This window comes from Rutilus rutilus (assembly GCF_951802725.1).
Source record: "Rutilus rutilus genome assembly, chromosome: 1".
Classification (NCBI taxonomy): domain Eukaryota; kingdom Metazoa; phylum Chordata; class Actinopteri; order Cypriniformes; family Leuciscidae; genus Rutilus; species Rutilus rutilus.
Genome location: NC_140209.1, coordinates 66,000,773 through 66,072,861, shown reverse-complemented (window position 1 = coordinate 66,072,861; position 72,089 = coordinate 66,000,773). Strand labels below are relative to the sequence as shown.

At 37.8% G+C, this 72,089-nt stretch overlaps 1 protein-coding gene across 1 annotated transcript; it reads right to left on the bottom strand.

Annotated features, from left to right (window-relative positions):
• Window positions 1-14,768: 14,768 nt before the first annotated feature.
• LOC311296466 (protein NLRC3-like) lies at window positions 14,769-62,377 on the bottom strand. Its single transcript, XM_084418275.1, has 5 exons — window positions 62,287-62,377; window positions 50,192-52,141; window positions 36,636-36,806; window positions 18,860-19,033; window positions 14,769-15,197 (listed from the first exon to the last, which is right to left on the bottom strand). Exons 1-5 carry the CDS (start codon window positions 62,355-62,357, stop codon window positions 15,023-15,025), a joined length of 2,541 nt encoding a protein of 846 aa, XP_084274401.1. The 5' UTR covers window positions 62,358-62,377; the 3' UTR covers window positions 14,769-15,022.
• Between the last annotated feature and the right edge of the window lie 9,712 nt (window positions 62,378-72,089).

The window sequence follows — 72,089 nt, the reverse complement described above, 5'->3', positions numbered from 1 at the left end:
CGGATGGTCACAGCTTCCTCTCCTCTTTCACGTGGGGAACAGTTCACAGCAATCAATAATGTGCAGGTAGGTATCTTACGGTAAGTAGGTCGACCAGGCTCCTTCTACACCAAGGGCAATTACAACGGTAAGAAGTGGACAGGTAGACTGCAGCAGGTCCTCCGTAAACACCATACGAGACTTCCCCTAGGGCAGGAGGGGGCAAGCTCAGGAGCGGTGCACAACTCTCACGGGTGTCTTGGACGGGTGAGTACTTCGCACCCTACAGATGAACTTCAGGGCTATAGCGGACTCACGGTCACAGAACAAGCTGGGCTTTAGTCACAGATTGAACTGGGCTTTCTCTAGGACGGACAGAATCATAACTTCACACAGCAATATAATGTTCTCACAGGTGTCGTGGGGAAGACAGGAACTTCACACCGTACAGGTGGGCTTCAAAGCTGTAGTGAACACAGTCACAGACTGAACTGGGCTTTCTCTGGAACAGACAGAATCATAACTTCACACAGCAATATAATGTTCTCACAGGTGTCGTGGGGAAGACAGGAACTTCACACCGTACAGGTGGGCTTCAAAGCTGTAGTGAACTCACAGTCACAGACTGGACTGGGCTTTCTCTAGGACGGACAGAGTCATAACTTCACGCAGCAGTATAGTGTTCTCACGGGTGTCGTGGGGAAGACAGGAACTTCACACCGTACAGGTGGGCTTCAAAGCTGTAGTGAACTCACAGTCACAGACTGAACTGGGCTTTCTCTGGAACAGACAGAATCATAACTTCACACAGCAATATAATGTTCTCACAGGTGTCGTGGGGAAGACAGGAACTTCACACCGTACAGGTGGGCTTCAAAGCTGTAGTGAACTCACAGTCACAGACTGAACTGGGCTTTCTCTGGAACAGACAGAATCATAACTTCACACAGCAATATAATGTTCTCACAGGTGTCGTGGGGAAGACAGGAACTTCACACCGTACAGGTGGGCTTCAAAGCTGTAGTGAACTCACAGTCACAGACTGAACTGGGCTTTCTCTGGAACAGACAGAATCATAACTTCACACAGCAATATAATGTTCTCACAGGTGTCGTGGGAAAGACAGGAACTTCACACCGTACAGGTGGGCTTCAAGCTGTAGTGAACTCACAGTCACAGACTGAACTGGGCTTTCTCTGGAACAGACAGAATCATAACTTCACACAGCAATATAATGTTCCCACAGGTGTCGTGGGGAAGACAGGAACTTCACACCGTACAGGTGGGCTTCAAGCTGTAGTGAACTCAGTCACAGACTGAACTGGGCTTTCTCTGGAACAGACAGAATCATAACTTCACACAGCAATATAATGTTCCCACAGGTGTCGTGGGGAAGACAGGAACTTCACACCGTACAGGTGGGCTTCAAGCTGTAGTGAACTCACAGTCACAGACTGAACTGGGCTTTTTCTGGAACAGACAGAATCATAACTTCACACAGCAATATAATGTTCCCACAGGTGTCGTGGGGAAGACAGGAACTTCACACCGTACAGGTGGGCTTCAAGCTGTAGTGAACTCAGTCACAGACTGAACTGGGCTTTCTCTAGGACGGACAGAGTCATAACTTCACGCAGCAGTATAGTGTTCTCACGGGTGTCGTGGGGAAGACAGGAACTTCACACCGTACAGGTGGGCTTCAAAGCTGTAGTGAACTCACAGTCACAGACTGAACTGGGCTTTCTCTGGAACAGACAGAATCATAACTTCACACAGCAATATAATGTTCCCACAGGTGTCGTGGGGAAGACAGGAACTTCACACCGTACAGGTGGGCTTCAAGCTGTAGTGAACTCAGTCACAGACTGAACTGGGCTTTCTCTGGAACAGACAGAATCATAACTTCACACAGCAATATAATGTTCTCACAGGTGTCGTGGGAAAGACAGGAACTTCACACCGTACAGGTGGGCTTCAAAGCTGTAGTGAACTCACAGGTGTCGCGGAGAAACCAGAAACGTCACTCCAGCTGTCCTTCCCAAGCCTTTCCGCAATTGGACGTACTCGATCTCTCCAAGCTCTGAAGATGTACAATATACCAGCCTGCCTCTTGGGCGAGCACACGGCAGTTAAAAACAGACCTTCACACACTCACAGGAATTTCCACTCCAATATACCACACGGGGGAAGAGACGGAACGTCAATTCAAACACTGCAAATCCACTCATCAAGTATACTTAAGGCCAGCACTCACCCTGGGTCTCGGTTCAAAACGCAAAGGATCGGCAGTGAGAGGAAGGAGAATTTAAACACTTCATAGGCATAAACTGGATTCGTTTCACCATCCGAACGGGAAGAGGAGATAAGAATGGCAGAGAATCAGTTTAATTCACTCAGTGATATCCATACAGTACACTCCAAGCACTTCAACCCACATCTATCTCAGTATCAAACGTGTGGTAGGAGATTCCATAATCAGTTACTTATCTTCACTCTTTCATCCCGACGATGCACTTCCCTCTTTAAATCCTCTCTCCCTCCGTCTTCAATTCCTCATACACACGACGTTCCTTTTTCCTCACAACGAGCCCTCAACGACACACTTCAGAGAACACTTCCCAACAGGAGCCAGCCACATCCAAACGAGAACAAAAGCACCACAAGCAGGAGAGGAACAACAACATGCTTTCTCTTCTTCTGACTTTTTATACTCTCATGAGCTAGCGTGGCCCCATTCAAACGCTCAGCGCAAATTACCCACACCTGCTATCAATCCGCCACTCGGTTACCATAGCGACAGGCACTCACCCTGGCTTTGGGATGGTGTTTCACTTCCCGGATCTCAACAAGGGCATTTCTCTGGCGGGGATAGTCCCGGGCTTATTTGTCACCCCGTGACAATTGCAAAGTTAAACCATCACAGTAGAAACAGTTTTACTGCTGCTGTTAAATAACGTTAACTTTACATCGCGATGCTGAGCTACAGTGAAATGATAGAAAAGACAGATGCATTATCTGTGTTAATTCGCCTCATTCGCGCGAACTGGACGCGCCCGCGCCGCGCTAAACGCCTCATTCGCGCCACAGGACCTCTAGACGCGCGTAAACGCGTCTTTACATTGACTTAACATTGAAATCACTCGCGCCAGACGCTCAAGAGTGTGTGAGTAATCAAAAAAACTTTGCTTTACCTTTATTTATTTTTTATTTCGCTTTAGCCTCAATTGAGTAAAACACCGTATGTGTAACTTCGGCCATTCTCAGTGGTGTGACTAGGACACTAACTCTGCGTGTCATCATAGAAACAGATAATCAGGTTGTGATGTTTATTCCCGCTTCAGTAATATGCTCAATACCATTCAGCATATTACTGAGAATATGCCTTCCTTTTGGAGACTTGTCCTAATGACACACAGCTCCACTGCCCAGCGAACCTGCAACCGTCTCGCAAGTGTTGATAGGCTATTACTCGTGAGGTGTAACCAATCAGATAGCGCCGTGGGCGGGACATAGAGCAACAGAGAGGTTGCGGCAGCTATCAGAGACAGCCAAAGTAGCGCATTTTAAAATAAAATTGACTTTAATCAAACCACGGATCCGTGATAAGTTTTGTGATCCGTTTTGCCACTAGTGCAGTAGCACTGATCACTTTGGGGGGGGGTAAATTTATCCCCACAGCCACCGTTCATTGATGTTGATATGAGGGAGGGAGAGAGATACAGCGCTCGTGTCTGAAGACGGTGAGAGTGCGCGCGGCCGGGTCTCTCTCTCTCTCTCTACCAAAATAATTCGTTGTTACGGCGACTTATTTGTTCCCTCGTTTTAATAAATCGTGGATTTGTTAAACTAACAATTCCCTCCCTCAATTTGATTTAACGAATTACAACGTGGCCACAATATAGTAAAACGAGGGAACAAATTAGTATAACGTGCTGATGTATTATTACTTCGTGGCCACGAAACAATATTCACCTGAACATTCACCAATTCACAAAAATATAGGTCTTTAGCATTTACTACTTAAAGTCCAACTGAAATCAAAATGGACCCTATTTACTTTGTTAGCGCATATTACTAGTCTTGTGGTGAACAATTAATCCGTGCAAGTTAAAACACGGAAAAAAATGTTTTGGCTTCGTAATCTTTAATCAAAATCTGAAAATGCCCCTCCCCTCTGCATTGGAGGACCTTCCCTGATGACGTATGCTTGACGGCTTGGGTTGAGAAACGCTTAACCACTCCCCTCAAACCGTTAGTCTGTAATGAGCGAGAGATGGAGAGGAGGAGCACTAGAGTAAAACCCTGCCCTCTGTTCAATATTCCTTTTCACTGGGAAATACGTCACAGCACTGGAGAAAAGTCGTTTGCAACTTCCGGTTCACGGGGACTTTAATAGTATCAAACTGTTTTTCTTACCTGTGAAGACAGCTCTTCAGTGAAGGCCAGCTAGTGTTCTCGTACATTTTTTTATTCCTTTTGCAAAGAAATTGCCGTTTTTTAATAAGCAGGAAAAATTTCCGACTTTAAACAAATACCCATTTAAATGCTTAGGATGTTTGAGTTGTAAAAATGTACAGGGAGACTTTAGATTTAAAGACGGTGTCTCGTTAGGCAATGTTTTCTCAGTCAAATCATAAAATGTCCTATTGATTCAGCAGAACGCGTGACCTCACTAGGGAATACCAATATGGCGGCGCGGTGGCTTCACTGTTTATGACGTCATGAGCTATCCAGAGTCACTCTATATAGATCAGTGGTTTAGAGCAGCGTTTCTCAAACTTTTTCTGCCATTCTCCAACTTTGGAGGTAAGAAAGGGTTAATACAATGTATTTTATTAACATCACATTTTAAAAACATAACATCAAATAACAGCATTACAAACTTTCAAATAGAGAAAATAAAAGTGCAATTATATTATCACTTTGCATGAAATAAGACTTTGTTCAAAAGTAAATAATAATAATAAAGCAATTGTGCTTTGCCTATGATAACATCGAATTAAATTAAAATAAGTGTGGACTAGTTGTGCTTTGCTTCATTTTGTCACTTTGCAAACTGCATGCATGCATGCATGCATGCAAAAAAATTTACGTATTTATAGTTTGAGCTATAGCGTTATATGCGCGATGCCGCCATGTTAGTTTGAGCCAGTTCAGAGAATGAGTGTGTGGTTTACATGAAGCCTCTAGTAAGGGTTTCACTGAGGAGGAAAAGTCCCTGAGGAAAGGGATTTCTTTAAGAGCAACAAACGTCTCAACCGTCACTCTCACCTATAAACTTCTTTTATTTATTTTAGTTGTTATAATTGCTGAGGAAAACAAACTTTTCATACTATGTCATAGTAATATAATTTATTATTTACACTGGTCATATTTTTAAATGTCATATTTATAGTTTTAAATGTAAATAAAATAAACTGATAAGTGAGTAGACTAGGTAGGCTACTGTAGCTTTACTGTGGCGATCCAGGAGACGTCCGCTATGCGCTCTGGCTCTGACCACAGCTCACACACACTCTGCCTCCTCTTTCAGTGACAATTTAAAAACTATATAACTTTATACAGTTCATATATTTTCTTATTTTTTGAAAAATGTAATGTATACATTTAATATCCCTTGCGTTATTCAGCCCTGACATAAAATGACTAAATAAATAAAGTAACAGTAACAGGTGTTTCTAATAGCGCTGCCGAGGGAGTGACAGTAAATGTGACGTTTCTCTATTCTGGCTGCCTTAATCCATTTCTCTATTTTTATTTTATATTGAAAAAATCGTGGGAATTCAATAGTGGATTTGTTCTTTCACTATTAGATAAAATGGTAAATTAATTTGCTCTGGCCTCTCATGCCACTAAGTTTACCCTGCTATTATTCCAATCAAGGAAATGTAAAAAGGCTTGTCACAGTTATGTGCTATTGGACAGCCCCAAACAAGGTTTGAATAAATAAATAAATAAATAAATAAATAAATACAATATCTGGCTGTATGTTGTTAAAGTCACACTCCGGATGTTCGGGGTCTTTTTTGACCCCATACAGGATCCATAATGCCCCACTAGACCATAAAACCAATAACTTGTCATGAAAATCACAGAAATGATGAAGCAACACTATACTACAAGCACAATGTTAAATGTGCTGCACACGCACACACACACACACACACACACACACACACACACACACACACACACACACACACACACACACACACACACCACCATCCCCCAACATCTGCAATATGGAGCATCTGCTGGACATTGTACACAAGGAAAGCTTCTCCACAGTTCTCTGCACTGTAGCACAAAGAATCTCAAGAGATCTCTTGCATATTGCCAGTGTTTCCTTGTTAGACTTGGTTGGACCAGAATGCCCATTGCTGTGGAGAAACAGTTGTCGTACTGCTCTTGTTTAAGAAAAAAAAAAAAAAACATTTTTAATAATACAAATATATAATTGTTTTGTTTACTTCTCATCTATACATTAATGCTGTGTTTTGTAGCCTACCTATTTACTGCAAAACTCCTCAGCTACACCATTAGCATGCATATGAAATATTACATTTTTAGAAAAAGAAAAAGAAAAAAAAACATTCATTAATAATGATTAAAATTAAATATGTTTTGTTTCTGGATATTGATCTATTTGTTAGATGCATAATTCTGCCATCTGGTCAGAATTTGTTTTGCAGATAATATAGTTTTAGCCAGAAAGTGTAATTGCCCCATAGAGATCCATTCATTTTTCTGGATGTGACTTACTGCTCTTCTAACAGCTTTTGTTATGAATATATATTTAATCATTTTAAATACATTAAATCAGTATTTTTGTCAAAGTTTAGATTTTTTTGTTTTTGTTTGAGGTCTTTTGAAGTGTCTTCTTATTGCAATAATGCCACATAAGTTGCCACTAAAAGAAAATACTTGATTGCAATTACATATTATTTATTTCAATAATCCAAATGTATAAAATGATTAAATTTTACATTTTTGATTAACATAATAAAGTCAGTTGGTATTTGGCCTGGTCGTATTTTTAAAACGTATTATTCCAAAACGTGCAGGTTACGTTTTTCTAACACCTAAATAAAACATCCCAAAAAGTGGAGGTTTGATCCGTTTCATGTTCGCGTTAAAACACATTGGTTTTGTGGCTACTTAAACATACGAGAGTAGTTTTTTCCCCCACGTTTCAAAAAAAAAAAAAAATCCCAAATCTGTGACCCTGGTCTTTATTCGGAATATGTTCTATAAAAATAAAAAAGCATTTGATTTATCATTTGCGATGTTGGTTTGAGCATTTGATTTATAATTTGAGCATTTGATTATTTAATTAATTAATAAATAATTGACAGGTTTATAGACTACTAGGTTGATAATGAAAATTAAAAATCGAATACAAGTGCATTTTAATTAGTTTTTTGGTACAGTTCATGCTTTCCCGAATGAGAAAATAAAATTGCATTTGAGCATTTGATTCATCATTTGAGCAGGCCACATCCACACATTTCCCTCGTTCTAAAAATAAATTCTGTAAACATGGCGTCGTCTCAAGAAATATCTGCGTACACACGAAACCACTGAAAACGATGTAGTCTGCATGCCAGACCAGTATGTGGCGCTGTAATTCTGCCACAGAGATAGGCCTACACTAAAAATGGAGAAGAAGACCTTGCACGCTGTATACAATAATATTAGGCTCAGTAGCTTCTTCTTTTCTTTTTTCTTTTCACCAAGAACTTTCGCTGTAATTAATTAAACCAACAAGCTTTATTACCCACCTTGATATCAATTTGACGTCAAAAGTTAGTCAAGACTTGATCAAGTTACTGCATCTAATTTTAAGGTCAGTTTGAAAGGCAATGTCTTCCAGTGGTAATTAGGTGAAAAGAGAAAGTTAATACCCACACTGGAATTGGTTTATGTATATGCAGCAGCAGGTCGATATGTTTGACATTCAGTTTACATCAAATCAATGTCATGGATTGGTTTTGACATCAATTTGATGTCTTTTCAACATCAATTGCCCACTGTAGGTTACTCAATCAGGCCCTGTCCACACGGAGACTCGTTTAGCTGTATTAAAAATGTTGTATCGTATCGGCGTTTCGTCCAGACGGATCCGGGAGACTGAAACGGCTATTCTTTTAAACCAGGTCCCAGAGTGGAGAAATCTGAAAACGACCCCCTTGCGTTTTCGTGTGCATAGCCAATCCGTTTATGTTGTGAAACGATGATGTCCTCACCCCACGTGTCGACCCTAGTCAGACACCGCTAAGTCACGTAACAGCAACAACTGCGGACTACATACTTGTGTTCGTGCTGCAGAACCTACTGAGCCTCTTTTATCTCTTTTGTTATTATTTACTTGAATGGATTTTTATTTTTATTTCTTTATTTTACTTCTTTGTTTCTTTATATTTTCTTTCTTATGCTATGATGCTTGTCTGTTGTCTGATTAAGACATTTATTTGATTATTATTGGAAAAACGCAGCCCTGCCCCTCATGCTCACTGGTAAAACGTGTTCGCTCAAATTCCACTCCGACATTAAGTTTCTCTGTACTGTAGGCCTACGTGTTGTAGCCATTAAAGAAAACGTATTTAGTTTCATATTTATGTTTAAATAATGTTATTTTTTAATTTAATCTACACTACCGGTCAAAAGCCGGTAAGATTTTTAATGTTTTTAAAAGAAGTCTCTTCTGCTCACCAAGGCTGCATTGATTTGATTGAAAATAACAACAAAATAATAACAATACAGTCATATTGTGAAATGTTATTACAATTTAAAACAGCTGTTTTTAATGTGAATATATAGTAAAGTGTAATTTATTCCTGTGATCAAAGCTGAATTTTTGGCATCATTACTCCAGTCTTCAGTGTCACATGATCCTTCAGAAATCATTCTAATATGATGATTTGATGCTCAAGAAACATTTATGAGTAAATCAAAATCATTTATCAAGTAAATAATAACATCAATGTTGAAAACAGTTTTTTACATTTTTATTTCATGATGCAATGATGAATAGAAAGTTCAAAAGAACAGCATTTATCTGAAATGGAAAGCTTTTGTAACATTAAACACGAACGTTCAAAAGTTTGGGGTCAGTAATAATTTATTTTATTTTTGGGGGAAAGAAATAAAATAAATCAATACTTTTATTCATCAAGGATGAGTTAAACTGATCAAAAGTTACAGTAAAGACATTTAGAACGTTAGAAAATATTCTATTTCAGATAAATGCTGTTTTGAACTTTCTATTCATCAAAGAATAAAAAAAAAAAAATTGTACACTGTTTTCAACATTTTCACGTGACACTGAAGACTGGAGTAATGATGTTGAAAATTCAGCTTTCATCTGAGGAATAAATTACATTTTAAAATATATTAAAATAGAAAACAGTCATTTTAAATTGTCATAATATTTCACAATATTACTGTTTTTTTTTTTTTTTTTTTTATCAAATAAATGCAGCCTTGGTGAGCAGAAGAGACTTCTTTTAAAAACATTAAAAATCTTACCGTTCTAAAACTTTTGACCAGAAGTGTATGTTGATTACGTTGAACGTATGTTGAACAGTATGAGATGCGCAATATATCGGGATACATCATTTTCACTTCATTTTGTTTTGTATAAAACCTTTCTTTAAAGTGAATTTAGTTTTTCTTAATAAACAATTAAAATGTATTTATTCCTCAGATGAAAGCTGAATTTTCAACATCATTACTCCAGTCTTCAGTGTCACGTGAAAATGTTGAAAACAGTGTACAATTTTTTTTTTTTTTATTCTTTGATGAATAGAAAGTTCAAAACAGCATTTATCTGAAATAGAATATTTTCTAACGTTCTAAATGTCTTTACTGTAACTTTTGATCAGTTTAACTCATCCTTGATGAATAAAAGTATTGATTTATTTTATTTCTTTCCCCCAAAAAATAAAATAAATTATTACTGACCCCAAACTTTTGAACGTTAGTGTTTAATGTTACAAAAGCTTTCCATTTCAGATAAATGCTGTTCTTTTGAACTTTCTATTCATCATAGCATCATGAAATAAAAATGTAAAAAACTGTTTTCAACATTGATGTTATTATTTACTTGATAAATGATTTTGATTTACTCATAAATGTTTCTTGAGCATCAAATCATCATATTAGAATGATTTCTGAAGGATCATGTGACACTGAAGACTGGAGTAATGATGCCAAAAATTCAGCTTTGATCACAGGAATAAATTACACTTTACTATATATTCACATTGAAAACAGCTGTTTTAAATTGTAATAACATTTCACAATATGACTGTATTGTTATTATTTTGTTGTTATTTTCAATCAAATCAATGCAGCCTTGGTGAGCAGAAGAGACTTCTTTTAAAAACATTAAAAATCTTACCGACTTTTGACCGGTAGTGTAGATTAAATTAAAAAATAACATTATTTAAACATAAATATGAAACTAAATACGTTTTCTTTAATGGCTACAACACGTAGGCCTACAGTACAGAGAAACTTAATGTCGGAGTGGAATTTGAGCAAACACGTTTTACCAGTGAGCATGAGGGGCAGGGCTGCGTTTTTCCAATAATAAATAAATGTCTTAATCAGACAACAGACAATCATCATAGCATAAGAAAGAAAATATAAAGAAACAAAGAAGTAAAATAAAGAAATAAAAATAAAAATCCATTCAAGTAAATAATAACAAAAGAGATAAAAGAGGCTCAGTAGGTTCTGCAGCACGAACACAAGTATGTAGTCCGCAGTTGTTGCTGTTACGTGACTTAGCGGTGTCTGACTAGGGTCGACACGTGGGGTGAGGACATCATCGTTTCACAACATAAACGGATTGGCTATGCACACGAAAACGCAAGGGGGTCGTTTTCAGATTTCTCCACTCTGGGACCTGGTTTAAAAGAATAGCAGTTTCAGTCTCCCGGATCCGTCTGGACGAAACGCCGATACGATACAACATTTTTAATACAGCTAAACGAGTCTCCGTGTGGACAGGGCCTGATTGAGTAACCTACAGTGGGCAATTGATGTTGAAAAGACATCAAATTGATGTCAAAACCAATCCATGACATTGATTTGATGTAAACTGAATGTCAAACATATCGACCTGCTGCTGCATATACATAAACCAATTCCAGTGTGGGTATTAACTTTCTCTTTTCACCTAATTACCACTGGAAGACATTGCCTTTCAAACTGACCTTAAAATTATATGCAGTAACTTGATCAAGTCTTGACTAACTTTTGACGTCAAATTGATATCAAGGTGCCCGCTGGGTAATAAAGCTTGTTGGTTTAATTAATTACAGCGAAGTTAAGTTAAGATATTCGTGTTTAGACGGAGCTCGGATGTACTATATATCGGATTTGTATTTATTTATTTATTTATGCAGCAGTGCATGCTGGGAGTTTTATACTATCCTGGAACCCAGCATGCATTGCAACATGAATGTTGATGTCTGTGTGTGTCTGAGTCATGCAGTAGTTCAAAATGTTTTAATGCAGTATATGATTTCAATATTCTTCAGAATAACTGCTTACAGAAACATTGCTGGATTTCATGAGGTAGATTAACCCTCTGAGGTCGGCAAACGCGCCCCCGCGTTTTGTTGGATTTTCTTAACATTGTAGCACTTTAAACTTAAATTACTCCGTCATTTATGGTCATACAGAAAAAAAGAAATATAAAAAAAGAATCTGTGATATTTCTACTTTTGTATGTGTCCACTTACAATCAAATCAAAACATTGTGCTTTTGAAAAATAAACAGGGTGTGCGTTCTGCCTCTCTGTCGCGGTGAACTTTTTTTTCTTGAGCACGTCTATAAACTGAAACAAAACTCAGCGAATACTTGTCACACATTTATGAGCCATATATCTTTATAATCATTTAAGTGTGTACTTTTAAATGATCGGATTCAAACTGAAAACAAATATTCTCTGTTTAAGTAATTTGTATAAAACCAACAAGATGTCCAGCTACTCAAACGCTTCCTAATTATTTTTAATTTGACCACGCCTACTCGCGCAAAATATATTCACATGCAAATCTCCACATGGAGCGCGAACGCGCTCATTACCTCAAAAACAAAACACCAAAACACTTCATCAGTCTCTGCTTTTCGTCGAGATTGAAAGACGCGTCGTGAGCTTACATTGGCTTTACCCCAGAAGATGAACGCGATTTGAAGACAAGAAAGATAAGGTAAGAAATTCTTACATATTAGTTTGTTATTGTTGCATAAATTTCACATTGCAGTTGAACTGTTGCTAGATATATGGTGACTATTATCATATTTAGATCCGTGTTTACTGTTACTGTGTTTGTGGATATCTGGTCAAACGTAGATATGTATGGTAACCATAATGTTTTATATTTGAGCACGATCGCGTTTGAATGTATCACATTTTGGATCGCGATCGCGTTTGAATGTATCATATTTTGGAAAAGCAAAACGCTCCAAACGGCTTCATGTTTTTACTATTATCTCATTTCATATCATCATAACGAATGGAAACATTTTAAGTAACATGATAATCAATATATTTTTCTCTAGCTTAGTTACTGAAATCTTTTGGAAGATTTATATAGGCTGCTATATTGTTATTATTTTATGCAGCACTGCGCATAGCCTATGCCTACAAGGCACAACAAACGTGGTGTTCATTATATAATATATTGTTGGAAACATTTGTGTGTGTGTGTGTGTGTGTGTGTGTGTGTGTGTGTGTGTGTGTGTGTGTGTGTATTCTGTGAATTTTAAAAAGCAATTTTAACCAGAAAAATCTAAAATGTATTCCCAAAATCGTGCAGGCCTTTCTCTTGATATCAGTGTGTTCACTTTTTTTTTTTCAGGACCCAGATGCCACTGAGTCCTGCTGACTTCAACATTCACAGTACATGTCTCTGTACATGAACATGGTAAAGTGAAAATCAAACACCTTGGAAATGAAAGGTATGTACAATGTTTTTAGGAATGGCACAAAGGTCTCTTTCTTTGGATCATGTTGTGTTGTAAATAAATCCAAACAATCTAAAAGCCATTCTTTTTTAAATCTCCTCATTCTTTGTGGAAGGTTGGTCAGAATGATGGGCCCTGATAAGCTCCTAATAGGGCCATTAGGGTGTGTCTTTGTCTTTCTCAGGTGTAAAAAGCCTTACATATTAATGAGATGATCCGCCCCTTCGCATATTGCTTTTTCACACAAAACACGTCGTAAAAATTTTAAATCAATATATTGTCTTCTCTGAATGAGCAGTCAGGGTGATTTTCACATAGTTTTGGAGCAAATATTCTAGGCTACGCCATACAATTTTCAAAAGTCTTGTGAAGAAATAATCAGTATGGGTTTCATGACCTTATTTCAGTGAGAATTTTTTTTTGTATTTTCACAAACCACGCATAAATGTCATTATCTCAAAACTACAAACTTTTACACACATGCTGCTGATATATTATTGTAGCAGAGTTTGTGCTGAATACAGTGTAATCAGACTTTAGCCATGAAAATGTCACAAGTAACAGAAATAACCACAAATGTCAGAGCATGTCAGAACACCTCCAGGGCCCAGAAAACAGCTCAGACCTCAGAGGGTTAACAGATATATGACAAATAATAAATAGCCATTAATTCAAAGCTTATACACAGGACGAGATCAGAAAATCATATTCAAAATGTCCAAAATGATCATGGCATCATCACAACAGCCAAACACACCTGATCGACTTTGTCTTGCCATAACAAATGTGTTTTATAAGCTCACAGTTACAGCAGCCAGAGAGAAACTAATGTTATAAAGTCAAGGGCCAAGAGACCAACTAAAGCAAATACTGATCTCCATCATGGTGACTACAAACTTTATTATATTTAATAAAACATAAAAAACTAAATATCTGTTAATTCTCAACTAATTCTCAACTTTTGTACATGTATGAAATAAATAATGTTAAACTGGTTTGTAAACTGGTTTCATACTCAGTGTGGCTGGAAGTCAGTTGTAGTTCTTGTGTTTCTCTTTTTTCTGTTCTTGTCTCTCTGTCCTTCAGTGATTCTGCTTATCAGGTGTTCATCATGCAGGGAATAGTGAATGAGGGTATAGGGTGTGATTTTGAACACAGCCTCAGAGTGTCGACTTTGAGCACTGTTAATTCACAGTATATTCCTGTAAGCTATTTTCTCGAAAACGACAAATATATCAAAGAATGCATTGTTTTCTACGGTAGATTTCTGTTTTAATGGAAAATGGTATGGTTTTGACAGATATTATATGATATTTGTGGTTTTAAACCAATCTATTGTATAAAGTGCTGTATAAACAATCATGACATGACTAGACAGGAGTGCCGAATAGCAGAGCTGCTTTCTTTACTGCTGATTTCTCATCACTGTGTTTGTTATTAAGAGCAACTTAACGATTTTGAGCGCTGTTAATTCACATTATATTCCTGTAGGCTATTTTTGTTTTCTACGGTATATTACTGTTTTAATGGAAAATGGTATGAAATTGTCAGAATTTGGCCCTTTTTTTACAGCAAGGGTTAACAGTGTGCGTAACACGAGAATGAACCTCATTGGTTCTTGCAGAAGATCAAACGTGCTCCGTAACAAAAGAATAACTCACACATTCTCACACATCAAGCAAGCATGTCTAAGCTTCCGTTTAACACAACTGATGTGTGCGTTGATGAATTGTATATGTGAATAAAAGAGTTGATTAAATCTGTTAATCATATAAAGTGATGTCTCTTCAGAATATCTGAATTAAACTAAATTCAAATAGATCAGTTTCACAATCTCTTTATGAACTTTTTGAAGCATTGAAGTGGTAGCACTGTCAATGGAGGGACAGAAATATCTCAGATTTTATTAAAAATGTCTTCATTTCTGTTCTGAAAATGAATGAAAGTCTTACAGGTTTGGAACGATATGAGGGTGAGAAAATAATGAAAGAATTTTCATTTTTTGGTAACTAACCCTTTAAAAAAACAAAACCAATCACACCAGACAGGATTATTGTTATATTACTTAACATACTTGAGTTTGTCCAGATGGTTGAGAGTATCAGAGAGCAGCTTCAGTCCTGATTCTCCTGGGTGATTGTAGCTCAGATCCAGCTCTCTCAGGTGTGAAGGGTTTGAACTCAGAGCTGAAGACAGAGCAGCACAACCTTCTTCTGTCACCAAACACTGAGATAATCTACAACAACAGTAAGTGTCCATGTTAGTGTGCTTCATCTACTGGTGGCCTCTGATTGATTTTAATGAAATCACAGTGTTGTAAAATGTGCAAATTATCAGATACAAATTAGCTAAAGGATCTAATTGTAAGTTATAATTTCAAAATAAAAAAAACTCTATTTTTACCCATAAAATCTAAAAGAATTAACCCTCTGGGGTCGACAGACATACCGGCACCTTTTGATGGACTTTTTCACATAATACAATACTAATTTATGGTAATATGGTTATACAGCAATACATAATTCGAAACTGTAAAAAGTTTACTTTCAGTTGTGTCCACTTGCAATCAAAACAAAACAAACAGGATGTTTTCTGCCGTGTCTGTGAACTTTTTTTCTGCAGTGCATCAAAAAAGAAAAAACTAAACTCTGCAAATATTTGTCACACAGACAAGAGTAATATATCTGTAGATACATGTAAGTGTCTACTTTTAAATTATCCTATTCGAAATGAAAACAAATATTCTCTGTTTATATACTCTGTATAAGAGAGAGAGAGATGTAACTGTCTCTCGTGTCAGTTTCCAGCAAATGTGAACATGCCAACAGACAGCGCACACTATTCATATGGTAATGATCTGAGGCCATTCATGCAAACAGAGTCAACACCCACATCAACTCAAATGCATCACGTTTCATCAGAATGATCATATTCATTTACTTTAATTTTGGGATGCAGTGAGATAATTCTGGAATAAGAATAATTTCACAATAAATTTTCCAGGATATGTCCTTGTGTGGTTATTTTTCACAGACCCTCAAGTACCTCAGTATGTTGAGTTGACAGTTTAGACTCTTCAATCCAGCACAGAGCAGCTTCACTCCTGAATCCTGCAGATCATTGTTACTCAGGTCCAGTTCTCTCAGGGAAGAGTTTGATGACTGTAGAACTGAAGACACAATTTCACAGCACTGATCGGTGAGCTTACAGCGTGCCAACCTAAACAGGGGAGAAATAAGAAACAAATCATTACAAAAACAATATTATTAATACAGACTGGTGTTTTAGAGCACTATATGCATTGTCTGATGTTTTTGAGAAAGGTCTGCAAAGAACATGAATGTAAAGGCCCCGATATACTTCAATGGATTTATATATGTATGTATGTATGTATGTATTTGTGTATATATATATATATATATATATATATATACATACAGTACCAGTCAAAAGTTTGGAAACATTACTATTTTTAATGTTTTTGAAAGAAGTCTCTTATGCTCATCAAGCCTGCAGTTAAAAAACAAAACAAAAAGAAACCAGTAATATTATGAAATATTATTACAATTTAAAATAATGGTTCTCTTTTTTAATATACTTTAAAATGTAATTTATTTTTGTGATGCAAAGCTGAATTTTCATCAGCAAGTACTCCAGTCTTTGGTGTCTTATGATCCTTCAGAAATCATTCTAATATGATGATTTATGATCAATGTTGGAAACAGTTGTGCTGCTTAATATTTTTTTTTATAACCTGAGATACTTTTTTCAGGATTATTTGATGAATATAAAGTTAAAAAGAACTGTATTTATTTAGAATAGAAATCTTTTGTAACAATATACACTACCGTTCAAAAGTTTGGGAACAATAACTATTTTTTTTAAAGAAATTAGTACTTTAATTCAACAAGGATGCGTTAAATTGATAAAAGGTGATGATAACAATTTATATTGTTAGAAATGTTTTTATTTTGAATAAATGCTGTTTTTATGAATAAATGCTGTTAACGTTTTACTCAATGAATCCTGAAAAAAGTATTCCAAAAAAATATATTAAACAGCACAACTGTTTCCATCATTGATAATAACTGAGTATCAAATCATCATATTAGAATGATTTCTGAAGGATCATAAGACACCAAAGACTGGAGTACTTGCTGATGAAAATTCAGCTTTGCATCACAAAAATAAATTACATTTTAAAATATATTAAAAAAGAGAACCATTATTTTAAACTGTAATAATATTTCATAATATTACTGTTTTTTTTATTTTTTTTTATTTTTTAACTGCAGGCTTGATGAGCATAAGAGACTTCTTTCAAAAACATTAAAAATAGTAATGTTTCCAAACTTTTGACTGGTACTGTATATATATATATATATATATATATATATATATATATATATATATAAATCAATACCAATTTCAGTTACCACTACTTATTTTTTGTTCCTTTTTCACACATACATAGAAATACATAAACAGTGAACCCGTGCAAATACGTCAGTTGGTAGTAACAGGGTTTCAACAACAGTAGATTCACATGTCCACATTAACTCTAAAATTTGTAATGCGGTGAGAAATAATCCTGGAAGAATTTACCTCAGAAAAAGAGCAAAACTGTGGTTTCCGTTTCATTATGAGGGACTTGATACATTTGAGGATATCATTTATGATGAGCAAGTTATTTATTTTTACATTAGAAAATATGCTATTTTTTACATAAACATGCACTATAAAAAAGTGAAAGTGCACTTGGTGCTTTAAGGAGGTATTTCTAACCGATTCTAACAATACATTCTAATTTTGTTGTTGTAACCTAATTCAGTCAGGTTTATTTAACATAAAACAAGGGAATGCCGTTTTAACTTAACTGAGTTACATTGACCCAATATACAATTTCCAATAAAGTTCAGGATGGACACATTCGACACATGCACACTATGACTGCACCAGACCTATAGAGGGCAGTATAGTCATGACTCGTTTCTGCAACAGGAAATCTGCTCTGAATGACAAAGAAGGAAAAAAGGTTTTGTTTGCTTTTATTTGGAGTATTTGGCATGTGGATTATAGATTGATGTGAAAAAATTAAGCATTTCAGAACATTATACAACAAACATACACTCAAAAAATAGTTTTGCCTCTTGTTCAGTTTAATTAATTAAAATCAGCTAAAGTAAAACAATTTAACTTAAAGCATCGTAAGCCTAAATAGATCGTAGAGCCATTGCCGCCAACTTGAAAAAATATTTATTATTATTAATTATTATTATTATGATTAAAATACTTATTTATAAAAATGTTTGCAACCTTATGCTGCCTATAGTGTTTTATGTTATTTTTTTCGACATCAATCTACACTTTATAATGACCAAAAAATTAAAAAATTAAAAATAAACAGATTTGTGATACTGAAATATTTACTTTGCTTAAGTACACAGAGCCTTAACTCAGTACTTATTTAAAGCACCTAATCTGGTGCAGATTACAGTTTAAAGTCTTTTTGGGTATGATGTGGATTTTCTCCCATTCTTCTGTGCAGGTCCTCTCATGCTCTGTGAGGTTGGATGGGGACCGCCTAAGGCCACATACAAGGGACACCCTGGACAGATGGCCAGTCCACCACAGGGCTCACACAAAGACACATATATTCACAACTATGGGCAATTTACTGTGTCCAATTCACTTACTGTATTCTGGGGGAAAACCGGAGTGCAAGGAGGAAACCCACACCAACACAGAGAGAAAATGCAAACTCCAAACAGAAAGGCATTTAATTACATATGCATAATGGCATTTGGAGTATAGATTGATGTAAAAAAATAAAGTATTTCAGAATAAGTTTGCCATGATATGTCCTTGAGTGGTTATTTTTCACAGACCCTCAAATACCTCAGTATGTTGAGTTGACAGTTTAGACTATTCAGTCCAGCACAGAGCGGCTTCACTCCTGAATCCTGCAGGTCATTGTTACTCAGGTCCAGCTCTCTCAGGGAGGAGTTCGATGACTGTAGGACTGAAGACACAATTTCACAGCACTGATTGGTGAGCTTACAGCATGCCAACCTAAACGGGAGAAATGAGAAACAAATCATTAAAAACAGGTGTGTGACTGTTCAAGTCTCTCTTTTGAGATCAGTGTGCTCAATAATGTGCCTTTTTGTCCTTTGTTATGTATATTTGGATTGTGTTGTTCCAAAAAAAACTTTTTCTTTTCTTTTACTCTTTTAATCTTTTACTCTCCTCCCATTCAGCTGATAGGGCTATTAAGGCCTTATTTCAGGGTCTTAAATTTTTTGTTTTCACAAACCACGCACAAACGTCATTTTCTGAAAACTACACACTTTTACAAACATGCTGCTCACATTTTATGGTAGCAGAGTTTGTGCTGAATACAGTGTAATCAGACTTTAGCCATGAAAATGTTATAAGTAACAGAAATAAGCACAAATGTCAGGGCATGTCAAAACACATCCAGGGCCCAGAGGGTTAAAATTACTCATATCATAAAATAAGACTTTGATCATTTCACCCACCAATAATCATGTTAAATAATTGTGATTTCAATATTGACCAAAAAGATTCATGATTATGATTTTTGCCATAATCAAGCAGCCCTAATATATATGTACAGGTGCGTCTCAAAAAATTTGAATATCGTGAAAAAGTGCAATATTTTTCATCAGTTTTTTAATAAAGTGAAAATGTAATATATTCTAGACTAATAACATGTAAACCAAAATGTTTCAAACCTTATGTAAATGTCGATAACTACAGACTACAGCTCAAAAAATAAAATAAAAACCCTTTTATCTCAAAATATTAAAATATTTAATTTCAAATGTGATTAAATTACCATTCATACAGTATAAATACAGGGTATCTCTCTGTCTAGTTCAGTACTCTCAACCACAGTCATGGGGAAGTCTGCTGACTTGACAGCTGTCCAGAAGACGATCATTGACAAGGAGGGTGAATCACAAAAGGTCATCGCTGAAAGGGCTAGCTGTTCGCAGAGCACTGTATTGAAGCATATTCATGGGAAGTTGACTGAAAGGGAAAAGTGTGGCAGGAAAAGGTGCACAAGCAACAGGGATGACCGCAGCCTTAAGAAGATTGTCAAGCGAAGCTGATTCAAGACCTTGGGAGGGCTTCACAAGGAGTGGACTGAAGCTGGAGTCAGTGCATCAAGAGCCACCACTCACTCATGAGCTGAAAGCTGCTATCAAAACAACCTGGGCTTCAATAATGCCTCAGCAGTGCCACAGACTGATCGCATTTGTTTGTGGTAAAAATAAACGATGCGCAGCAGAAAACGTGGAAGGAAGTGCTTTTGAGTACCAACATTTTTGGCATGTTTGGGGACAGGGACACGTTTACTTACTGAAGTAGGATTTATTCCATCTCTGGAAAGATATTAATCATGATAATAAGTGTGTTCATTTATTATTAGTTGTTAAATGTCCTTCTAGTTGGATTTTTTCTAGGGCCCTATGATTTCTACAATAAAGAAAACGCGGACAGAATGGTGGAACTATTCATAAAAACGGAATTTACTGTATAATGCGAAATTTCACAGAATTTGTCAAATTTTTGATGAATAAATAAAAAGCAGGTCAGTACACTTAAATCAAATCATGATATAGACTAGTGTCTGTGAATATTAAAATGCAAAAAGACCTGCACAGAATCCTGCATGTTCTGCATGTCTCTGTGTGAATGAATGACAGAAGTTTTATTTACCACACACACACAGAAGCACACGTGGTGCTTGCAGTGTTTTCAGCTTTTGCCGTCTCTCTATATGAGGACATGAATGCATGAACTTCATCTCCAGAGCCGCTCAGAGTCACTTCATGAGCATTTTACCGTTTCATTTGAGAAAAACTATCGTCATATCATAAACACACAGAAACAACCAGTCAAAATAAAAGTTTGGTTTAACTTGACAGAAATATATTACATTCACTTGTCTAAGATGACAACAGAGACTTTTGACCCAAAGCAAGCTGTTTTTGGGTCACTTGTGGATGCAAACAGCAAATCGCAGGCTTAACCAGGGAGAAAGAAGCAGGCCGACATTATCATCTACCATGTTCGGGAGAAAAGACGACAGTGAGGAGAGCAGTCAGGAGGAAAGTGATGATGACAGCTTGTAGGATAAGTGTAGGATCTATCTATCTATCTATCTATCTATCTATATATAATATTATTGTGTTATTTTTCTTTATTTGTAATTCCTATGTATGTCTGCACCATGTATGTACTTCCCTTCTGCACTGGAAGCTCCAGTCACCAAGACAAATTCTTTGCGTGTGTAAACATACTTGGCAATAAAGCTCTGTGATTCTGATTCTAAAGAGATATACTGTAGATAAACGTGACGTGACATGACTTTACTGGAGTGCCGAATTGCAAAGCTTGTGCAAACATCCACATCACTGTGACCAGAAGCTTTCTTAACTACGGTTACAACGCTGTCATTTTTGTTGTGTGTTTATTTTGTTATTGAGAGGAAAGCAAGCAGCACATATTTACATATTCATCTAAACACCACTCTCAGCAGTGTGGGCAGCGCCAGGATGTTCGCTAACAGTAAATAGCTGGACATGTATTTTCAAACTTCTTTTTACTCCTAAATGAAGAACGGAAAATAACTTTGCTGTGACTCGTGAGTATTTTAGGGGCTTAAAGGATTGTCAAGTTTTGATGCTCACAGCTATCTTGAATGAAGCTAATGATTACAACTTGTGGATGAAATAATGATGGATCATCAATAATGGCCACATTATCACTCTGTTTTCATCTTATTCATTCATTTTCAGTAGATCATAAATCATTCATAAATCAGCATACTGTAACTAATTACAGGTGAAGGAAAATATCTATACACAGTACAAAACATACAATAATCTGCTTGTTATAATTATATCAGTAGAATATATACTGTATATAAATCACACATTATTAATAACATATTACAGTTTTTCCCAATTGTTTACACACATCTTTGGCCCATTGTCCAACAACTCTAAACACAAAACCACAAACACTGTATTCAAAACGGTTTTATCTTTTTCCACAATGTTAACCCTAGTGAAAAATAAATATACTGACATTTTTATATTTTATGCTACGTATACTACAAATACATCTACATATTTACGTACTTAATATAAATACCCTGCAACTGTATTGTTGGTATACTAAACTGTTATACTTAAAGTCTGCTTAATAGGAACAAGTAGTCTTGTAAGTTCCAACTAAATATATACTTAAGTATATTTGATTGTGCTAAAATGGAACTATTGCAAGTATACTTTAGGTACACATTAAAGGGATACTTCACCTCTGGGAAGATGAATGTGTATTTAAAATAGGTCATTTAAGTAGAAGAAATGTGAAGAATTTTTTTAATTTGGAGCTTTCTAGACTGAGAAAAGCCAGAAAATGTATTTTTGGCTTATGTGGATGAAAGACAACAACTCCCAGAATGCACTTGCTGTCTTAGGAGGCCACGCCTACCGGTAAGAGTGCGCAGTTTAAAACACCAAAGCTAGCCTATGTGATGAGTTTGCGAGGGATTTAGAGATAGCCCAAAATGTCCGGGATTCTGCTTTTGCGTTCTACAGTCGCCATTCATCATGTTTACTGTGGCGAGCAGGACGAGGCTGACGGCCGCGGGAGAACAGCGCGAGGCCGGTGGTGTGATTACTGAGACGCGCCGGGTCTCGCATCTCTCACGGAGGAGCGGGAATTTTTCTTAGCAATGGTAAAACGCACATCAACCGATCACTTGTTTAGCGTTCATGTAAACACTACATTCAAATTCACCAAACGGAATGAATTCAGTTAGATTGAAACAAAAGGTGTGCATGTAAACAAGGAATAGCGACCGCAGAAAGCAAAAGCTGAATCCCGTAAGTTACATTTTGAACGATCTCGCCCGCCGGACAAGTCCGGGAAAAGGAGGATGGTTACTTACTCAGCTTTCTCCTACTATTCAGCTTTCTCCACAGAACAAGAGCCTGCTAGCTTAGCTTCCAAAGAAAGACGGCTGACACTGTGTACATTCTGTGAGTGAGATCCCACCCTGTATGGGCGGGCTGAAAACATGCGGAACAACGCCATCTACTGGCTGTAGTCTTTAGCCTCTGGCCAGAAAATCCTCCGATGACGCAAAATGACGATTTTTGCGTCATCGGAGGATTTTTTCCAGACAAAAAATACATAAATCTCTTGTCTCAGGGGGATATGAGGGTGGAAAGCATGGTAATTCGAAAATACTACAGGTTTTCTACTAATACAAAGCTTAATGCTAAATCCTGAAGTAACCCTTTAAATATCTTGCATTTAAATTCTACAGTGATCATACTATACTTACAAATAGTGATATCAAACACATATGCTTAATATTTAGGGGTGTAACGATTCATCAACTACATCGATGTATCGATTTATATTCCTATGATCCAACTACATTGATCTGTGCTCTGCAAGTTGGCCTTCCGGACGACATATATCGATCTAACATCGATTTAAAAGGTAGTGAATTGATTGTGTCGATACTAGGAAATAACGCATTGGATTTAAGCACGTCAGACTTTATGTGGATGTTTTTTCTTAAAGGCGTTAAATGTTACTCGATTCAGTCTGCCTAACTGTGACTATCAGCAGCGCAAAGACAACAAGCAGCGCAAAGTCTCTCACCTCAGAAAAACGATCTTTCCTGTCCTCTCAGCCGCTTTACTGCAGTAGCGCGCACTCTTCAATTGCACGCACAAATGCGGCAGAGCGCGCTGTAGGCCTATATCGCTTCACTATAGAGAGCCTAAGTCCCGCCCCTCCGCTTCCGGCTCATGGGACCTTATTTCGGAAAAAATATGTATGGAAGTCAATGGCGAGAGACAACTTATCTTTTTATTCCGTCTGAACTGTGCCCTGAACTACACATATGATGTTTGTCAATTTAAAAGGTAATTATGAAAGTCAAGTTTTGGACAAAATACGACATAGCAGAACATTTCCCCTGCCTAAATCAAAATCAGATAGCCATGTTGTCCGCCTCGAGCCAGGGATCACAGTGGTGTAAGACACTTGAGTCTAGGTCAAGCGGTCTAAGAGTTATGAGCGATTTTGTACTTTTGGTTGCTGTAGCGCCACCTATGGGCCAATCTGGGTCATACTCTGATAGGTTGTCCCCAAATTGAGGCCTACCATCTGGCCAGGTTTCACGTCTCTGGGCCTTACGGTTTGGCCTGCACGAATCCTTACAATTACAATAGGGTTTCAGCATTTCATGCTTGAACCCCTAATAACAATAATAGTGTCAATAGTTAGAAATGGCCAAACTGGAAATTCAATATTGGAAATTAGGGATGCACCGAATATTCGGCCACCGAAAATTTTAGGCCGAAAATGGCCCAAAAGTGCATTTTCGGTTTTCGGCCGAAAGACTTTTATCACCGAAACAATACGGCCGAAATGTTGTGATGACGCAAACAGCAGACACCGCGACCTGCACGTGCTTGTCTGAAGCAACATTACATATCTGCGGTGTGGACGTATTTCAATATATCTAAGAGTGACCCACGGACAGCGATTTTCAAAACACAGACATCCCAAGTCTTCCGGAAGTTCCGGGAGTCTCCCGCGTATTGATACCGGCTCCCTAATGCCCGCAAATTAGTTTAAATCTCCCGGAATCGCGAGCGAGCATGAGCGCGCATACATAGCGCGCGCGGCAGAGAGAGGGAGCGAGAGACCTTTGCGTGTGTGTGCAGAGCAGCCGTCATTTCTCAGAGGTTTACCTGAGCTGTTTATGGTTTTTGCAACTCACGTCCATGAGCATATACTGTAACTGCAGATATTATTTTGGGCTATGGCAGTATTGACCTAAATGCACTTTGTTTTTATGAGAGAACATTTCATTTTTAAACCTTTCTCCAGGCCAGTAGGCTTTTACATTATTATTTAATGTACACATGAGTGGGGTCAAGTTAAACATTTAATTTTATACTTTGCAAATGCTAAATAAATATTTGCATAAAATTTTAATGGATTTATTCTTTGAAACTTTAATATTCATTTATGCAATTGCAATGCCTTGATTTTAGTAAACTTAGTACACAGTCATAGCCATAAATGCAATGGTACTAACAATAATTGGCATAATTTCTTTCGGTGTTTCGGTTTTCGGTTTTCGGCCTTGGTTTCCTCTTTTTCGGTTTTCGGTTTCGACCAAGAATTTTCATTTCGGTGCATCCCTATTGGAAATTCTTGCTCCGCTCTGTAGGATGACAAAAAGGTTTAAAAGTTACATTTTAGGCTGGTCTACCTTACAGCGACCATCCAAATAGATAGCAAATCAAATCATAGAAGGCAGGGTTAACTGTTCACAGAAGCACGTATTCCATCTGTTAACGTTTAAAGAGTGCGAGGTAAGATGGAAGTGTCAAACTACTTCTTGAATATGGCCATTAAGAGGGATGAAAGTTGCATGTGTTCAGTATCGAAGCTATTTTATCAATTTAAGTCTCGGGGCAATGTTGACTACAGTTTTTGTGTTGCTGAGTGAGTGTTGCAGCGCAATCTCCGCTCTGTGTGTGTGCACAGTGCTCGTGTTGTCTGAAGATGGTGAGAGTGCGCGTGCGGCCGGATCTCTCTCTCTCTCTCTCTCTAAATAATTAGTTGTTACGGCGACTTATTTGTTCCCTCGTTTTAATAAATCATGGACTCGTTGAACTAATTCCCTCCCTCACTTTGATTTAACGAATTACACCGTGGCCACAATATATTAAAACGAGGGAACAAATTAGTATAACGTGCTGAGGTATTATTAATTCGTGGCCACGAAACAATATTCACCTGAATATTCACCAATTCACAAATTCACAAAAATATAGGTCTTTAGAGTATCAAACTGTTTTTCTTACCTGTGAAGACAGCTCTTCAGTGAAGGCCAGCTAGTGTTCTCGTACAATTTTTTATTCCTTTTGCAAAGAAATTGCCATTTTTTAATAAGCAGGAAAAATTTCCGACTTTAAACAAATACCCATTTAAATGCTTAGGATGTTTGCGTTGTAAAAATGTACAGGGAGACTTTAGATTTAAAAACGGTGTCTCGTTAGGCAATGTTTTCTCAGTCAAATCATAACATTTCCTATTGATTCAACGCGTGACCTCACTAGAGAATACCAATATGGCGGCGCGGTGGCTTCACTGTTTATGACGTCATGAGCTATCAGTCACTCTATAGACCTTATGCACCAGAGAAACAAGGGCGCCGCCATCTTTGGAAAATTGTCTTTTAACTTCCGTTTTGCGGTCGCTCTGTATATTTATATGCCATTTCTGTCCAGGAGTAATTAGCTTTTTAAGTGGATTTACTTAATGTAAAGTTAACGAAAGTTATCATGAGGACTGTAATGTTTAAAGCAGATGACTTAACAAATGTAAATCGACCGGGAAGATTTTAAAACGAGCCGTTCATTAATAAACACGCGAAACGCTGTGAAAATACAGACCGGAAGTCAAAAGACAATGAGCGCAGCGCTGAAAAGGGGCGGAGCTACATAAGGTCTATAGACCTTATCAGAGACAATTTATATAAGAGACATGCCACTTCCTCAATCCTCAATAGAACTATATAAGGAAAACCCGTAACGGCAAAGATGGCGGTTGTATGCACATGTCCCGCCCCTCCCGCTGGAAAGCCAATCATCTGCTTTTAACAGTGAAGCCGGGAAACATTTAAACCTATCGTCTGGTTCCACTGACGCATGCGCACAGTTGAGGTTTTGCGACAGCGGAGACGATTTGGGGACAGCGAGTTGTTGTGTGTGCAAGATCAGTGACAGGGTGCATATTTAACTCAGAGCCATAGAGAGAGATTTAACTGAAAGAACGATATGGAAAGGACAAGCAGAGAGAGAGAGTCCCGGTCGCACGCGCGCACTCTCTCTCTCTCTCTCTCTCTCTCTCTCTTTCTTTCCGAAGCCAGGCGAAAGTGTAAACAAGACTTCACCATCTCCAAATTAAGCACTGTCTTGCTCTCTCTCCTGCACGCATATTAATCAAAATAAAACGACATGATGGTAAAAGGTCGAAGACCAAAGTTTCATGTTGGAGCATTCGGAGATTTTTTTTCCCCTGAATTACCGTTGGGTGTGAATTGTGCTAAGATACGTTGCCTTATCTTCTCTGAAAAGCGATCTGCACATTCAGCTGACATAAAATTACTCTCCAAATAAACGAAAAAACCTATCCAGTGATGTAATGTTTTCTGTGTTGACACTAACCTTGTGGGATGTCCATGTCCTAACTGCTGGGATAATCACACAACCGTATCCGTATGACACGTCCAATTCGCGAACTAATGACTCCTTTGAACCGATTCATTTTAATGAATAGTTAAAACAACTGATCTATACAATACATTGTTATTACTGATAAAGTGCAAACCTGCTTATATTTAAATAAAGGAGAACAATATTGACACTGAATATGCACAACACCGGCATTCTGGATAGAGACGTAAATGAAGTTGGTGTCGTGAACCCTTGCGCATGCGTAGTAAAAGTATAACCTGTGGGGGAAAAGGCATTTTAAACCTTATTTTGCGGCAAAGTCATCAAACTTTTTCAGCGATTTTTATCATATTTTACTGCTGTTTCTATACATGCAGTTTTTATGTCCCGGTGACCAGTGAAAGTGCAGTTCTGGATCTCTGCCCATTCATTTAGATAGGAGCCTGGTCTTGTTAGTCCGAAATAGCTGCCCGGAGGCGTTGCCAAGATGGCGGCCGAATGGCACGACTTGCCTAAAAGGACTTTGACCTTATGCACCAGAGAAACAAGGGCGCCGCCATCTTTAGAATATTGTCTTTGAACTTCCGTTTTTGCGGTCGCTCTGTATATTCCTATGGCATTGCTGTCCAGGAGTAATTAGCTTTTGAAGTGGATTTACTTAATATAAAGTTAGCAAAAGTTAACGAAAGTTATCATAAGGATTGTAATGTTTAAACCAGGTGTCTTAACAAATTTCAGTAGACCGGGAAGATTTTAAAACGAGCCGTTCATTCATAAATACGCAAGATCGCTGTGAAAATAAAACCGGAAGTCAAAAGACAACGAGCACAGCGCTGAAAAGGGGCGGGGCTACATAAGGTCTATATAGATCAGTGGTTTAGAGCAGTGGTTCTCAATCCTGGTCCTGGGGACCCACAGCTCTGCACATTTTATATGTCTCCTTTATCTGACACACCCAGTTCAGTTCATAGAGCTCTTTCCTAACGAGATGATGATCTGAATCAGGTGTGTTAAATGAGGGAGACATACAAACTGTGCAGAGCTGTGGGTCCCCAGGACCAGGATTGAGAACCACTGGTTTAGAGCAGTGTTTCTCAAACTTTTTCTGGCATTCTCCACTTTAAAGGTAAGAAAGGGTTAATACAATGTATTTTATTAACATCACATTTTAAAAAACATAAAATCAAATAACAGCATTACAAACTTTCAAATAGAGAAAATAAAAGTGCAACTATATTATCACTTTGCATGAAATAAGACTTTGTTCAAAAGTAAATAATAATAAAGCAATTGTGTTTTGCCTATGATAACATTGAAATAAAATAAGTAAGTGTGGACTAGTTGTGCTTTGCTTCATTTTGTCACTTTGCAAACTGCATGCAAAATAATATTAAATAATTTAGAGCGCATCACTTTATTGTTTCCATGGTGACGCGTCATTGCTAGTCACGTGACACACCGCAACCACAATAGCGCTGAATGACTGATGATCTGCTTTTGTTTTTCCTTTTCCCTTGTTTTTATTCAAAATATTCACAAATGTGTTAGCTATAGCATGACATATCTGCTATTCCGATTGTCAAATATGTGCAAGTGGCAAGGTTATAATCGTTAACGAAAACGAACAAAAAAACGAAAACTAGGTGGGAAAAAACATTGTTATCGTAAAATCGTTAACTGAAATAAAAATAAAAACGAGGCATTACAAAAAAACGATAACTAACTAAAACTGTAATGTGTGTTTGGCAAAACTAACTAAAATAAAATAAAATTATAGAGTAAATGTGTTTAGTTTTCGTCTTTGTCAAGGTCTATCATTTTTTAACGCTATTTAAAACACGCTGCATTTCCTTTCCCTGCTCTCCCTCCGTCTCTGTCACTCACATGCGCGCGCACGCGCGCGCACACACACACACACACACACACACACACACAGCCCCTCCCCTCCGTGCACACCGCGTCTCCATTACCCCTTTTCCACCAAGGCAGAGCTGGTGCTGGTTCGGAGCCAGAGCCTAGTTTCAAATCGGTTCTTTGTTTTTCCACCGCCAAAGCACCAGCTCCGAACCAGTAAAACTGGTTCTTAAGTAGCACCAAATCATTGCAGGGTCTAGAACGGCGCCAAGAAAGAACCGCTTGCGTCAGAGGCTGGGGGCGGGGTTACCGTGGCCAACAGAAGACTGAAGAGAAACTTGTGACCGCCATTTTTAAATAGCAGCTAGTCGAGCTAATAGCAGCTCGATTATAATATCCGTCTATGTAAGTTACGGCGAGCTGCACGAACGCGTTGGATTCGCCGTGTTTGGATGCCGATTTATTTTCGCAAACCCATGAGCATCCATAGTAACGCAACGTCTATTATTGTTGATGCCTTGTTCGAGATGCATCGGAGCAGCGTGGACCGATCAGAGATTCGGGAGTGTTTGGAGATCATACGACTCCTTGTGCTTTTTGATCGCTTTCGCAGTGCTTTGATTTCATGTGCTGATCGTTCTGCGAGAAGCCGATGCATCTCGAACAAGTCTGGTGTGTTTGTGTTTGGCGCTGCCGCACTAGCGTTGCTGGGCAACATGATACGTATGCAGTGACGTAAGATATAGCTCTGTTGTGGCTCTCTGGCCGGTGGAAACGCAAACGGGTTCTTAGTAAGCTCGTCAGTCGAACCAACTCCGAACTGGCAATAGCTCTAGCTCTGAACCAGCACCCGGTTCTTGTTGGTGGAAAAGGGGTACATGAGAACGAGTGTTCGTTCGACGTTGAAAGCAAGTTCGCGAAAGGTTGGTATCTCTATCTCGTGAACACCTTTACACAATCACACATTAAAAATTGGTATAAAAATATTTTAAATTCTGAATATAATTTTGTCAGTGTGTTGATGTCGACCCGAGAAGCGATTGCGCCTTCTTTAGGAAGTTAACTAGTCTTAAGTTTGAGGTAAAATGCACTTTTTGGTTGTGGTTGTCGATGTCAAAACACTATATAAGCTGCGATTCAAATATTAATGTTATGTAATTTTTTAAATAATTTGAATAGTTTAGTTTATTTCAGACAGAGAACTTAATTTCAACACAGTTGAGCTAACAAACAACAGCATATTTACAGCAGTCTGAAACAAGTGTAGGCCTACTTTTACTTTTTACTTTTACACTGAATGTCTGCTGCTTCAATCCAGATGAGTAGGCTATTGACTGTATAGGGTAAATTTAGTAGGCCATAGGGTGTGAAAATTGTACAGCTGTGGTATTAGTATAGGGTGTGAATTCTGTAAAGAAGATGTGTAGATTTTTGGTACGGCGTGTGGATTTTGTAAGAGGTAAAGGAATTTCAAAATGTTTTTGTTGAGTTATTATTACACAATACTTTTTCTGACCTTTTTTAATCTTGCCCCTGACAAATAACCCAAATTACAAAAAAAGACTAAAACTAACACTAAAACTAATAAAAACTAAACTAAAACTAAGCATTTTCAAAAAAAATTAACTAAACTAAACTAGCAAACCCACTTTAAAAACTAATTAAAACTAAACTGAATTTGAAAACAAAAAATAAAAACGAAATAAAAATAAAAACTAATGAAAAATGCAAAACTATAATAACCCTGGCAAGTGGATGTGTTTTGTTGTTTAAACACCTCTACAACAATCGTGTTAGTTTGAGCTATAGCGTTATATGCACGATGCCGCCATGTTAGTTTGAGCCAGTTCAGAGAATGAGTGTGTGTGGTTTACATGAAGCCTCTAGTAAGGGTTTCACTGAGGAGGAAAAGTCCCTGAGGAAAGGGATTTCTTTAAGAGCGTTGCAACAAACATCTCAACCGTCACTCTTACCTATAAACTTCTTTTATTTATTTTAGTTGTTATAATTGCTGAGGAAAACAAACTTTTCATACTATGTCATAGTAATATAATTTATTATTTACTCTGGTCATATTTTTAAATGTCATATTTATAGTTTTAAATGTAAATAAAATAAACTGATAAGTGAGTAGACTAGGTAGGCTACTGTAGCTTTACTGTGGCGATCCAGGAGACGTCCGCTATGCGCTCTGGCTCTGACCACAGCTTACACACACTCTGCCTCCTCTTTCAGTGACAATTTAAAAACTATATAACTTTATACAGTTCATATATTTTCTTATTTTTTGAAAAATGTAATGTATACATTTAATATCCCTTGCGTTATTCAGCCCTGACATAAAATGACTAAATAAATAAAGTAACAGTAACTGGTGTTTCTAATAGCGCTGCCGAGGGAGTGACAGTAAATGTGGCGTTTCTCTATTCTGGCTGATCCTTAATCCATTTCTCTATTTTTATTTTATATTGGAAAAATCTTGGAAATTCAATAATGGATTTGTTCTTTTACTATTAGATAAAATGGTAAATTAATTTGTTCTGGCCTCGCATGCCACTAAGTTTACCCTGCTATTATTCCAATCAAGGAAATGTAAAAAGGCTTGTCACAGTTATGTGCTATTGGACAGCCCTAAACAAGGTTTGAATAAATAAATAAATAAATAAATGCAATATCTGGCTGTAATGTTGTTAAATTCACACTCCAGATGTTTCGATCCATAATGCCCCACTAAACCATAAAACCGATAACTTGTCATGAAAATCACAGAAATGATGAAGCAACACTATACTACAAGCACAATGTTAAATGTGCGCACACACACACACACACACACACACACACACACACACACACACACACACACACACACACACACACACACACACACCATCTGCAATATGGAGCATCTGCTGGACATAGTACACAAGGAAAGCTTCTCCACAGTTCTCTGCACTGTAGCACAAAAAATCTCAAGAGATCTCTTGCATATTGCCAGTGTTTCCTTGTTAGACGTGGTTGGACCAGAATGCCCATTGCTGTGGAGAAACAGTTGTCGTACTGCTCTTGTTTAAAAAAAAAAAACATTTTTAATAATACAAATATATAATTGTTTTGTTTACTTCTCATCTATACATTAATGCTGTGTTTTGTAGCCTACCTATTTACTGCAAAACTCCTCAGCTACACCATTAGCATGCATATGAAATATTACATTTTTAAGAAAAAAAAACAAAAACACATTCATAAATAATGATCAAAATTCAGTATGAGTTGTTTCTGGATATTGATCTATTTGTTAGATGCATAATTCTGCCATCTGGTTAGAATTTGTTTTGCAGATAATATAGTTTTAGCCAGAAAGTGTAATTGCCCCATAGAGATCCATTCATTTTTCTGGATGTGACTTACTGCTCTTCTAACAGCTTTTGTTATGAATATATATTTAATCATTTTAAAATACATTAAATCAGTATTTTTGTCAGAGTTTAGATTTTTTTGTTTTTGTTTGAGGTCTTTTGAAGTGTCTTCTTATTGCAATAAGGCCACATAAATGGCCACTAAAAGAAAATACTTGATTGCAATTACATATTTATTTCAATAATCCAAAATGTATAAAATGATTAACTTTAGAATAAGAAACTAATTTTTAGTAAATAAAACCAACAACAACAAAAAAGACAGCAATATGCGGACAGGAACATGAGTGAAGAGTAAACACACCTGTGTGTGTGTGTGTGTGTGTGTGTGTGTGTGTGTGTGTGTGTGTGTGTGTGTGTGTGTGTGTGTGTGTTTGTGTTCATTCCACACTGCATTAGTGCTCTAGTACCAGGCCTTCATTCAAGTCTGAATCTCTGTGGATTTCAGCCCTGTTGCTCAGAGGTCTTTAAGAAGAGGAAGGTCTGTTTTAAGTCTCTGTTGTGTGATCAAACAACCTCTGGTGTTATCTTTGTGCTTTTCCTTGTGTGAATCACGTTATCTCATACTTTGTTTTTTTTTCCTCACTCTTCTGTGTATGAACCTGGAACTATTCATCTTCACACTCCGGCTCTAAAATGCTGATCTCCTCTCATCGCCTCTGCAGATTTCTCCCTCTTAATGGTCCTGCTTTAAAACTATAGCCTAGTTATTTCTTTTTTTTATGCTGTAACAAAACTATGTGTTGTTCCATTTGTTCCTTTCTAAATACAACTTTTAAAGCCTGTTTTGTAATTGTATTGTCAGTCATTGTATTTAGTCTTTCCCAAAAGATTACAACTCAAAAATGTGTAATGGTAAAAACTAGACAAATCTTTCATATTTGCACAGTGTCTTATCTGACTGCCATGTGGTGCAGTGGTTTGAACACTGGGAACGGTTTCATAATGTCTTGTCACCAGGGTTTGAAAATTAACTTTTTCTCTCATCAGATAATTTGGCTACAAAATGTTTAAGTTACCGGCCATTCAGAACTTCTACAGTGTTATCGCTAGTGTTGTCAAAGTACCGGTACTTCGGTACCAAGTCGGTGCTGAAAATGTGTCGATACCAGCATTTCTGTAGTAGCGGGAATATTCGGTACCCACTAATAGGAGCTGCTTTAAGTCGCTTCCATGTTTTTATCTAAGCGCGGCTTCAGACTAACTTTTTTACTTGGAGCACTGTCTGTAGCCGATATATATATAGTGTCTGTGTATATTAAACTGCAAAAAACTATTTAAATATTAACCCTGCATGTTCTGCTTGTCTCTGTGTGAATGAATGGCGCAGACGTGCGGTTTCATTTACCTCACACACACACACTGAAGCACGAGTGACGCTCGCGTTGTTTTAAGTCTCTGCTGCCTCACGATATGATGACATGATGAAATTCATCTCCAGAGCCACTCTGAGAGTCACTTCATCAGCATTTTACCATTTAATTTGACCACCATAAATTTAATTTAATCTCACCAATTATAATCCTCTCCTTTGTCAAATTTTCCATCGATAATTCCATGCTGTTTTGCTTGGGTTTAATGATAATACAAGAGTCCTAAACCACATACAGGGACAAAAGCATGACAGACTCGAGCAATGATGCCTTCGACGTGCGATTTCGAGAACACTATAGGGAACGAGCACGTTCTTTTCGCCTGTTTGGACACTTCACACATGTTTGCACTGCCTGTTTGGACACTTCACACACGTTTGCACTGCCTGTTTGGTTTACCTGTTTACACGTTCATAATGTGCGTTTTGTCCAAAACACACGTTTTCGACCCCCAATTTTTGTTACGATAAACGCGCGACAAAGCCGAGAGAACATCGAGAACATGCGTTTTAAATAGCAGATCACACATAGTTTATGTTTAGGATTGTTGTTGATCTTTAACATTATAATAATGAGCAATATGACATCGTTTGAAATACAGTGCTGTTATAATAACATGATCTCTGTACTTTTATGGGGGATTTAATTTTTGTATTTTATTTATTTGTAAATTGACTGTGAAATAAAGTTTTAAATATATATATAAAATAACCTCTCCCACACACGCACCGTGTCATAAATGGGTTCACAGACATGTTCGAGAAGGTTATCTGTTTGGGTGATCGGTGTAAGATGGAGGTCTCGTAAAGAGTATGTTGGGAAATGAAGGAGGGAGTTCCAGCACTATGTCTTTGTGAGGTTTCTACAGCTTCTATAGTATCAGAGTCTATACATTATTTTCTCAACACATTCTCACTAACAACTCTTCTGGATGCTTTGTCAGGACTGCTTGGTGTCACTTTTTAACACACTGGGACCCCTTCACTGCATCTCTACACCTGAACTGAGCATCTCTGCATCTGTGCATCTCTACACCTGAACTGATCATCTCTGTATCTGTGCATCTCTACACCTGAACTGAGCATCTCTGTATCTGTGCATCTCTGCACCTGAACTGATCATCTCTGTATCTGTGCATCTCTACACCTGACCTGAGCATCTCTGTATCTGTGCATCTCTACACCTGAACTGATCATCTCTGTATCTGTGCATCTCTACACCTGACCTGAGCATCTCTGTATCTGTGCATCTCTGCACCTGAACTGAGCATCTCTGTATCTGTGCATCTCTACACCTGAACTGAGCATCTCTGTATCTGTGCATCTCTGCACCTGAACTGAGCATCTCTGCATCTGTGCATCTCTACACCTGAACTGATCATCTCTGTATCTGTGCATCTCTACACCTGAACTGAGCATCTCTGTATCTGTGCATCTCTGCACCTGAACTGATCATCTCTGTATCTGTGCATCTCTACACCTGACCTGAGCATCTCTGTATCTGTGCATCTCTACACCTGACCTGAGCATCTCTGCATCTGTGCATCTCTGCACCTGAACTGATCATCTCTGTATCTGTGCATCTCTGCACCTGAACTGATCATCTCTGCATCTGTGCATCTCTGCACCTGAACTGATCATCTCTGCATCTGTGCATCTCTGCACCTGAACTGATCATCTCTGCATCTGAACGGATCATCTCTGCACCTGAACTGATCATCTCTGCACCTGAACTGATCATCTCTGCATCTGTGCATCTCTGCACCTGAACTGAGCATCTCTGTATCTGATCATCTCTGCACCTGAACTGATCATCTCTGCATCTGTGCATCTCTACACCTGAACTGATCATCTCTGCACCTGTGCATCTCTGCACCTGAACTGATCATCTCTGCATCTGTGCATCTCTGCACCTGAACTGATCATCTCTGCATCTGTGCATCTCTGCACCTGAACTGATCATCTCTGCACCTGTGCATCTCTGCACCTGAACTGATCATCTCTGCATCTGTGCATCTCTGCACCTGAACTGATCATCTCTGCACCTGTGCATCTCTGCACCTGAACTGATCATCTCTGCATCTGTGCATCTCTGCACCTGAACTGATCATCTCTGCATCTGTGCATCTCTACACCTGAACTGATCATCTCTGCACCGGTGCATCTCTGCACCTGAACTGATCATCTCTGTATCTGATCATCTCTGCACCTGAACTGATCATTTCTGCACCTGGGCTGAATTTGATTTGCATGTGAATGTAAATCCTGTTTGCAGTGTGGCCTTTCTGGAGTTATTTATGTCATTTCTTAGTTTTATTGATCCAAAATGTTTTTATACATTTTCTTCTATATCTTTGTGTGATTTTCTGTACGTCGCGGCTTTGAAATGTTAAAGCCCCACCCCCATACACATGATTCGACTATTAGTCGTCTATAGGCAAGACTTGACGATTCTGATTCGACTATGAAAATCCATAGTCGGGGACACCCCTAGTAAAGTTAATTACTTAAGGGTGCAATGTTGAAAACATGTAAAGTCTAATTGGTCAAAAAAAATGGTTGAGTTCAAAACTCTAGGATTGTGTTTTTTTTTTCAACCACCCCTATTCATCAACCAATCAGATTCATACATTCAACAGCCCCCCGTAGTATAAATGTATATAAAGCACACATTATTATTAACATTAATTAATGAATGAAAGTCAAACTCAAACCTCAGTATGTTGAGTTGACAGTTTGGACTCTTCAGTCCAGCACTGAGCAGATTCACTCCTGAATCCTGCAGATCATTGTTACTCAGGTCCAGCTCTCTCAGGGAGTTTGATGACTGTAGAACTGAAGCCACAACTTCACAGTGCTGATCAGTTAGATTACAGGCTCTTAATCTGAAAAAAGAGAGGACTCTTGTTAAAAGGTTATGATCAGTCAAGAGCTTGTTAATAATGGAGAAGCTTTTGCGTACTGGAGAGACGTTAGAGAGCGGGAAGGCCTGGGTTGCACTTTTATTTTACATGTTCTTACAGTGTACTTACTCTAGAAAGTACTGGGTAATATAAGGTAACTGTATGGGTTAAGGTTAGGTTTAGGTTCATGGTTAGTACCTAATTAGTACCCAGTTATTGTAATTACTATTATAACATATTAATTAGTGAATGTAATAAGTACATAGTATGTACTAGAGGAAAATGACTCTAAAATAAAGTGCTACCAAGGCCTGAAAACGGATGCCAAGGTTGCTTTGTTTCTGGTCGATATGCAAATAACATTGTTTTTTTGCTGTTTTAAAGAACCAAGGTATGATGTTGTTGTTGCTGAAGCACAGTCGTTTCATCCATTTTAACTCAAACTGTCTGATGCACCAGCTGTTAGATGTTGCGTGTGTACGGTAACCAGATTTCTTTTGGCGGCATACAAGATGGGATGGACAGGCAACACCCCAGGGGTGCCCAACCCTGCTCCTGCCGATCGACTGTCCTGCACAGTTCATTTCCAACCCTAATCAAACACACCTGCCTTTAATTTTCAAGTGATCCTGAAGACCTTAATTGGTTGCTTCAGGTGTGTTTGATTAAGGTTGGAGATGAACTGTGCAGGACAGTCGATCGGCAGGAGCAGGATTGGGCACCCCTGCTATAGTTATTTTATTTTTGTTACATAAAAAAAGAACAAAGCAAATGACAAACAATAGGACAAATAAGGTAGTGATGCAAATTTAATACACTACTGTAGGTTTATTTAACATGTACACATTTAACATCTTCTGTTGTTTGATTGATATTAATGACACAGGCTGCTGTATTCTAGGCTACTGTCACTTTAAGACCGAATGCTTCTAATATACTGACACATATCTGGTTTTAGCCCAGATGTTTATGTTCACTTGAGCCATAATTGACTGTATTTATGTGAGATATGTGGCTTATTAAGGCTAAATCTTACTAACCACTTTTGCTAAATGGGTTAACCCTCTGGGGTCTGAGGTGTTTTCTGGGCCCTGGAGGTGTTCTGACATGTTCTGACATTTGTGCTTATTTCTGTTACTTGTGACATTTTCATGGCTAAAGTCTGATTACACTGTATTCAGCACAAACTCTGCTACAATAATATGTCAGCAGCATATATGTAAAAGTATGTAGTTTTGAGATAATGACGTTTATGCGTGGTTTGTGAAAAAATGTGGTTTGTGCAGACAACGAGAGTTTTAGTGAGAGTGCAGAACAAGGTAGGTAAGTGATGGTTTAAAAGGGAGCCCTATTGACGATCTAAATAATAGTTTTGTTTTTCATGCTTCTAGAGGACCAGTGGTTACGTTCACACTGTAAGTGATAACTGCATTTAAATGTGGGAGTGAATCTGCAAAATTTTAGTCCCATGAGTCATGAAATTGCGATGATTGACATAGTAACCACTGTAGGGCTGCAACGATTCATCGAGTTACTCGATTTACTCGATTACAAAAATTCCTCGAGGCAAAAACTCTGCCTCGAAGCCTCGTTAAATTCCTATGACGCGCACTATACGCGCAGGGATCTGATTTCACACGGACCGTTGTTCAGTGTTCAGGAAGCACAATAGCGCGTGATACATTTTTGAATTTAGTTGGCGCGATGGCGGAGAGTAAAGATGTCCATAAAGTTTGGGATCGCTGCCTTCCAGCGTCGCTGAAACAAGGTAACGATTCTGTCCCCCGCATTTTTTTTAACCCAGCGCCAATATTTCCGCCCGTGCCGAAGCCTATACATTGATGTTCGCTGATTTTAATCCCATACTGTATTTGTAGTGATGTCGTGATGCGGTTTGACTAGATATGATGTTTAGCTTTGATGTTTTAAAGTAGTAAATGTATTCATGTTCAACTGCAAGAGAGTATAGCCTAAAAAAGAACCCCTTCACACACACACACACACGCACCCTCGTCTCTCTCACGCGCCAGTCAGACCAATTGCGGCAATGCATCACATATGCTTAAACTTTTACTTTTACTAAAAGTATTTAGACACGCAACAATAATTTCAGCATGCATTCACTGTATACACCGGGACGTGATGGAGGAACAAATATTGCATTGCAGTCTTTGCGAGACCTTGTTTGTCACGTCTGCCAAATAGTTACAGACAACAACAAAAAATGAAACTCCCCAGCCTGCTTCTCCAAATCCACTCATACTTTTGGGGAAGACATAAGTGGCTACCAAAGTAATTGAGCATAGAACATTTTCAATTAACAAAAAAATATAATGCTACAAAACGTGCTAATATACTTCAACTAGCCTAAGTGAGAAACAAAATGCTGTTCTTTTTAACATATTTGCAATAAAACATTCGCCTTTTTAAAGCTACACTTATTTTTTTTATAAATTGTATACATTGTGTACCTGTTTGGCTTGATATTTTATATTCATTTAATTTATTTTTGTTCTCCGGTGGGTAATTTGCAGAAGGTGCAATCCTTTTTTTGTAATGTTGTATTAAGAAGACAAAACTAAGGCCAAATGGCCTTTACTATTTAAGTTTGTATTCATAGTTTTACATGTTATACATGTTTTACAGTATAAAGTTGACTTAACTGTATTGTTATATAATTGTTGGCACTGGCACTTATAAACACTAAATGGGTAAAAAGTACAATAAATAGGCTTAGTTTTGGAGCCAAATGTTGGAGTTGGAATAAATAGCTCTGTTTTTTTTTTTTTTGAGATATAAAAGCCAAATGCTTGATTATTTTACAGCCACATCATTTTCGTTATGCATTATTTGTTTTGGTTGTTTAAAAACACACAATTTTTTTTTATCCGATTACTCGATTAATCGATCGATAAAGTGCTAGATTAATCGATTACAAAAAGAATCGATAGCTGCAGCCCTAAACCACAGCAACATTTTGGCTTCTAATAATGTTCTGATTTTTGTTACATTTACACTTTAGTCATAAGTTTACAAAACACCCTGCAGAATGTTACAGAACGTTATAGAAAATGTTTTTTTTTTTTTATAAGAATGATCATAAAAACATTGCTTCTATTTAGTACTGCCCTGAAAAAGCTTTTTCACATAACAGATGTTCAATAGCCTAGTCCACAAGACAAAATACAAACACAAAATACAAGACAAATTACATAGGCTTGATTTTTAATACTGTGTGTCATTACCTGAATGATCCACAACTGTTTTTTTGTTTTGTTGTTTTGTAATGGTTGTTCATGAGTCCCTTGTTTGTCCCGAACAGTTAAACTGCCCAATGGTCTTTAGAAAAAAATCCCCCAGTTCCTGCACATTCTTTGCTTTTCCAGCACCTTCTGCATATTTGACTCCTTACTAGCAGTGACTATGATTGTGAGATCCATTTTTTCACACTGGTGACAACTGAGGGACTCGCACACAACTATAACAAATGCTGCAAACATTTAGTGATGCTCAAGAAGGAAGCATCCATTAAGAGCCAGGGGGTTAAACTTTTGAACTTGATCGTTCGTGTAAATTGTTCTTATTTTGTTTAAAAGTTAATTAATTAATTTAGTCCTGTCATTCAGAGGCTAAATAAGATATTAGCATGTAAAACAAAATAAGAAAATTTAAACATCATCATCATCTTGCTCAAAAGTTTGCCCCTAGCTCTTAATGCATCGTGTTGCATTCTTCAGCATTACCTTGCAGATTCTGAAAGATGTATAATAGGTAAACGTATGACTGCAACTATACATTGCAATCATTTTGTAAGGGTTAAAATATTAATTTAAGAGCTCAGTGTTGAGACCTTTCGCCAAAATTTGATTGAGAGGCGACCTGACCAATCATAATGCAGATATCCACCATTTTTGTCCAACAAACAAACCAAACCAGGTAGTAGATTAAAGTCTAGTGGACTTGAACTTGAAAAATGGTGTGTATTGATTTCTTTTTGCAGTTTTGATGTTCATTCATGTTTAATTTGTGCTATAACTAGAAGAGATAATCAGTTCACGTGCTGCTTGAACTGAGGCGCTATACATTAAAGTGTCAGTCATGTTTGAAATTACTTAGACATTATTTCACACCAAAAGTAACCTGCTCTGTCTTGTCTGTTGGCGGATTGTCAGTGTCCTCTTTGCTCTGCAATATATTTTTTTACTGTGTGAGAACATGATGTGTGGCGTGAGAGCGGAATGGCTTGTCGGATGTAGCAACAGTAACTAAGAGGGGCGGGTCTTTGTTAAAGGTCAATTTCAAATTATTTAAATCTTTGTGGACTCGGCCAGACACGACTCAGACGTTAAGTCTCGGACTCAAGTCCGACTCGGCCCTCTTTGGACTCGGACTTGGACTTGATTGTTAAGGACTTGGATTTGACTTGGACCCAATAAATGAACTACAATATAATTTAATATATAGAATGCTGTACATTCAGAGCAGTGTGTCTGAATACATAGTATTTGAAAAACAGTCAGCGAAAAGTCGCCAGATAACCTACAACTTCTGGCAAGATTCTGAAGTGCACATATGCTGGACACTTTACTATCTCATGAGGCCAAGGAAGAGGTTTTATGAATGGCAGTGAAACGATGTAACTGACGCTTGTAGGTCACATAATAATGACAACATGGCGGATGTAGTACGTCCAGATTCCATTCATACAAAACACATTTATACTAGGGCTACACAATGTAGCCTATCATTTCAGCATCGATATTGCGATGTGCGCATCCGCGATAGTCATGGATTGATGGATAGCCTTGGATTATTTGCTAAATTTAACCATCATAGAGTGAAAGTTTATAATGTGCACGTTTTTAAGTCGAGTCAGGCATCAAGCACAAGAGGACTTGCGCGCTGTTCTCTGTGCGCACACACAAAGCCATGCAGACAGCACGTGAACGCCGACTTCAGTTCCCTTTCTCTTTATTTCAAGCTTAAACGGACACGGGCACGTAAAATTAAGTCAAAATGTCTGTCTCGGCGAGTATCCTCGTAAACACAGTTGGTTGTGTGCTGTAAACAATTGATCAGATACAGAATCACCCGTAGACTGATAATTCTATTCAAATAGAGCTATTCAAATCAACTGGTGAAATTGTTTATTTATACATTGCAATATACAGTGAGGAAAATAAGTATTTGAACACCCTACTATTTTGCAAGTTCTCCCACTTGGAAATCATGGAGGGGTCTGAAATTGTCATCGTAGGTGCATGTCCACTGTGAGAGACATAATCTAAAAAAAAAAATCCAGAAATCACAATATATGATTTTTTAACTATTTATTTGTATGATACAGCTGCAAATAAGTATTTGAACACCTGTCTATCAGCTAGAATTCTGACCCTCAAAGACCTGTTAGTCTGCCTTTAAAATGTCCACCTCCACTCCATTTATTATCCTAAATTAGATGCACCTATTTGAGGTCGTTAGCTGCATAAAGACACCTGTCCACCCCATACAATCAGTAAGAATCCAACTACTAACATGGCCAAGACCAAAGAGCTGTCCAAAGACACTAGAGACAAAATTGTACACCTCCACAAGGCTGGAAAGGGCTACGGGGAAATTGCCAAGCAGCTTGGTGAAAAAAGGTCCACTGTTGGAGCAATCATTAGAAAATGGAAGAAGCTAAACATGACTGTCAGTCTCCCTCGGACTGGGGCTCCATGCAAGATCTCACCTCGTGGGGTCTCAATGATCCTAAGAAAGGTGAGAAATCAGCCCAGAACTACACGGGAGGAGCTGGTCAATGACCTGAAAAGAGCTGGGACCACCGTTTCCAAGGTTACTGTTGGTAATACACTAAGACGTCATGGTTTGAAATCATGCATGACACGGAAGGTTCCCCTGCTTAAACCAGCACATGTCAAGGCCCGTCTTAAGTTTGCCAATGACCATTTGGATGATCCAGAGGAGTCATGGGAGAAAGTCATGTGGTCAGATGAGACCAAAATATAACTTTTTGGTCATAATTCCACTAAACGTGTTTGGAGGAAGAAGAATGTTGAGTACCATCCCAAGAACACCATCCCTACTGTGAAGCATGGGGGTGGTAGCATCATGCTTTGGGGGTGTTTTACTGCACATGGGACAGGGCGACTGCACTGTATTAAGGAGAGGATGACCGGGGCCATGTATTGCGAGATTTTGGGGAACAACCTCCTTCCCTCAGTTAGAGCATTGAAGATGGGTCGAGGCTGGGTCTTCCAACATGACAATGACCCGAAGCACACAGCCAGGATAACCAAGGAGTGGCTCTGTAAGAAGCATATCAAGGTTCTGGCGTGGCCTAGCCAGTCTCCAGACCTAAACCCAATAGAGAATCTTTGGAGGGAGCTCAAACTCCGTGTTTCTCAGCGACAGCCCAGAAACCTGACTGATCTAGAGAAGATCTGTGTGGAGGAGTGGGCCAAAATCCCTCCTACAGTGTGTGCAAACCTGGTGAAAAACTACAGGAAACGTTTGACCTCTGTAATTGCAAACAAAGGCTACTGTACCAAATATTAACATTGATTTTCTCAGGTGTTCAAATACTTATTTGCAGCTGTATCATACAAATAAGTAGTTAAAAAATCATACATTGTGATTTCTGGATTTTTTTTTTTAGATTATGTCTCTCACAGTGGACATGCACCTATGATGACAATTTCAGACCCCTCCATGATTTCTAAGTGGGAGAACTTGCAAAATAGCAGGGTGTTCAAATACTTATTTTCCTCACTGTATATAATCGGAGAAAAACTAAATATTGCAATGTACGTTTTTTCCAATATTGTGCAGCCCTAATTCATACTATATATATATATATATATATATATATATATATATATATATATATATATATATATCACACATTTTTAACGGTCGTGAAGGATGTTCAAATGTAGTGCCTCCTCGAAAGGTACACAACTGCGGACGCACAATGAGCGTTGTATAAACGGTTATTTCAGAGTTTAATGGGAAACATTTTAAATGGCAACAGAAAACTCGCCAATTGGAGTGAAGAGACATTTTCATTATTAAGTGTGCTTGCTGAAAGCAGCACACTTATTGTTCTTCTTAAGTTTTCTTATTATTATTATTAAGTGTGCTTGCTGAAAGCAGCACACTTACTGTTCTTCTTAAGTTTTCTTATTATTATTATTATTATTATTATTATTCCCGGGAGAAAAATTTTGGCCAGCTCCTGCGCCTAGGCCCTTTGAGACAGAGATACCGTTCCAACTTTAAAACGTCCGGTCAGTACCGGTGTAAGTTGCTCGCGAAGATGACATCATGAGTCCATGTCGTTTGTCCGCCACACTGGATTGAACAGAAAGCGAAACTAAAGTTTCACAGGTCACCAATTTGGTCCGAACTTCACGAAACTGGACGTACATGATCCTTGGACCAAGCCTCACAAAAGTTACTAGAAGGATTTTTGATTTTCGGAAGCGTTTGCCCGTCACAGCCAAACGAAATCAGCGGCGTAGTCGCCAAACAGGAAGTCGTCCATATCTCAGGAACTCTGTCACGTATCGAAACCAAACTTTATACATGAACTCGGGACTCCAATGTGAGGAAGCACAAGATCTGAATGTTTTTTTTTTATTTTTTTTTTATTTCAGGCTAATAGACAAACCCATTTACCTATGTCTATGCAAGAGTTTCACCTTTTAATGTTAATGCATTTAGACAGTAGGTGGCACTGTTGTATTACATTTCACAGAGCTGCCAAGTCAGTGTATATACTGCATTCGTTTTTACTAGGTTTGTCTTAATAAATGCAGGCATGAATTTCGTTTTTTGCATTGGTCTAATTTAATTATCTTCATTTATTAATATATACAGATTTGTATGCATGAATTGTGCATTTCCAGTTCTCAAAGCAGTTAATAACAAACAAAAAAAAACACTTAATACAAAATACATCATGCTCTTCTTCCCTAACCGAACAAACAATTAATTGTCTGTGGCTGTGTTTGTGCGCACGGGAAATATGCTGCGCATAACAAAAGAAAACAAGGAGAAACGCGCAGTCACATGCTCAAACAATCAACAGGTGCGTTCCATTTGACCGTAAGTGGACTGCGAAGTGGACTTCACAGGGTTTTCCGCCATCTTAAGTTAGATTCTAATCCGAAGGGAGCGAACATGTTCAGTTCGAAGGGCACTGCGCACGGCATAGGGAATAAGGGAACATCGATACATCACTTCACAGGAAGTGGAGAGCGATGATCACTCAACTGTCATTTCGCGCACCACGTCATCACCAGTCAGAACGGTCATAACTAACGATGGAGGAGTTTACGTATGTGTGCAAGTATTCATACATTTCGCCATTGTTATACAAATGACAGTATTTTAACGGTTATTGTTGTGAATATTACATATACTATTTTTGATGATTATAATTTACCTCAGTGAATGCAGCCAGCTTAACTAGTTTGTGAAGTAAAGTGATTTTATTTTAGGTAGTTGTAAAATAGTGCAATATAATTGTAAATATATAATATAATAATAAAAATTAAAATATGAATGTAGTCCTATATATATTTATGTTATATCATAATCTGCGCGACTCCGTCATTGACTTTCTTTGATGACATTTGCAGGGCATTTCAAATTAGCGGTTATTGTCAGTGAAGTCCACTTCAACTGATATACTGTGCTCAGGGAGTAGGGGAGAAGTGAACACTGCGTATAGACCAAGCGGCAACATTCTGATCTGAAAAATGAAGCCTACCCGGAAGTGCGAAAAACTGCAATACATCGAAAATCCGCTAGGGGCAGGTCCCAAAAGGGAGCAAATGTCCATAGCCCCCATGTTAAAATGTCCGTTTTCACAGCATAAATTCATGTTTTTACAGGTTGGTCCCATGGACTTTTATTGTATTTTTCGATAGCTTACGAGTGCCTGACAACTGTGGGGGTGGTGTATTTTTTTCTAACTCGTTAGTTTAGATCGTATTTAGATATAAAATGTATGACAATAAGGGCGTGGTTAACTTTGATTGACAGCTTGATTGACAGCTGACAAGGCAGCGCCATGGAGAATGACAACATAAGAAGCGCCATTTTTTAATACAGTTGACATATAATACTACTGTTTCTGTATCATGAAATTAAGTTTTAAGAGTTTTTCAGGCGAGAATGTAGTTGTTTAAAGCTCAAATCTGTGGTTTATTTAAAGATTTATGAAAACTTTATCCAGTTGATCCAGCGATGACCGCGGGCGCTCGGCGTTCATGTACCCCGCCTGGAGCAACTTTTCCTCGGCTAGACGTTCTGAGGTTTGCCGCCAATGCCGCGGACTCTGGCGTCTCTGTAGTGGTTAAACATGATATATAATTCGTTTTCTGTATATCTAACGGGTGATTTTTGGTCTCGTGAATCTATAATTTTTTCCCTGGACAATCGTTTTGGCTGAGGGGAAGTTTCATTACTTTATAAGCTATTTAACTTTACCATTGTATGGTTAGACTAGAGCGCTGACTTTGTATGTTTGACTGAATTGTTTGCTTTATTTGTATAGCTTCTTATACCTTTTACTTATACTTTTATAATGGCTAATATTGATAAAACTGAAATTTAACAAAAAGAGACTGGGTTGAGTTTTGTCATTTTAAATTTGAATACAACGAAGATGATCTGTAATGTTGTTTACTGCAAAATCTGTTTAGTACAAATGCACATATTGCCTGGACCATAACATTTTTAATATTTTTATATTATATTTAAAATGAAAAGAGGCAGGTTTGTGTTTTATATTTTGTTTTTTCATAAATAGGCAAACGTTATGTGCAGTTGAATATAATCAATATGCGTTGCCTGAACCACATTTGTGTTTAAGATTTCTTTAAATGAAAACGAAAAGAGTTAGTATGGTGTTTTATAACATATTTCGTTGCCTAAAATATATACAGAGATAACCGGAGTAGCAGAGCAAGCTGAGTGACGCACGCTGCGTCAGAAGGTGGGCGGGGTTAGGATTTCCCAAGATTTTCCAAGATGGCGCCGCCCATACCCCCCATAAACGGCTTCAAACCCGTTCTTCAGAAAGTCCATGGGTGACGTCACAGACGCTTTGTCCATATTTTTTACAGTCTATGGACCCTGTCGAATGGAACGCACATTAGATGTGTAAAAACAAGTGGAAAGCGCGAGCGCGCCGCTGTCTCCTTTCCACAAGCGCTTGTTCTCCTGTGGCGTCTGTCGTTGCTATGCAACCGTGAACTGCACTCTCCATGATGACAAGAGCTGTGTCTGAAATCGCTCCCTATCCACTATATAGTGCACTATTTAGGGTGTCGGCCATTTTGTAGTGGTGTCCGAATTCTGAGTGAACGCAGAGCCCGTCTACGGAGAGCCTGCCCACTCCCTATTAAGTCCTATTGTACCGAATTTTGGTTGTAGTTCCACCAGAGTTCCACTGGGGGCGATCGCCCATGAGTGCAAAATGAATGGGAGTCTATGGGGCTAGACGGCTAAATTTGTCTCTTTCACCCGATTGCCGTTGAGAAATCTCAGATTTGATTGTAGGTTTTGCAAGTTCAACATGGGTTATAGGTCGAAAGTTGAATGAACGAGTACTTATGTCCTTTCGATTTCTTACAAGTTGAGTTGTTGTTGCCCATAACACGCTAGCATTCTGCTAATGAACGCTGATTGGTCAGTGAAGGACTGATTACGACCAGAGATACCGCTTGATGGCATCGTGGCATCCGAAGCGGGACCAGAAACAAACAAAACAAAAACTCTTCTAGCACGTGTGTATTTACCTGTGTCAGCTGTGTTGTCGATGCCTCGAGAGAAAAGAAAGTGCAGAGCGCGAACGCACCAGAGTGACTGAAGGATTGCCGTTAAGCAGTATCTCTGGTCGTACGATGTGTATGACGTCATTGACACTTTAAAAGACTTTTTAAAGCAAATAAGTGACTCTAAAAAATCTAACACCCAGCAATGTGTAATTTCTTTGCATCTCCTTTCGAATACAACATTCAAATTACTAGACAAAAAATTATATCCTGAGAAAAGTGGATTTTGATGGGTATTTCGCCATAGACCTCCATTCATTCTGCACTCGTCCTGTGAGCGCCCTCATATGGGACCAGAGTGGAACTGCAACCAGTTCAGAAGCCGGAAGTTTACTGAGAGTGAAACTTCTCCCTTTATTAGACATTCTCTGGTGAACGACATCATTCCCTACATTCTTCACTACTTTTACCCACAATCCTCTCTGAATTCGAGTGTACATACGATGTACACTTGCTGAGACACTATTTCCCACAATCCAACACGATAAGGCGATAGAGCGCGAATGAAAAATAAACAAAAATGTCACCATGGCAACAGTGCACGCGAGTTAGAAAACAATCATTTATAAGACCAGACGCCTGGTTATTTATTTATATATACCGTTATATCTATATTTGAATAAACAAATGTGTTGTGTAGTGTTTTGTTCTCTTTAATTTTCACATATAAATGTAAAAAGTAAATAAATATGACAAGCAAGTGTTTTTATTATCTTTTTTTTTAATCAAATAACGCAATAAACGTGAAAAACACATACATAAAATTGTTACATATAATTCATACAGCCAAAAAAAGGAAATATTAAAGATGGGTAGGTAATGTTTATGACAAACTGTCCGAGCTCTCTGGCGCGTGATAATTATGTCAGCGTCCGAATTCTTTGCTGATGTACTGCACTCAACTGCCATTCACTATAGGGATTAGTGAACGAGTGAGCGGTTTCAGACACAGCTAAGGAAGTATCAGCAAAAGATTAATAGATTTCTAGCCCTTGCATTAGCTTTACTACTAGATATATTTATGGAGATGGAAAATAATAAGGCGCCCTGTACAGCTATGATCAGCTGTTGGGCCGAGCATTCAATGTTGTTACGCTGCGAGCTGATGGTTCGTTGCTGCCGCGCTCTATCACTCGCACACCATAAAGAGCAAATTGTTTTTTAATGTTTTAATTTCGTGATTATAATGACATAATTTGGAAGCGGATAATTTCTTCACAAACAGCTCATTATGACTCAATGTTAGAATGCTGCACCTACACTCGATAGTGTGAATAAGATCAGCGCAACGCAGACCACTGCATTGACAGCGTAAAACATTGATCTGTCTACGGCCAGGGCTCAGCAGCAGCGGAAGACAGAAAAAGCCGGTCCAGCGCTGATTGAGGAATTAAATTCGAAAATAAAAGACAGTTTGACATCTTTTTTCTCGCATCTATCCACTACCTGCTAACGTTAGTGAACTGCACCCGAGCAAGCACACTTTGCAGTTCCTCCGGAAATGCATTTTTCTAGTTAACTTTACTGTTCAAAAAGTCCATATAGAGAAAAAAAAACTTGATAGTACTTGGCAATATAATACGAGGATGCGCAATGCAAGAGCCTTCATGTAAACGTGTTGCATGCAGCGTTCGTCCAATCAATGAATCTAACACCGCAAATATGCAAATACGAATGTTAACCGAGGGTTTAGAAGTGTACAGCATGAAACATCAGTTTATAAATACCCAGCATTAATTGTTAACCCCGGGTAAATTATGATCAGTGTAAAGGTTTACAATGACCCAGGGTTAACTATTATTATAAGTGTGAAAAGCCCTCTTGTATGTCAATAATTAGTTATAAAACAGATAGTTCTGGACCTTGATTCTGAATGGTTGAGCCGTATTCTAAGCCGTAGTAAATTACTCTACAAGGACTCAAGCCACCCGTCACATAACATTTTCAGTGTTCTTATCACGGTTACAGTACCATAGCATTAATGCCCGGACTAGTAGGCTCAGAGACAGTTTCAGCTCAATCCTGTTCCTGGAGTACCCACAGCACTGCACTGCACATTTTCAAATTCAACTCATCAGCTCGTTAGTAAAGACTCCAAGACCTCTAATATGTGTGTTAGATAAGAGAAACATTAAAAATGTACAGTGCTGGGATTGAAATCCACTGACCTAAATCAAGATATTTCTTATTTTAATACATCCTCACCGCAACTAGATATATGAGGTAGCCTAATTTTAAAAGTGTGTAAATTATGTAAATTATGAACAATGGAAAAGTCATGTAAATTCATTGGTTGAAAAGATATTCAGCTTTTAAAACTTCAGAAATGTAATTACTTGGATTTCAATTATAATTAAAAAATTAAAATAATTATTGTAAATATTTTAATCTGTAGACACTTCAAATTTATGTAAATAAAAAAGTCATTAAAGCGCATTTAGCTAAACTATTAGCCTACATGAAAGGTATGATGTTCATATTTCAATTCAGTTGATATTATGTTCATATTTTCACACTCACAGAGCTTTTCTGCAGTTCCTCAGAGCAGGTAACAGTCTCCTTCGACCCTCTTGTGATGATCTGATGTTTTTAAGGTCAAACTCATCCATCACCTTTTCTGACATCAAGATCATGTTTGCCAAAGTTGAACATTGTGCAAGAGAAATACGTTTGTTTTTTGTTCCAGATTGTAAACATGCCTGCATTTCTTCAACAAGAGAACTATCCTTCATCTCAATCAAGCAGTGACACAGATTCATCCATCTTTCAGGGCTGACACTGTCTTCTGGATTTTCTGTGTTTTCGTGTTTTTTAAGGTTTTGGATTATTTTCTTGCTGCTCTCTGGGTTGTTCTCTGGGTGAATCAGCAGATCCTGTAAGAGTCTCTGATTGGACTCCAGCGAGATGCCATGAAGGAATCGAAGGAAAAGATCCAGGTGTCCATTTTTACTCAACAAAGCTTTATTCACTGCTCCCCTCAGAAACACATCCAGAGGAACAATCTCACACGGAGTTATGGACTTTCCTGGCAGGAACATTTTCAGAACTTCACTGTTCTGGTGTAAATAGCAGAAAAACACATACAGTGCTGCAAAAAACTCCTGAAAGCTCAGATGTACAAAGCTGTAAACCTTCCTGTGATAAATCACAGATTCCTCCCTAAAGATCTCAGTGCAAATCCCAGAATACACTGAGGCGTCAGTGACATCTATGCCGCTCTCAATCAGGTCCTCCTCATAGAACATCACATTGCCCTTCATCAGCTGATTGAAAGCCAGTTCAGCAAGTTTCATAATCACTTCTCTGTTGGACTGCAAGAGTTTCTCTGGATCTCTCTCTTCATACTTCTGGTTCCTCATATGAGTTTGAATGAGGAGGAAGTGCATGTACATTTCAGTGAGAGTTTGAGGGATTTCTGCACTGAGATCTTGTTTCAGGATGTTTTGAAGCACAGTGGCTGAGATCCAGCAGAAGACGGGTATGTGGCACATGATGTGGAGGCTTCTTGCTCTTCTGATGTGTGAGATGATTCTGCTGGCTTGATCCTCATCACTGATTCTCTTCCTGAAATATTCCTCCTTCTGAGGCTCGTTGAATCCCTGAATTTCTGTGACACGGTTGATGTAGTTTGAGGGGATCTGATTGGCTGCTGCTGGTCTGGTGGTGATCCAGATGAGAGCAGAGGGAAGCAGATCTCCTTTCATGAGGTTTGACATCAACACACCCACTGATGAAGACTCAGTCACATCAGAAACTTTCTCACTGTCTGAAAACATCAGTGCAATTCTGCTTTCATCCAGACCATCAAAGATGAACACAACTGTACATTCATCATAAATCTTTGAATCCAGATCTTGAAGTTCAGGATGAAAGTCCAACAGAAGTCTGTGAAGACTGTACTGGTGATCTTTAATCAAGTTCAGCTCTCTAAATGGAAGCACAAACATGAAATCTACATTCTGATTGGCTTTTCCCTCGGCCCAGTCCAGAATGAACTTCTGCACAGAGACGGTTTTTCCAATTCCAGCGATGCCTTTAGTAAGAACAGTCTTGATTTTGTCTTTCTTCTCTCTTCTCTTCTCCTCATATCCTAGTTCAGGTGAAGGATCAAAGATGTCATTGCAGTTGATTGGAGTGTCTTGGAGTGTCTTGTAACTTTTCTCCATCTGTAGCACCTCATGTTCTTCATTCACTCCTTCACTCTCTCCCTCTATGATGTACAGCTGTGTGTAAATCCTGTTCAGGAGGGTCTGATTCTCTTGTAGTTTGATTCCCTCAAATAAGTTCTCATACTTGTTCTTCATGCTGGTTTTGTGCTGGTCTTTGACTCTCTGCAGATCATCATGCACTGGCTGGTGAGAGTCGAGCTGCAGGGCTGCTTCTGTGTCATGATGACTGATGTGTTTCTGACAGGAGGAGGATGAGCTGGTCTGACAGGACACATCTCTGATCTGGTCAGCTCTCACACCACTGAAAACACATTAAGAAGACAGAGACACAAAAACCTCTGTTAAAATAAATATAAAAACCAAAATCATACTACATGTAGAAACTGACTTCCTAATATATTACATTGAGATCCTCAGAGTTCTTGCACAGATTTTATTTACCCATGTTGCCAACAAACTGTTAATTAATAATGAACATCAGGCATTTGGGGGCAGATAATGACCTGCATATTAAAAGTAATGAGACATCAATATTTCAGTAGTCAAAATGTTCGAATAAAAGAGAAAGGCGGCTAAAATTCTTAACCAGATTTAACAGAAACCATTATTTTAAAATATCACAGAAACACTGACATGAAGAAAAAGCAGTGTTCAAGTAAAATGATTACATGCAATTGATTTACTTGTAAATGCTGACAGATGATACTTAAATTTTAATTAGAATTTTTCAATTTGATTCAGATGGTAAATATCATATTAGGTTGGGTGTCCAACTTAGAGATAATCACCATATTTATAATGAATCCATTATATTTCAAAAAAAATATATTAATCATATAAAATATCACAATTATTGTTACTACTGTAAAGCCAATATAATTTTTTATGGGATCTCCTTCAAAGCTTTCAGAATCTTTAGTTTTTAAATATTTTTTGTGTGTTTTTATAATGAAGAGTTTAATTTTAATGACAGTATATTATTAAACAAAAATGCATTTCCTTTATTTATTAAAATAAACAGAACTAAAGTGATTGTTTTGAACAAGTACTAACTTAGATACTATGCAAAACACATTACTTTATTGCTAAAGTATTTGTATCAATACTGGGGGCCTTTTGCCCCATCCTGGTGAGTCTTTTAAATCTTATGGCAATAAGGTTTTTTTTTTTTTTTTACCCAGACTCTGGATAGTCGGGGTAAAAGGCTTAAAGGTTATTGCCACCTCATACATGTATAAGATTTTTTACCAAAACAAACCACTTTAATGATTTATTTTCCCACAAAATGTATTGATCCATCAATATTCAATAAAAACATGTATTTTTTCTGTATTCATATACTATGCATAAAGAGCAAATGGCTCTGAATAGAGAGTGAGATTCCAGAGGCAGCCAGAAAAACATACTCCAGTTAATATTAGATCAATACTATTATTAAAACTACACCTGCAGACCTGAGTTCACCTTCACTGCACCACAGTTTGACAGTGTTCAGACCCTCAACATAACAATAATCTCAGACAGCAGCGATTGATCAATATCATCAGCTCTGTCGGCCTAGAGAAGATTTAGATGCTGCTCTGATCAGACTCTTCACTGATAGCAACATCATTCCTCTGAACCTCAAATAATATTGGCATTAATCAAAATAATTATGCTGTTTTGTGCATATATGATACATACATCTTCTGTTAAGCTGCTTTTAAACAGTTTATATTCTAAAAAGTGTTAAACAAATAAACTGTAGTAACTATTTAGATGGTTCACTTTAGACATTCTACTAACTAGAAGTAACTTTGCAACAACATGTGAACTACAAGTCATTAGAGTATGAGTAGACTGTTTAATATCTGCTAAAACTTTATTTTGATGACATTTTACTGACTAGAAGCAACTTTACAATTACATGTCAACTTATTCTACTAACCCGAACTCTAACACCTTACCCTAACCTAACAGTCTACTTACAGTCTACTAATAATCTGAGAGTTAGCTGACATGTAGTTGCGATTTACTTATAGTTAGTAGAACATCTAAAGGCACTTTTCCACTGCGTGATATATTGTATTGATTTTAACCAATAAAAAATCTATTGCAGTTTTCAGACACGATTATCTTCACCTTTTTATAGTTTATTTGAGGCTGTGTCTATTTTAATGACAAATGGCGAGAGCGCATCCAAGTAATGCGCGAGCACAAATCTCTCAACTCGCAGGCGGATCTCCTTCACTCTCACACAGAACTGGACGCTCGTTCTCAAATATACAGTCTCAGGCTCTTGTCTGCTCTCACTCAGATATTACGTGTTCATGCTCAAACTCAAAATCTCTACTTGCTCTTTCTCTAGAATGTTCTTCTCTCCTGGATTTAATGTTGCCAGAAGCTTTCAACCACCAGACTTTCACGACTGACTGACGAAATAACACGTGTACCTTTCAATTATAAAGAAATTACAGATTCGCCTTTATTTCATGAGATAGCATTTTCAAGCTGATTTTAGTCAGCCAGTTCTCAAGTCACTTTATTATTTAGTTATTTTTGAGTTAAGTGCTTATTGTAAATAGGTATTTACTGAATTTTATTTAGTGAACCATTATGGATCATCAGATATCAGCGAGAGCGCGACTCTCAGAGCGACAACACTCATGGAGAGAATGTGCTTTTGTTTGGTTGGTAACATAGGCGTAACTTGCGGGTGGGACATGTCCTCACCACTTTTTGCCGTGGGCACCGGCAGAAACATAAATCAGCACCTATGGGTGGGATTATAGCCTGATCGTTATAGTTGTGCCGCCACCTCGACAACGATACAGATATTTCTTTTTTCAGGTTGCGTGCGACGGTCGTTTAAAAAAGTTGTGCGGACAAATGATCCTGTGGTGGCTGTTGCTGACTATTTAAATCTGTAGGGTTTGGTGTCTCGTGTCGCAAATCCAGTGACGCTGCAGTGAAGATCCTCTCTGACCAAATTAGTGATCTGCAGTGTTTACACGTCACATTTTAATCTCGGTACGGCTCGCTTGGAACCTCAACTGAGGTGGTACTAAAAAAAATACCAGGTACTAGGAACTTTACACAGTGAAAACCCCCCAAAAGTGGGCCGTACTGAGGCGTATCATGCAGTGGAAAAGCACCATAAATTGGACCGTCGAAATAAAGTGTAACCATAAACTTGACATGACTTACGCATGTTGCTTACAGTAAAGGAAAATTCTGGGTTCAGTAAAATTGAAGTTCAATCAACATTGGTGAGATAATGTTCATTACCACAAAAATGCATTTATACTCTTCACTCTTCTGTAAAAAAAATAAAATAAATAAAAAATCTTCAATTGTAAAGTGCCTCACCGTAACCTTGATTTTGCTTTTTGCAGAGAAAAAGAGTGACGGATCAAGAGTAATATTTACTTTATGCTGAAATATAATTGAATATGTTTGGATTTGGTAGACGGTAATTTGTCTGAGAAGTTTGAGAACCTCTGATGTTGGTTATCATCTGTAGATATATTCAATTTTTATACATATTTTATATAGCCTTTTTGACCTTGCAAAGTAAGTTATTGCAAGGGGTATATAGCTCATTGAAAGAAACTGGCTACTGTAGCAGCTTTTTAATTTGAAAGAGAAGTAGCAAAAGCTTTAAGTTCATTATGAGGAAAGGACAGAGTTTTTCATTTATGAATGAAGTGTTGAAACTGATTTTATTTTACTGGCAACAGCCCTATAGTAGTGCCTTATTAACTGAATTGATCAGTAAAAATTAAGAACTTATAGGCTTAAGTTCTGAGTGGCAGTTTTTCTTTCCTGTATTGAAAGTGGAACATATCCAAGGTGTCAATAGCTTTTAGCCTTTCCTCTATTTTACAATAACTTCAAGACAGTACATTTTGGACTGAGGACTGAGAGGTGAAGGACTGAGAGGTGATGTGTCGAGACTGAGACTATCGCGAGACTGTGGGTGAGAACCAACATGGCAGCGCTCTGAACGCAAACGCAAACACCGGATTACTATCAACTTCACTCACTTATCAAAACAACCTTCACTATACTGGATAACCAATCTTATCAAGACCCGGATAACCTGTTCAACTTCATCGACAGCTATTTCTACAATCTGGACATTATGTCAGAACCAAACAGGAAAATACGCAAACGGGATTCATCCACTGAAACAGACGAGGAAACTACAGTCGAGGTCAGTGTACTCGCATCCATAAACTCCAAACTTGCCATACTCGAACTTCTCCATATAGACATCCGTGATCTGAAAGCTAGTCTCGAATTTTCCCAATCCCAAATCGAAATTCTAATGCAAGATAACATCGAACTAAAAAAAAACGCATCACACCTCTCCACCCAAGTAACAAAACTTACCAAAGAAAATCAAATTATGCAAGAAACCATATTGGACATCCAGTGTCGCAGCATGCGCGATAATCTCATATTTTCTGGAATAAACATACCTCCACAAAACACACCCGACGATCCAGAGAAGGCAATAAGAGAGTTCATGCACGACTCGCTCAAACTGCCTGCAGCGACAGTTGAGGAGATAACTTTCCACCGAGCTCACCGTCTTCCATCCAAAGACCCCAAAAAGCCACCTCCAATAATTGTTAAATTTGAAAAATACAAGCACAAAGAACTTGTTAAAAGCAGAGGAAATCAGCTGAAGAACACCACGTATGGGATGTACGATCAGTTCCCCAAACAAATTCAAGATCGCAGACGAAAACTAGTCCCGATGATGAAGCGTTTCCGTGAAGAAGGAAAGCGAGCTACATTATCGGTAGACAAACTTTACGTGGATGGAACACTCTACCGCGATCCAAACATCACTACGTGGCTATATCCTAACTAAACTTTCATTTTCCATTCTAACACTGACTGTTCCAAAATGCATTCTTTATAGCCATACTGCCATAACCTGTTACATATTTCATTCATCAAGCCAATAGTTATTAATGAACTTTGATTATAGACCCTGATGTCTCTCTTATTTTGTTATTTTTTTATTTTAGTTTTTCCTTTTTTTTTTTTTCTCTCCTCTTTATTCTCTTCTATTCCCACAATGCCATGTCTGCTTCTAGTAACACATGCATTGTGTTATTATCTCCCAGTATTTATTTTTTTTTCTCCTTTTCTTGTTACTCGCCATTCTCTCTGTCTCCCACATAGTGTATGTTGGTTTTTCGAATATGTGTCCTGTCTATTTATGTGCAGAGCAGTGTTTATATTTGTGTTCTGTCCATCTATGTTTTGTGTCTGTTTGAATGAGCCAGCCAGCCTGGAAACCCCCCTTCCCCCTCCCCCCTCCCACTACATATCATGGGTACCTATCTTAGGTACAAATAGCACATCTTACATACTATTAGTATTTATATTTTACCATGCAAACACTTAAACTGATAACATGGAATGTACGTGGCTTTCATACCACCCCTAAAAAAATTAAAGTAATCAACCACCTCATTAAATTAAGGGCAGATATTTGCTTCTTACAAGAAACACACTTAACGGATACAGAACTACAACATCTCCATTTCAAACAATTCGACAAAATATTCTCATCTACATTTAATAGCAAGCAAAGAGGTGTTTCTATCTTGATAAATAAAAACATCAGATTCACTCTTAATTCCTCAATTTCAGATCCAGAAGGAAGATTTATTATCATCAATATATCAATCAATCACTTAACTTTTACACTAGCAAACATTTACGCTCCAAACAATGATGACCCACTTTTCTTTCATAATCTCTTCTCTCTGCTGTACAATTCCACAAATCTCATAGTAGCCGGAGATTTCAATACTGTTCTCAATCCATCATTTGACCGTACACATAGAAGTAATTAAACAATACATGACGGATTATGGCCTTGGCGATAGCTGGAGAGCAAGGAACCCACTGCTAAGAGAATATTCATATGCCTCTTCAGCCCACCGTTCTTCCTCTAGAATAGATTTTTTTTTGGTTAGCAACTCCTTAATGCAACAGATATTAGAAAATACTATCCATTCAATTATTATCAGTGACCATGCCCCTGTATCTTTAACATTAAACATCCCAGCACAAAAGAAAACCTCTACAAGATGGCGCTTCAATAATTCTCTCCTAGAAGACCCCAATTTTACCACACTTATAAAAACAGAGTGGGCATCCTTTCTGGAGATGAACGACTCTCCAGAAATCTCACCATCAACACTTTGGGAATCTGGCAAAGCAGTCATGAGAGGCATAATTATATCATATTCATCCCACAAAAAAAAACAGCAACAACAATTGGAAAACACTCTTGAACAGAAAATAAAACTGCTTAGTAATCCACAGTTTACCGCCCCATCTGAAGAAGTACAAACTGAACTCAAGCAACTTAAGGCTCAATTGGATAGTATCATAAACAAAAAAACACAGTTCTGTATACAGCAACTTAAATATGATAAGTTTCACCTTAGCAATAAAGCAGGTAAGTATCTGGCAAACATGTTACAATACAAAAAAGACAAATCACTCATCCCATCTATTCTGGACACTTCAGGCAAAACTACGCAGGACCCTCAAGAAATTAATAACTCTTTTCGCCATTTCTACAGCTCTTTGTACACTAACGGCACCCAACCTTTACAATCTGAAATTGACTCTTTTTTTAACAATCTGGACCTTCCCTCATTAACCACAGAACAAGCAAACTTTTTAGAACAACCCGTCACCCCTGAAGAACTTATCAAAGCCTTACAAAGCATGCAAAACAATAAATCACCTGGACCCGATGGACTACCGGCAGAATTCTACAAACACTTTTGGGACATCTTATCACCAACTTTTAACAAATTACTCACAGAAATCCAAACCACATGTACCATTCCCACACATATGAACACAGCGCTCATTACTGTATTTCTGAAACCCAATAAGGACCCAACACATCCCTCTAGTTACCGCCCACTTTCATTAATCAACACTGATCTGAAAATTATCACAAAGACTCTAGCTACCAGGATTGAAACAGTTATGCATTCAATAATTCACCCAGACCAGACAGGCTTCATCAAAAACAGAAATGCAAAAGACAATATCCGCAGACTTTTCAATCTCATCAGCATTGCACAAGGACAGTCACAAAAAACTATAGTTGCATCACTAGACGCAGAAAAAGCATTTGACAAGGTCAACTGGACATTTTTATTCACCACCCTCCGTAAATTTGGTTTTGGAGAGTCGTTCATCCAATGGATAACAACACTATACACTTCTCCAAGGGCCGCAGTCATCACAAATGGGATCACTTCACCAAGTTTCATTTTGCACCAAGGAACCAGACAGGGATGCCCACTCTCTCCATCCCTCTTTGCCATATTCATCGAACCACTCGCAGCAGCAATACGCCAAAACAATAAAATTAAAGGAATCCAAGTCAACAACTCTCAACACAAAATTAGTCTATATGCAGATGATTTACTATTATACTTACAAACTCCATCACAATCACTTAATGAAGCATTCAATGTCATCAACAAATTCTCAAAAGTCTCTCACTATACAATCAATTGGAATAAATCAACTATACTTCCGCTATTAGGAGACGATGTGGACTCTGCAGCTCATGACCCCTCCCTTCCCCTCAACACGGGTAACATCAAGTACTTAGGTATATCAATTTCCCCCAGGCTGTCAGAGCTATACAACCTCAACTATGCCTCACTTCTCAAGAAAAATAGAAGATGATTATAAACGATGGAACAAGCTCCCACTCACACTCACAGGCCGTATAGCAACAATCAAAATGAAGATACTCCCCCAGATCAATTACCTATTTTCAATGATTCTAATTACTCCGACAGACTATTGGTTCAAAAAATTAGATTCCCTCACCACTCACTTCTACTGGAAAAATAAAAAACCAAGGATAGCACTTACAACACTCCAAAATACAAACCACTTAGGTGGACTTGAAGCACCAAATTTCATGCACTACTACCTGGCAAACCAATTACAATATCTATATAAATGGACTCAACAACAGACATATTCCGACCCATGGCTTGATCTTGAGCAATACTTGTGCTCCCCCAACTCAATCGCAGATCTTCCCTTTCTACCACAGTCAATCAAAAAACTGGACTTCTATCATAACATTACAATAGCAACAACTCTGTCAGCCTGGTGGAAAACCAACAAAATCACCAAATCTCCCCAAGTTCCATGTAGGTATACTCCCATCTGGCACAACCCTGACCTCCGTCTTCACAATAAACCGATCCACTTCCCCAAATGGCAACAAAATGGCATCACCCACCTTCACCACGTATTTGAAAATCATAAATTTATGTCATTTACCTCAATTGTCCAGAAATTCGGGATCGGGAGAGACCAATTTCTCCACTACCAACAGCTTAAATTTTTAATTCAAAGCAAAATAACTTTAACTAACACCCTACAGCCTTCTAAAATAAGTTATAAGTTATTAGAGATAGGCAACCACCCAAGAAAACTTATATCTAAACTCTACACCATCATCGCTTCATCTAACCCCACAATAACCCTGCCCAAGGGGAAGTGGGAAAGTGACCTCATGCTATCTTCCGACCCGGATTTCTGGACACAGATCTGCAGGAACACTTACTATGACCACCAATACCAATTTACAACTCATACAATATAAAACCATCCACAGAATCCACATCACTCAGAGTAAACTATTTAAAATGAAATTATCTGACACAGACACCTGTTCACAGTGCACCTCTGGGAGCACAGATACCTATCTCCACGCAACCTGGCTCTGCCAGCCTGTTCACTCCCTTTGGATCACATTAACCAACACACTATCTTCAATCCTGGACTGCAGAGTTCCACTGTCTCCTGCACTCTGTCTCCTAGGAGATACTTCAGAAACCTCCATCCCCTCCAAATACAAAACCCCAGTTCTTGTCTCTCTAGCAATCGTTAAAAAGATAATCTTTCAAAACTGGAAATCAAAATCATCCTGTAATTTCACCCATTGGACTAACCTAATTACAGAATTCATTTTGACAGAAGAAATTATAGCTCATAAAAAGAACAATATATCTGCCTTTAAAGAAACCTGGAATCCTCTCATAACTTTTCTAAAAATTCAACAGCTAATGTAAACCACGTGCTTTCCCACTCACCCCATCTCCACCCCTCCCCTCCACTCCAACCACCTTTAACCCCGCCACCAATATATCTGCCTTAACAACACCTAACAGTCACACACTTACAGACATACCAATCCCACACTTATAACTCTGCTTGTCTGTCTATCTGTCTGTCTATCTGTCTGTCTGCCTGTCTGTTTGGCCGTGTGTCTGTCTGACCGTCTGTCTGTGTACCTCCCTGTCTCCCTGTTACGGCTTGTCACTCTTTATTATTTCCTTATTTTGTTATATGAATAAAAATAAAGTTGACCTCCGAAGACGGGGGGGTGGTGGCTGGGCAAAAAAAAAAAAAAAAAAAAAAAAAAAAGAACTTATAGGCTACATGATGATGCATATAGATTACTATTTAATAAGGTTTTAACAAATGCCCCAGGAAATCAATTTATAGTGGAAATTCTTTATGGAAAAGTTTGTTTCTGTTGCTGTCAACATTGTTTTTGGAAGATACATTAAAAAATGCAGTTAGCTTCTGTGTACGGATCTACAATGCATGGCATAAAATGTAGTTAATAGTGGATAATTTGACGCGCTTCCGTGTCACAGTGTCTGTTATCAGCGGATTCTGTTCATGTGTGGCCAGACATTTTAGAAATCACGACCAGCTGATGTTTTACGGCCATGTCCGGAATAAATACCTATGTATGGTAAACCTATATACAGTTAGGGTGATACAAGCTTTTGGGCATATTGCCCATCTCTAAGTCATTTATTCCCTGCGTGACCTGTAAAGTTACGTCCACAAACCTCTTGCGTATTGTTTGGTCACACCACAAGGTGTCACTGTGGCCTCAAAGCTTCAGCACTGCCACTCTGAGCTTGATTGCTATGTCTGAGGTAAAACACGCCCCCCTCAGTAGTATACGGAGCAATAAATGTATAAATAAATACATAAATAAATGTGAAAATAAATAAAAGTGAAAATAAATAAATGCATAAATAAATAAATGAAAAAATAAATAAATGTGGAAAAAATATATTATTACCCATAAATAAGGAAATAAAAGTATAAATAGTCATTTATTTTTGTTTTTACATTTCTTCGCATATTTAATTATGTATTTATTTATATATTATTAAGTCAGGTTTGGCATTCCATACTTATTATCACATTTATTTATCTATTTATTCATTTATCTATTAATTTATTTAGTCATTTTTAATTTCTGCAGGTTTGGTCCTCCATATGTTATTGACAGTTTTTAGAGGCGATGAACCAATATAATATCTTGACTGCCCAGACAGCCCTGAACTTCATGATACTCACACAGGGTCAGAGGTCACAGCAGGTCCATCACTGAATTCAAGGGGCTTACGCATGGAGATGTTACTCTTCATGGACACACAGCTGAATCCTGGAGATGGTCCATCACTGAATTTAGGGGGCGTACGCATGGAGTGGTTACTCTTCATAGACACACAGCTGGATCCTGGAGATGGTCCATCACTGAATTTAGGGGGCGTACGCATGGAGTGGTTACTCTTCATAGACACACAGCTGGATCCTGGAGATGGTCCATCACTGAATTTAGGGGGCGTACGCATGGAGTGGTTACTCTTCATAGACACACAGCTGGATCCTGGAGATGCTGCTCTCTGAGTGTGAACAGGTGCCTCCTCTCTCTTCTCACACACACTCATTTTACAGGTCTGGTTCTCCTCCTCTCTCTTCTCACACACACTCATTTTACAGGTCCGGTTCTCCTCCTCTCTCTCCTCACACACACTCATTTTACAGGTCCGGTTCTCCTCCTCATTTTACAGAAAGTTTGCTCCTTCTCTTCCTCCTTGATGAGAGACTTGATTTCAGACCTGTATGTGGACACAGAAAACATGCACAAAACACAATTGAATTTTGACACATTTTATTTAAATGGAATTTAATTCACTATAACTTAACGTCAACAGTCTTTCTCCAGTTAATGTAATATTGTTGTTTAGAGCAACATGTCGGCCACACTTTCAAACACTGCAGTGTTTAAACGAGGCTGCTGTGTTTGAAAGTGTGGCCGACATGTTGCTCTAAAAACCAACATGACTGTTGAAGTGGGAAAATCCATCTTCGCGCTGCAGATGTGGGACGTGCAGACGCTGACTCTGAATGGCATTAGATATTATTTACACAGACTGTTAATGCAGAGGAGCCATGGATGCATTTACACTGCAATTACAATTGCATAAATAATGTTAGGAGATTAATTTTTTAATATAACATTTTAAATATTGAAATATGAAATGATAGAATCGATGAAATGATACGTTTAAATATGAAACTAAAACAGCCAGTATACTGTAGGTGGTGCCAAGCCTCCATCTTAACGAGTGAGTTCAATCATTAACTCAGACGATTCGTTCAAATAGGCTACTGATTCATTCAGTAAGAAAAAAAAAAAAAGTGTTTTCACGCAGCGGTTCTGTGGAGTTTTGGAACTTTTTTTTTTCTGAAGAAACAGCAAAAAATAAAGAAAAAGTATTTTTCAACACTCTTACCGTGTGATAGTATATCATATTTACAACCATGAAAGGCAAGGAAGAGAAAATAAATAAATGAATTAAAAAAAGTATAATTGAAATAATTGAAAGAACAACATTTATAGCAAAGTTATTACACAGCAAAAAGTCCAGTGTTAAATTAACTCTCCTGGGAGTTTATATGGCTCCAGAGTCAGTGTTAAAATATGAGTGTTAAATTAACACTCAAGAGTGTTAAAGTTAATGAGCTCATTAAGTGATTAATTGAGTGATGATTGAGCATTATTGAAGACACCTGATGTTAACAAGCAGAATCACCAAAGGAGAAAATCTCATTTTTTAAGACACCGTTATGGAGATCAGTGTTTGATTTAGTTGGGCTCTTGAACCATAAACTGTAAACATTAGATTTTCTTTCGCTGTTGTATCTGAGTTATAACTGCCAGATGAACAAAGAGAAAGATGATCAGATTTTGTTGGTTATGTTTTGACATAATCATAATTTCACCTGAATCACTGATCTCATTTAGAGTCTAATCTATGACTTAAATATATATTGTTGATTACAGCATCACTGTGATACTACAGCATTAGAACTTTTTTTTCTAACTAGTGTAAAGGATTTCTTAAAAGTTGTTCTGATAAAACAAGATCTTTCTTTTAGGCACACACAGACATCAAGAATCAGTGTATGAATCTCAACTATGGTGACAAACAGAATATTCAATTAGGAAAAGGAAATTAGTAAGACAATTCAGATAATAATTTATTCATACCACAATGCATGATGGGAGCCATGAATGAGTTTTGATTGGTGGCACCCAGAATGCACTGCAACATGCTTTATTATTGTCACCATTGTTGAGATTCACAGGCTGATTATTGATGTCAGTGTGTCTAAATAAAGTAATTTTCTAAGTATTTTTATCAGAACAATTTTTAAGAAATATTTTGGATTATATTGATAATGATAAAAATCATTTGCTGTAGAATCACAGGCTGCTGTAATCAACAAGGTAAATCTGACTCTCTAAATGAGAGTTGATATTCAGGTCAAATTATGACTATCAAATCACAACCAACACCACCTGATCACATTTTCTCTTTGTTCATCTGAGAGTTATTACTCAGATACAACAGCCAAACAAAATTTAAAGTTAATGCTTTATGGGTCAAGAGCCCAACTAAAGCAAGCACTGATCTCCATAACGGTGTCTTAAAAAATGAGATTTTCTCCTTTGGTGATTCTGCTTGCTAACATCAGGTGTCTTCAATATTGGTCAATTATCACTCAATGAATCACTTAATGAGCTCATTACCTTTAACACTCTTCAGTGTTAATTTAACACTCATATTTTAACACTGACTCTGGAGCCATATAAACTCCCAGGAGAGTTAATTTAACACTGGACTTTTTGCTGTGTACAAGGGGTATAAGCTCATTGAAGAAACTGGCTACTGTAGTAGCTTTTTAATTTGAAAGAGAAGTAGCAAAAGCTTTAAGTTCATTATGAGGAAAGGACAGAGTTTTTCATTTATGAATGAAGTGCTGAAACTGATTTTAGTTTACTGGTAACAGCCCTATAGTAGTGCCTTATTAACTGAATTGATCAGTAAAAATTAAGAACTTATAGGCTACATGATGATGCATATAGATTACTATTTAATAAGCTTTTAAAAAATGCCCCAGGAAATCAATTGATAGCGGGAATAGCACCTCTTTATGGAAAAGTTTGTTTCTGTTGCTGTCAACATTGTTTTTGGAAGATACATTAAAAATGCAGTTAGCTTCTGTGTACGGATCTACAATGCATGGCATAAAATGTGGTTAATAGTGGATAATTTGACGCGCTTCCGTGTCACAGTGTCTGTTATCAGTGGATTCTGTTCATGTGTGGCCAGACATTTTAGAAATCACGACCAGCTGATGTTTTACGATCATGTCCGGAATAAAGAGTAGGCCTATATATGGTAAACCTATACAGTTAGGGTGATACAGCTTTTGGGCATATTGCCCATCTCGAAGTCATTTATTCCCTGCGTGACCTGTAAAGTCACGTCCACAAACCTCTGGTGTGGAAACCTCTTGCATGTGGATTCACCTTCTCTTTAATGACACTGCTGAACAGCAGGTGTTTTTCACAATCCGTTTTTCGTCTCGCATTAAGCAAATATGATGTTATATTTTTACGCGTTTATGTGATATCCTGTGACTACACGCCCAGTCTTACTGCGTCACTGAACACACATTATAATAGCCTATAGATTACTTAAATAATGACATAGTTTCAAAAAGTCAACCAAAGATTTAAACATTAAACTAAAATTCTCCTGTTAACAGAAAAAAAGTGTAAGTTTAACCATTTTCGGCTATTTAATGAGTGTTACAATAGACGTGAAGTATCACGAAAGTAACTTTACACTTTTATTATGTGTTTGAGTTCGGCATAATGTCTGTTTAGACGCAAATACTCTATCGATATTACAGCTATGACAAGTTTAACGAACTTACTGTCACTTGTGAAGCGATTGCTGATTTTCTATCTTCAAATGGCGTCTTTAGTCATCGGCTGATTTCGATTTCACTGTGAGACAGGTAGATGTCACAGGTTAATGTCCACCAGCCTCTCCTCGAGTGGATTCTTTTCTCACTTCCGGGTTTGGATAAATTACAGCAGGGCCACTTGTATTGAGGTAAATGCGAGACCATATAAATATATATATATATATATATATATATATATATATATATTGCATTCTCGCTTGCACAATTTTATTATAGAAGAATAGAAGACTTTGAAACAACATTTGGGGATTAATTTGTTAATGGACAGTATAAACACAAACAAAAATGCTACAATTTTGGTAACAATTTATTTTGATGGTCTCTTTTAAACATTCTGACTAAGTAACTTTGCAACTTTATGTCAACTATCAGTCATTAGAGTATTAGTAGACAGTCTGCTAAATATAAATATCTGCTAACACATTGTGATGCTCCTCCAACAGACTACTGGCCATAAGTAAAAAGAAAAAAATAAATAAAAATAGTCAAAGAGTCTCTAAATCTGTTGCGTCTTCTGTCAAAAAAAAAAAAAAAAAAAAACACCTTAAAGTTTGGTATTAGTAAACGTGCATTTGAAATGGTTTATGTAAAAATTGTAAACCTTCATGTATGGATGTAGCCTAAAATTGTAATAGCATTATTTGTAATGTAGGCTATTATACACTATTGTAGTGTATTAAGAGTATTAATGTGATATATCATAGATTATAAACATTGTAATCAGTTATTTCTTTATTTAAATGTATTTTAAATTTTTTGTTTAATTTTGGTAATAATGTCAGTCTACCTGTGCGCGAGGCTGATGAGCACACACAATGTGCTCATCAGTGAATAGGCTTGTTTGAGATGCGCCTTGCCTCGCCTGAAATGTATGCGAGAGTAGGCGGCTGCAGTGAGAGGAGGAGTGAAAAAAGCGCAGGCAAGCCGGACAGTTCTCTCTTCTCGCAGCGGATCTGACACCTGCGAGATCAAAGATGGATATCGCGGGATTCACGCTCGTGCACAGTGTTGCTAAAAAACTGGATGTAATTTAACGTTGCTCTTATATGAAAATAAATATAATGAACAAGACACCCAAAGTACTTATTTCTTATTTAATTCCATTCCAAATACATGTTTGTCAATCATTTTTTCTTTAATACAGATGTACAAATGTGTTTTCTTTTTAAATAAAAATTACAATGCATAACCCATAGAGATCGCACTGTCAGATAGTTTGGGAATATTCACACATAACGTATACACATAAAACATGATATCAGCAACTGCGCTGGACGGAATCTGACACGTCTGCCTTGCGCTCGCGAGAGCATTTCTGTGCTCTGAAGTGTGATCGCGAGCGCCGCCTTTGTGCCCCCGATGCGGACTTCGGCCAAGCTCGCACTTTCGCACCCTCCACACGAGTTAGGCCTACCTACCCAGAAATCATTGTGAACGCCCAATCAGATAAATGAGGGGAGGAGTTTTGTGGCAGTTTGACTTTCGGTGGCATGGCAGAGAAGAAGATTTTTAGGTGTAAGTTTTGTTAAGATATAATTACAGAGATTATTATCAAAAATCACCCAGACATGGCTTTGACCAATAGCACAATTGATAATGAACACATTTAAACATATATGTTGCACTACTGCCTGAAACTGAATACTCTTATAGTGGGTAATTAAGGCAATACCATTTCCCATTATATAATGTGCTGCCAGTGGACACCTTTTCATCTGGTCACAGTTCCCAGATCAGCACCCCGACAGAATGCAAGGCTGGACCCTCTGGTGCTGTTGATGCTGATTTACTGGAGCCTTTCTCCACCTTTCCTGAGCCAGGACCAGCAGAAATGGAGAACACTGTGAAAGCAGGACCTTCAGAGGCTGATCATACCATGTGGTTCTACAACACCAGAGGGGATTCCTACACCGTCCACAAGGCCAAGTGCAGGGATGGAGAAGAAACCCTCAAATAGAAAGAGGCGTAGTGAGGAAACCTCCCTGAAGTTATCAGAGAAATAGTAGCCAAGCAAGAACGCCGTCAGATGGAAGCAGAGCAAAGGAGGAACAGCAGTCTCTAAGAGCAGACCGGCAGATGGACTAGATGCTTTCAATATTAGATCAATTAGTGGACCGTATCATAAAACAGTAAGTAATAATTCATCTTAGTTTTTGTTTTTTTATAGTATTTATTTCAGTTTGTAGGTTATGTTATTTCAGGTATTGATTGATTTTGATTCTCATAGTAACTGCGCTCATTGCTGGTGGCAAGTTATGCACGTTTATGTTATTGTTACTGTTTCAAAGATTTGTGTATAATAAATGCTCTTGAGAATCACAATTTGCGCTCGTGGACTCGAGGTCTGCACTTCCTGACGTCACCAAGTGTGAACTCGAAGGAGGTCCACAAGGCCGGAGTGAGCCATTTGGGATCCAGCCCAAGGCTATCCTGGAGAAGGAGAAGGAGCCGTCCACCCTTCCGTCGCCGTCAGTCCGTGAAGATTTTTTTAATGGGATTGATAGAGGCTTCAGACGGCAGATCGGCGGCGACGTTACGGCGAGTGCACAGTAGTTACATTTAAGGTGCAGTGTGTAGATTTTAGTGGTATCTAGTGGTGAGGTTTTGTATTGCACCCAACAGAAGTTACGGTGGCCGACAGGAGATGTCGTCGTCTGAGACAGCAGAGAGTAGCCAGTTCAGCAATGAGGTTTCTTTACAAAGATGAATAAAGAAATTATGTTTACTTAATTATTCAGTAAAACGATATGTTATTGCGAATAATTTTGTTACTTGTTCCTCATTTTTTTTTTTTTTTGAATATATTTTTTTTTTTTGAATATTTTTTTTTTATTATTTTTTTATTATGCAGAATGTACAAAACAAGACAGGGAACAAAACAACACTGTAAGACACTTCCATTGAGGTAAATACAGAGTAAAAAAAAAAAAAGAAAAAAAAAAAAAGCAAGGATGAAGACAAGCACGTAGCCAGTATACATCAAAGGAATGAAAATACTAAAAAAGTAAATATTTTGATAAAGAGACACATAAAGTTTCAGACTTCCTATTACATTTTTTGAAGTATTTAAAACTCTGAAACATTTGAGTAAACTCACAGAAATATATTAAAGGAGGGCTTACTTGTTCCTCATTGTGTCAGTGTATTATTCGCTGACTTTAGCTAGCTTCTTTGCACGAAGAACAACATAATGACGAAACGCGTTTGTCCGTTTAGGGCCACTGTAGAAACATGTCTGCGCATGTCAATGTAAGGAGACCCATGGTGTAGAAACCATAGATATCATATATAAAGGCTAGATGTCTCGTGCGCACTGCTGGCCAATGGAGGTCGACGTCCGCACGTGGCGGCCATCTTGCGACAGTGTACTCGCTCACTACTTCAATGGTGCATGTACTTTTAAATAACCATAACTTGCTCATTTTTCTACCGATTTTCAAACGGTTTGGTTTGTTATAAACGTCAGAGATGTAGTTATGACACTGCATACATACACTGCATACATATGAAAAATTATAACATACATTTTCAAGCATTCGGAATTATAGCCACGTTAATAACGTTTGTAAGAAACCAAACCGTTTGTAAATCCGTCAAGATTTCAGCGAGATAAGAGGATTTGTGTGCGTGCTGATCATTCACCTTAATGCACAGAGCACTGTCACAAGATGGCCGAACGATGATGCCGGAAGTGACTGCGCCATAAGACATCTAGCGTTTATATATGATATCTATGGTAGAAACGGCTCATTCAAGGTAATAAATACATAGCGGTTCATTATGTGAGGTCTTCATACACCACTGAAAACATAGTTATGTATATGATATTGCATTTCTGTCAACAGATGCTCCTAAATATTACACAATGTCTTTAACCGGCGGCGATGTGACGGCGGCATATATCAAAATTTATAAAAATATTACGTGATACTAAGAATGTCTGAACTAATACGTCGCCTGATACATACGTCGTCTCCAAAATATCTTCAATTAGAACAAAATTCCTAAAATATCCAATTCCCCCTAAATTTAAGGAAGTACATTTTAAAACAATAAATAATATATATCCCTCTAATGAGTTTGTAAAGAAAAGATTCAAGTTTGAGGTAGACAATTGTCATATCTGCAACATTAATGTTGAAACAACTGAACACCTGTTTTATGAATGTCAACTGGCTCAGAATTTATGGAAATCTCTTCACAACCTGTTGTCCTCCAGATCTATAAACATAGATTTCTTTTCATATCAAAACATTCAGATGGGTGTAATCCTACAAAATAAAAATGATGAATTTTTGGTCAATAATCTAATTATAGCAACAAAATATTATATACATAAATGTCGATTTGCTAAGTCCTCCCCCACATGGTCTGCACTTAAAAATGAACTTTTGTTGTTTCAAAACTGTCTTATAAAGGTTGAGAATGCCCAGGCTAAAAAACTGCATAAAAGTTTAATAACACTTCAGATGAGCTGAGTCCCTCTTATTTGGTTTGTTTTATGTTATTTATTTTGTTTTAGTTTATTTTTATTGTTTTGAGTTCTTTCAATCTAGTTTGTTCTCCCTTGTCATGTGAACAGTATAGAAAATGTCTTTTCAGATGATTTGCAGGAGGTGTGACTCTTAGTTTATAATACAATAAGGGCCCTATCTTGCACCCAGCGCAATTGACTTTGTACACCGACGCATGTTTCATTCCTATTTTGCACCCGCGCAAAGCGCGCTTTTCCCTCCACAGAAGCACGTCGCTAAACTAGGGAATGAACTTGCGCTCTCTGGGCGGTTCAGCGCAAAAAAGGAGGCGTGTTTTGGCGCAAACGTTCCCTGGTGCTATTTTACTGTTCCATAAAACAATTGCGCCACTGGCCAGAAAAAACCTAGTCTAAAGTCAGTGGCGCGTTGCGCGTTGTTCATTATGCTATTTTAAGGGCGCATGCTTGACCATAATGTATAGAGTGCACAAACGCTCATACACTGTGATTCTCTAATCTACACAGAAGCAGCAGTTTTCATTTTTGCAAATCATATTATTACAAACGATAGATAGATAGATAGATAGATAGATAGATAGATAGATAGATAGATAGATAGATAATTTATTATAAATATAATAATTTATTATAAAAGCATACATCTAGCTTACACATTTACCCACATTATTATATGCCTGTTTAGCCGAAGCTAATTTGGGTGTGTTTCTCCCATCCCCAATGTCACTTCTCTCTCTTTTACGGCCGTGACGAGAGCGTTGCTCTCCTCGGCTGTGAACCGCTCTTGACGCGCGCCTGGCAAATCCGCCGTTATAATAGCAATACGCCAAGGAAAAAGTGCGTCTGCTCTTAAAGGGAATGTGAGATGATGCTCTGATTGGTTTATTTCACGTTACGCCCAAACCACACCTATGAATAATGAAGCTACTTCAGACCAACCCCTTTTAGATTTGCGCCCGGCGCAAGAGTCATTTATCCCGCCGGGAAAATAGCAACAGCGCCGAGACCCGCCCACAAAGTTACTTGCGCTTTGCGCTTTGACACTTGCGTTTCAGATCGTTAAAATAGGGCCCAAAGATTTATATTGTACATTTTGAGAATGTCATTTTTCTTCTTTGGCAAACGTCTTTATTGTTTATTGTGATGAGGAAAAACTCAATAAAGTTGTTAAAAAAACAAACAAAAAAAACATACGTCGTCTCCATGTACGTCACCTTTAAAAAGTGTTTGAAAGTTTGCATTAGTAGATGCATTTGTTATAGGCTATTGCTTTTAATGAGTTATTTCCCAACAAGTGGCAATACTGCATAATAATTATAAGTTTATTTCATGTTTGATAACTTCTGTTTTTGCCTGTTATGTTGGTGTTGAAGTGAAGTAGGCCTACAGCAAATTAATTAAACATGTTCTGACCATTAAAGGCATTCTTTTTTGCTTGGATGTTAAAGCTAGTCTCAGATGTTATATATTATCGAAGTTAAAAGGTTTTGACATTCTTAAAGGAAGTAAAAAGGGACTTTATATCAGAAGAGAACATTCT

Bases quoted from the DNA above. Each gene is read 5' to 3' on its own strand.
- LOC311296466 (XM_084418275.1), bottom strand. From the start codon at position 62,357: ATGAAGAGTAACATCTCCATGCGTAAGCCCCTTGAATTCAGTGATGGA. The intron at 52,142-62,286 runs GTGAGTATCATG...ATGTGTTTTCAG, and splicing joins GCTGTGACCTCTGACCCTGT to TGGTGTGAGAGCTGACCAGA. The intron at 36,807-50,191 runs GTGAGTGTGAAA...CTCTTTTTTCAG, and splicing joins AGGAACTGCAGAAAAGCTCT to ATTAAGAGCCTGTAATCTAA.